General features: G+C 39.7%; 1 protein-coding gene and 1 long non-coding RNA gene across 3 annotated transcripts; both read right to left on the reverse strand.

The window, feature by feature from the left end:
- Positions 1 to 25,998: 25,998 nt before the first annotated feature.
- LOC127578139 (uncharacterized) lies at positions 25,999 to 29,981 on the reverse strand. The gene is made up of 3 exons (XR_007957483.1): positions 29,969 to 29,981; positions 26,636 to 26,709; positions 25,999 to 26,059 (listed from the first exon to the last, which is right to left on the reverse strand). It is a non-coding gene; the product is annotated as an uncharacterized LOC127578139 (long non-coding RNA).
- Positions 29,982 to 33,518: 3,537 nt separating this feature from the next.
- On the reverse strand, positions 33,519 to 60,162 carry cand1 (cullin-associated and neddylation-dissociated 1). 2 transcript variants are annotated; one of them, XM_052030377.1, is made up of 15 exons: positions 59,804 to 60,162; positions 54,681 to 54,824; positions 51,867 to 52,021; positions 49,761 to 49,884; positions 47,399 to 47,655; positions 47,197 to 47,302; positions 46,765 to 46,913; positions 44,146 to 44,438; positions 43,357 to 43,498; positions 40,112 to 41,605; positions 38,875 to 38,970; positions 38,049 to 38,218; positions 37,782 to 37,946; positions 37,356 to 37,463; positions 33,520 to 36,030 (listed from the first exon to the last, which is right to left on the reverse strand). In XM_052030377.1, exons 1-15 carry the CDS (start codon positions 59,869 to 59,871, stop codon positions 35,806 to 35,808), a joined length of 3,696 nt encoding a protein of 1,231 aa, XP_051886337.1. In that variant the 5' UTR covers positions 59,872 to 60,162; the 3' UTR covers positions 33,520 to 35,805. The 2 variants fall into 2 exon arrangements, with proteins under 2 accessions (XP_051886339.1, XP_051886337.1); XM_052030379.1 differs by lacking the exons at positions 51,867 to 52,021; positions 54,681 to 54,824; positions 59,804 to 60,162 and having other exon boundaries at positions 33,519 to 36,030; positions 47,399 to 47,597; positions 49,761 to 49,842.
- Between the last annotated feature and the right edge of the window lie 11,671 nt (positions 60,163 to 71,833).

Below are 71,833 nucleotides of genomic sequence, written 5' to 3' on the forward strand. Positions count from 1 at the left end.
TTTGGCTCCTATCCCCCTAAACCTTTCCTGTCCATGAACCAGTCCAAACATCTTTTAAACATTGCAATTGTACCCACCTCTACCACTTCCTCTGGTAGCTCATTCCATATACCCACCATCCTTTGTGTGAAAAAGTTGCCCCTCAGATCCCTTTGAAATCTTTCCCCTCTCACCTTAAACCTGCGCCCTCTAGTTTTTGACTCCCCTAAAAAGACTGACCATTCACCTTATCTATGTCCATTGTGATTTTATAAACCTATAGTGGCAGACGGATTCTGATCAGGAATTGATGTGAACATTTATCTAAGCAATTAAGTGTCTGTGATTTTCCCATATAGATTATTTTACAACTGTGAATACCCATAATTTCCTTATAGCTGTGTGGGTGTAGAAATATGCAGTTCAGCAGATTTGTGTATATGAATAAATTTGCCTACACTTTACTGTGTTCAAATAATTAATATAATATCTGTATGATCCATGTACAGCTGTATGTTCATACATTTGCCTGTGCAATTAGAATTGTGCAGACTTATACGTCTTGCTCAGTACGTGAATATTCTCTGTACAGATGTGTGTGTGTGTGTGTGTGTGTGTGTGTGTGTGTGTGTGTGTGTGTGTGTGTGTGTGATGTATATGCGTAGTTCGATGTATTTACCAACAAAATTCTGTGTGTACAGATTTGCATGCAAGTTAAATGCAGAGTCCAGAATGTGCATATTTGCCTACACTGTCATGTGTGTAAATCTGTTTGAATAGTTATGTCTATTTGTATAGGATTTGCATTAGATCACCTGTATTGTTGGCTGCAGAAAGTTTCCCATGGTCTTCCAATGCTCTCTAGACACAACTGAGGTGACTGATAAATAGCAGATGTAACAACCTCATTCAAAAAGAGTTGTAAATTTTACAAAGAATGAGAGTCATAAAGCATGGAGACAGGCCCTTTTGGTCAATCATTTATACTTCATAATAAATATTCCATTTGCACTATTCCCATTTTCTTCTCTGTACATTCCCATAAACTCCCAGATTCTACCACGCATCTACATACTAGAAACAATTTAGAGAGGCTGATTAACCAACTGACCTGCACGTCTTTAGGAAATGGAGAAAACTGGAATACCTAATGAAAATCCACATGGTTACAGGGAGACCATGCACCCTCTACACAGACAGCATCTGAGATTAGGGTCGCTGGAGCTGTGAGATAGGAGCTCTGTCCTCTGCACCAGCATGCCACTCCATAAACCAGGTATAACCAGATATAGCAGATAATTACAGGCCTTTTACATTAACCTTGTGGAAGAGATGAAAGATGTCTGCTGCTCCTGTTTGTGCAAAATTAAAAACTGGAAACTTCCCCAAAGCTCTCTTTTGACCCAAATAGCTGACAGTAGTCCTTTTTGGGAACATGGTTATGCTTTTCAATTCCTGATAAAGTTAAGCAAATCATTCACACGGTAACCTCTGCCTATGTGTTTTATAAATTTCATACTGATGCCCTTGCAATCAGTCTAAGACCCCAATATGAATACCTATGGAGGCCAGCTCCAGTTTAGTGTGGGTTGCACGGCAACTAGAAATCACCTTAGTCAATGTGGCATCTACTGTACTTCAGGGAGAGCTCAGGTACAGTAAATAACAATGCAAAATTCTAGGCCTAATGCCAATTTTATGGAAGTAATACTACTAGGTGAACGTTTGCCTCTATAAACATACAATTTGTCCAAAATTATTTTTACCATTCCTTAAACCTCAATTTCACTTGTCATTTTAAATTACTTACTTAAAACAGGTTCTGGTCCAGAGCCCTTATAGATCTGGCCCCTGTTCTGAAACTATTTAAGGAATGTGCCACCACAGGTTGAAAAAAGACCGCAGGAGGTCAATGTTACCACTGATGCTTGCAAAATGCAAAGAGCATGGCAATAGAATCTCAACTAATTGCATCTCTACTGAGTAGTCTTAATAAATGTTTGAAATGCAAGTCAACAACATTATCAAAAGAGCAATTTATCAGTTGAATTAGTGACAAAAACTGTCAAATGGAAAAAAAATAGATGTACTATTGTATTAAATATCCTGAGAGTTCCCTTGATTCACTTTGCCTGCAACAAATGGGTGAAAAACATGAAAATATAGGCAAAGGAGCCTTCTAGTTTTTGTTTACCTTTCTAAATGCTTTAAATTATCATGTACATTTCTCTTTGAAGTTAAAGTTTAGCCCTGGGTGAAACATTTATGTCTAATACTACATACAGACCAGGGTTACAAGCTGGTAAATTGCACCTGTCTACCCAGTCATTAGAGCATTTATTTCAAATGGAACACGGCAGGTCTCAACTGTACCACTGAAATTAATTAACTAGGGAGGACAAAATGGATTTTTTGTCTAACTGTGCTTTTTTTGTACAGACACCAAATTTATTCAGTTTGTGGTCTTCTGCGAACCGTTAACACTGCATGTTCTTGTAAAGAGGCTAAAACATATGGTGTTACACAATGCAAGTAGAATAAATAACCAAATATTCCTTACAGAGAGAGAGTTAAAGACAATAGTCTGGCTAATTACTGCAAACGTTTTCAAAGTACCATGTTAGTTAAACCTTGTGCATTATTATTATGATTCTCCTGGAACTGACATACCAGCCAAAATAGCAAAACCAAAATATTGCAGATGTTAGAAATCTAAAATAAAAGCATAAAAAGGCTGGATATATTAGCAAGTCAAGCAGAATCTATAGAAGAACAAACAGGAGTTAACATTTCAGTTAAACTTCAGGACCTATACAATAAGAACCAACTTTAAAAAGAATGACTACCTATAATTCTGACTAATCTGCCCAACATGATATCCCACATAAAAATAGAAAATGCTGGGAAACTCTCAGTAGTGAAGTAGCATCTGTGAAGACAGAAACAGAGTTAATAGTTCTTGTCAAAGATCCTTCATCACCTGTCTTTTTATCTCACTCCACTCTAACCCATCTGTCTACAGCCTCTTACAAAGTTATATTGAGGCCCAACGCAAGCTTGAGGAACAGTACATCTTGTCTATATATGTGCAGCCTTCTGGATTCTATTTTAAACTCAGCAGCTTCAGGTAACTCTCTCTCTTTCTGCTTGAACCCGAACTGGTCAATTGTCCCATAGGTCATCCATCTGTAATATTTGCTCAGTTTTTAAACTCTTCATTATTTATGGTCTGGCCTGCTTAGTCTTCGAAAAACTTTGTACTTTACAACTTATTCATTCCTTTGTGTTTTCTCTCTCCAACTCCGCTCAGGTCACAGATTTTAATGCTTATTTGTTCAGGTTATTTCTAACTTCTCATTAACCCATCAACCAGACTACTTCATCAACATCTTACCCTCTGTGGCAACCTTGGCCTCACTCTGTCAGAGATACTCCCTTTATCTTTTCCACCCCTCGCCCACTTTCTCTGCAACTTAAAACTTGTCTTTTTTTCCCTCTTTCCCTGAAAGGGCCTTCGACTTGAAGTGTCAAGTCTGCTTCTCTTTCCACAAATGCTGCCTGACCTGCTGAGTGTTTCCAGCATGTTGTGTTTTTATTTTAAGACTTCCAGAATCCAGCTTTCTGATATTCATTTATTGATATTCACACTTGCTCTGGGTCTGATTTGTTTTTCCTGCAACTTTCAAAAATTGAAATCCAATTGAATTCTCTCACAATGGATGATCTTTCTTGAACTTAATATTTTGGCACCAATTTTCAACATGTCCATTTAGCATAGATAGAGTGGGCAGCCAGCGCCTCTTTTCCAGAGCACCAATGCTCAATACAAGAGGGCATGGCTTTAAGGTAATGAGTGGGAAGTTCAAGGGAGATGTCAGAGGGAGGTTTTTTCACCCAGAGAGTGGTTGGTGCATGGAATGCGCTGCCTGGGGTGGTGGTGGAGGCTGATACGTTGGTCAAGTTCAAGAGATTGTTAGATAAGCATATGGAGGAATTTAAGATAGAGGGATATGTAGGAGGAAGGGGTTAGTCTCAGGCGTGGTTTGAAGGGCGGCACAACATGGTGGGCCAAAGGGCCTGTATTGTGCTGTTCTATGGTTCTATATTATTTGAATGTAATTGATTACAGCACAATTCAGTATCACTAAAAAAAAGTGATCATTTGCATTGTCTCTGGGAGTTATGAATGGGGAAGTGGTGATATTTGGCAAACAATCAGACACCATGCTGTACACAGAGAAACTTGCCGATGTATTGTCCTATCAACTTGGGTTTATATGAAGTATTGAGCTAAATTGAAAGCAAAAGTTACAGCCCTTGGTTTAGAAGAGAGCTCAAACCTTGAAGTCCTTAACAGAAAATATCAGCTAGTGAACAGAAAGGCTCCTCTTCCAGCGCAGCAACTTAGCTCAAACAACCATGCAGTCAACCAGCATTCCAAGCTGCTGTCAGCTTATTCAAGCCATGGAGGTGGCTGAATTTCTCCACCTGGCTTCAGCATACTGGATGAAAGAAAGTCGATCACCATCACAAGCAAGGAATAGAGATGAGGATAAAAGCAGACTTCACTGACAACCTCTCCAATATTTATCGGCAAAGCTCATACCTAATGTCACATTGTTCAGCAACAGTGTTAAACTATACCCAAGCAAGAGTCAGTGCCTCCTGTTGGGTGGACTTGTAGTTTATATAAAGAAAGGAAAACCCTAGGTTCACCCGAGTTATAGTCAATTAAAGGAAAATGTGTTCTTCCATGAAATACAGTGGTAACTGCGGCACAGATTATTGAAATAGAAAACTGGAAACAATGCCCTACATAACCTACAGATTCATCAAAAATCAAGTTAAATTTGTCATTTTTAAACACATACAGCTAGATTTTGATAAAAATCGTAATTGTTGAAAAAAATGATAACCAAAAATATCTACAAAAGCTGTTAATTAGGATTCATTATGCACAGTGAGATTTCCGTTACTAGCAGATTTTTTTTTCCCTTCTTGGTTAATAAAATAACACTTGTTCCTGAATTCAAACACTCATTAACTTCTCTCAGAAACTCTGCTACACAATATTCCACAAGTAGTTTTGCTGACAGATCTTAAACCAAGAACTGATTAAATATTTACCAGTGGGAAACTCTACCAAAGCTAAAAGTGCTTCAGAGAAGCATTTACGAGTTGCTTGGAGGCACAAGAGACTGCAGATGCTGGAATCTGGAGCAGAAAACAAACTGCTGGAGGAACTCAGCAGGTCAGGCTGCATCCAGGGAGGGAAACAGACAGTCGACTTTTCGGGCTGAGACCCTTCATCTAGGTGCTGCCTGGCCCACTGAGTTCCTCCAGCAGTTTGCGTTTTGTTTTTACAAGTGGCTGTATGACAGTGCTGTTATTTAATTTTTTTTCTTTGTTTTTAAGGCTCTGGCCCTGCTGCTAAATTCTTCCTTGAAATCCCAATTTTCACTGCCACCAGACCGATGGTAATAACATACATCACGACGATTTACAATTTGCTTAAGATGTAATGATGTTATCACAACTGTCACAATTGCCCTCTTTACATCTGACATCGAATTGAATCAATATTGAGCATATTCCAATAGAGAAAAAGAACTAAAAACTAGCACAAGGGTAAAAATGTGCAAAATACAATCTCAATATCTGAAGATAAATATGTATCAGAATTCTAGGCAAAAAACCCAAATATAAATGTCATATGCATGACCAACTCAACAAGGATAATTTTTAACCCAACTTGTCAATTGGAAACTGAGCTGATGGATAAATAGTTCAGATCATTTACCCAGCTCAGAGCATTCTGCATCTAATCTGGCAAGGATGGCCACACAAAGCTGGTGATGTTCTTTTTAAATACAATCATGCAGAATTTGACTTGGAGTGTTAGGACACAAGTGAAATACCAGCAAGAAATAGCAATTGGTTTCCCACAAGTGCAACCCAGCTTTGGAGTGGATCAGGGCCAGAAAAGAAAATTAGCATGAAAAATTTTGAGACCTGCACTGCTGTAATATCCATCCTCTTCAATCACAAGGAGCTCTGCAGCATGAGCCAGCAGATGACCCTGGTGATTTTAGTGTGAAGTCACTGCAGGAGTGAATCACTCTGCCTCAAAATGAAACAGATTCAATCAAAATAGACCTGCAGGAAATTCCTGTCCAGTGGCCATAAAAATAATCTCAGTTCAGCCATGGACAAAATAACACAGATCACAAGATAAAGTTCATAATTATGGAGTTTAGCTGAAAATCATCCAATCTCACTCTGGTAGCTGCTTGCAATGACCCAATTACTCACATTAAGCCAGCTTTACAAATTCAGAATGAACCTACACATGACATGCAAGTATCGTAAAAGAAAGAATATAACAGGACAGGGCAAAAAGGTAATGAAATAGAATCACAATTGTAACCTCAAAAACACGCAATCAATTGGCATCAATCAGTACGGACATCTATGTTAGCTGTGCATTACTGCCAATTGAGAAGCCAGAGGTGATTTAGAACTTCAGCAAAGTTATAAGTAGCTTTAAAATGATTGGCATTCAGGCTAAAATAACCAAACATTTGTAAAAATTTTATTTAAGAGGTTGTTAAAAAGCCTGAAATAATGACACAGAAGCATAAAATACATCAATACGACCCAAGATTTCAGGTTGGTTCAATACACAGAATTTTAATCAATCACTGGCTCCTTACTAAGTCAGCAGCTGCCAAAATGTATATGTTCTTAAGACATTTTAACTGGATACAGCACTTTGCTTGTAAAATTTGTTTTACATGGTCATCATAATGGTTAACCATACAGGGGTTAAATATAAGTATTCAAAATAAATCTCAGAAATATTTACATATTGCCTTATTTGAGAAAAATATGTTCAAGTAATTTTGTGTTTAAATCAACAAATTATCTGTACACAACCTGCAGTAATCATAATTTCATTCAAAATATGGCAAATACAATATAAAATATTGAATTATTTGTTCCAGATTTAGTACTTAACACTTTTAGAAATATAAAAAAAATACAAGCCAATGTTCTAGTTGTATGGACTATCAATATCCACAGTCATATAATTTATGCTTAAAGAACATTAACTTTGCATGAATGTCTTGCTTGAGACCAGAAGCATTTATTGCAATTAATTCAAGTTCAGTTGTAACAACACAAATTTTTCATGAAATCTTGTAACCGGGTGCTCTCGTTTCCTCGCACATCCTAAAGACTTGTGGGTTGGTCATTTACATGGCCACTGTAAATTGCCCCTACTGTGTAGGTGAGTGGTAGAATCTTGGTGGAATCGATGTTAATGTGGGGAGAAAAAAAAGATGGGTGCTTGATATCAGCACAGACTCAGTGGGATGAAGGGCCTGTTTCTATGCTCCATAACTATGGCCTGTCTAATAAGAAATGAAATTCTAACTCATGAACTATAAAGGACTTTGCTGTGTTAATTCTTTTAAGTTGAGTCAATTAAAAGCAAGTCCAAAAGTTTCTAAAGAGGCAGTTTTGGGATGCATCTTGAATGGGGAAAAAGCTTCTCCAGCCCATGGCTTTGCTCCTGACCTCAAAAATTCATCGTCAGTAGTACTAATGCTGCAGATGGGCAGCTGAAGGGAATTTCCTTTGGTGCCTCTCCAGAAATTGGGCCAGTGATCGTTTGAAAGCTGTGGGATGCAGTTCTAAAAACTGCCCAGTTTCTGGAATGCAATTGCTTTAAGTGTGAATCACCTCAGCCCCCACCACAGACCATAATGATACTGGATACAAAGGATGCATTTGTCTGTATTGTATTCAGCCTGGTTAGAATTAGGAAGGTGGTTTTGCACACCATAAAACACCCGACCACATTCGGGTGGACAAGTTGTGTGCCCATCATTTTTACCCTCCATTAAAGACACATTATTGAGGATAAAATTTTCGGATGATTAAAGTGAAGAATGGCCCAAATATGGTCCTACCTTCAATCCCACCACAACCATGAAGAATGCAGCATTTCTGAGCCCCAATAATTTAGCGACTATTATGTTCAAAAGCAGAGCAATACAATGTGATAAGTTTGACTAACAGACCATGACTTAAAAAGAAAGTTCTCAGCTAAATATAAAGTTACATGTTCATTGAAACCTTCTGTGCCTTCCACCTTTTTGAGATTAAGCATGACTTGCCTCCATAATGGTTCTGTGAGGACTGATGAGCCCTTTGTAGGATTCGCAGACTCTGCCACTGAAAGGACAGAGGCAGCTCGACAGGACAGGCAGGTGAACTGGCCAAATTCTTGCTCGCTCCTGTTGCTGCTTGCCCTTGGTTTCCTTGAGCTCACATTGCAAAGCACTTCTTAAGATGAAGCATTTGTCAGGATGTAATACTAGGCTAACAGTGCAGTGTAGCACTGGGGGATCAGTGCATTACTCAAACTGTATTAAACTCAGGCCCAGACTGCCTGTTCAGGTGAATGTTATGGAAACTGTCTACCAAGGTAATTAATCAATTTGCTACGCAGGAATCTAAAACATCCCATGGGCAATGATAGCATGCCAAATCAAAGCAAGCTTTTTTTCCTTTTTTTCATAAAGACAAAGCATGTTAAATTTATTGTTCAGGATGTTCCAAAATAAATCCTGTCTTTGAAGGTAGGCACAACACTGTCAGACACAACAAAGCACTGTTCTTGCCGAGCTTCTTCCACTCAAATTTCTGCCTTCTGACTAGACAGTGACTTCCACAGGATTTAGATTGGAGTCAGAGAATCAACAGGGAAAGGACCATCAGTTGTTAACATCTCTCCAGGCTTTACTACTGTCCCTCTCCACTGCCCCTACCCCAATCTCCCCTCCTGATGACACTGATCAACTTAGTTAAATAAATGGCCATACAGTTACCTGCCATTGTTACAACCACTGCCCCTCGACAAGAGTATGAAAATTGACAATCTCCTTGATAGTATCTTACCAAGAAGGTGATCTGGATGGGACTGGAGTAGGACAAGTCATGGTTATTTTAGGAACTTCACCACCGTAAGAACTGAGCAGTTCAACAGTACGTTCTGCTAAGAGATTTTTACTCCGTATTAAATCTCGTGGCTGAGGGAATTGTAAATGCTGTGGTTCATCCTCAGGCTGAAAAGTGTGGTTCTCCCTCCAATAACATTGATTAGAATGCGTATTTGTACTTGCAGCCATTTCCACATTCCTGACAAATCCCTGCTCTGTTGTGCCATAGCAACGTAATTGCTCCAATCTCTGCTGTATTGCAGTCTGCAATCCTAAATGAGAAGGTTGACGGCAAAGTCGGCTTAACTTCCCATATTGTTTTTGGTCATAACACAACTTTTCACAAAACTCTGTGGATTCCTCAGGAATTGAGCAGACATAATCCTGTGCTGTTTGGTTTAATGATCGATAGAGGGGTATAAGTTTATTTTGTAAGCAGCCTTTCATGCTTCTGTCTAAATTCTGATTTACACAAGCATCCTTCCACTGATCGCCAATCTTGGGGAGATGTACAGTCATTGTTTGAGAATGAGCACGCCAGTCAAATGACTTCTTCAGGGAAGACTTCAGAGGTTGCTTCTGATTATAGCACCTCGCACCACACTTCAAGGGCACTCCAATATTGGCAGATGTGCTTGTTCCCTGCTCCTGCAGAATCTGATTAAGATCAAAAGTATACTCTTCACTTCTACCATCTTCAGTCATGCCAGAACTAACTTTGGATTCTTTATCAGAGCAGTTGCTGATTGCACTGCAGCAAGCTGTTTTCGCAAATGTTTTGCTCGAGTACAACCTGACAGATGATTTCCTTAAACTGGTTACTACAGAGGAGCTTGATTTAGTCTGTTGATGGTTTCTGCTAGGATGTTTCATTATTTTGTTCATCTTTCCTTCAGATTTCTCACAATTTGGAGTCACAGGAAAAATGTGAAAATCTGGGCTTTGGAAAGTAGTTTTCGCTCTTACTTCTGCAGCAGGGTCAGTGCCTTTCACCCCAGTGACATTTTCTACATTGTGAGCACAGTTATCATCAAAATACAATTTGTCAGAGCCAGTATGTGCACGACAGTTTGCAGCCTGACTCTCATATCTGTGCTCAAGCTCCAAATCCAAAGTAATTCCATTCAGACCGGAGGGACTGCAGTCTTGTTCCAGTTCAGTCCTTCAAAATGTAAAAATACTTTAAGGATACAATTTTTTAAAAAATACAAGAAGTATTTATACTGGAGATGCTATTACATTTTGCTTTCTCTGTACAAAATAGTACATATTTTTTCTTTTCACTATTCATGGTGCAGCATTTATTACCAGAATCAACCAAGTTGGCATGGGTCTTGTTACATACAGGCCAGGTGAAAACTGGAAATAATTAGTCCAGATGACAATCTAGTAGTTTCAAGGCTGCCATTACTTAGATACTGTAAGTCTTTTCATCTCGGGTTTATTTAATTACTTGACTTTAAGGTCTCCTGTTTGCAATCCTTAGGACTTCAAGTCATGACTCCCTGACAATAGGTCATTCCTCTGGATGCTGGTCCCGTAATCACTGTGTCCTTCAATCTCTCCAGTAATCTGTAGACAAATAGCTATTTCAGATGCTGTTTATTTTTCCTCTTTGGTGAATGAATGAAAACATTTGAGATATTGGATACAAAACCAGAAAATGCTGGAAATACTCAGCAGGTCAGGCTGGATCTGTGGGAAGAGAAACAGTCAATGTTTCAGGTTGGATGTGCTTTGTCAGGCTTCTTTTGTCTCCTTTTCAGTTCTGACAAAGGATATCCAACCTGAAACATTGACTGTTTCTCTACCCACAGATGCAGCCTGACCTGCTGAGTATTTCCAGCATTTTGTTTTTGTTTTAAATTTCCTGCACCTGAAGTTTGTTTTTATCTTCACGGAGGCCTTGGGTAATGAGGGGCTGAGGTGGATGGCAAACTGTCCCCACATGGATACTTCTTAATGCCTTGTGTTTAATATCCCTAAATGTGGCAAGGCTGACAGGTCATCACCAGAGAAATCTGGACTGCAGAGGGAGAGATTTGTTTTGCTCCCTACACTTCAGAATGAGGACTATAAGAGTCTTGGAAAAGGGAATGAGGAAAGGTTAATAATATAGGCAAGTGTTTAATTCAAGATCAGACTTGAACTAAAAAGTTACAGCATGGAAGAAGGTTCAATTAAAGAATAATTAAGCTGGCCCCACTTCATAACCATGGAAATTCTTTCCTTTCAGATATCTATCCAGCTCCCCAATGATTGTCACAATTGGATCTGTCCCCACTACTAAACCTAGCAGTGCATTCCAAGTCCTAACCATGTGCTGTGTAAAAAAAACTTTTCCTCGTGTGACGAGGTTCTTCTGCCAATCATCTTCACTCCGTCCTCTGGTTTTTGACTCAACCTATGGCAACAGTTTCTCCGCATTTATTCAGTCCTGACCTTGCATGCTTTAGAGAAATGCAGATATTTCAGAGGGTGATATGGGGCAGGAAGCAGGGATTGCATTAAATGGCAGTTTTAAAATTGAGTCATTGCTTAAGCTCGAGTCAAAGTAGACAAACCTGCATAGGGTAATGAGTGAACAGAACTTGGATCAAGTTGATACAGGCAGCACAATTTTGGATCATCTCAAGTTTATGGATGGTAGAACAAGGGAGGTCAGCCAGGTGTACACTGGAACAGTCATACTAACAGTGGTATTAATAAGAATTTTAGCAGAGCAAAGTGAGTAGCGGAATCAAGATATGTGAGAAGCTGGAAATAGGTGGCTTAGTGAGGATACATGTGTGGCTGTAGAGAAGCTCTCCTCTGGGTAAGATGTGATATCAGTATTGCAGTCAGTCAAGAAGCATGGAGCTGATGATAAGGTTTATGGCTGACGTGCAGGACAATGTCTTTGCTCTTCCAAAATTTAGAAGATAGAAATATCTGCTCAACCAGTATTGGAGGTAGGCCAAGCAATAGGACAACTTAGAGGCAGAAGGTGGATTGAGAAAGGTGACGGTGAGTTAGTGCATGCGTGGAAATTGAGGCCATAGTTTCAGATGATATTGAGAAGGCAGCATGTTGAGGAGGAAGGAGATGAGCAGAGATCACAGCGGTTTCCAGAGGTGACTGTGCAGGAGCATGAAGGGAAGCCATTGCAGTCGATTCTCTAGCTTTGGTCAGAAGAATAGAACCAAGTGAATATAGCTGCTGGATGATGGAATGGTGCTGGAGGACAGCATGGTCAACTGTGTATAACTGTGTTACCATTGAGAGCAGCAACTCATTGTATGAACAATATCCATGGCCAGGTATAGCATCACAAAATCAAAATTGCGATAAAATTTCTAATACATGCTTATGAATTTTCAGTTCACCTAGTCAGTTAACAAATCAGTGCTACATGTTTGTGCAATTATTTTAAATAACACAAACATTTTGTTGCTTTCAATATTACACATTCATTGGGACACAAACCTAATTTCTTCAGGCAGAATGATTCCTGGAGCTTCTAATGTTGTAAATATTGTCCTTGAGTTTGGGTTACTGGTGGACACTACTGATGTTTGGACCAAGAAATAGGAAGCAAAATGAGAAAGGTTAACAGACTGAATAGCCTTTTCTAGCAAGAACTCATTTCTGATGTATCTTGGCCTTTTATGCTGGTTTTACAATTTAAAGGTGTGTGCTATAGGAAGGAGGAATATAAAAAATGAGATACAGAAAGGAATGATAAAAGGATAAGTAGACTCAAGTTAGAAAAATATGAGCAGTAAAACTAAAATAAGCTAACAATTCACAGGCTTTTGCTTGCTTTTCCCAATGGGCTTTTAAGTGCTTACTTTGTAGTTAATGTTTACTCTAGTTGGTCTCTTTCCTGTTCTGGTCTGTGGAATATGATGCCTGAGAACTGTGGTGCACTTATGCTGCACCTAATGGCCCAGATCGTGCTCCTCTTCAGTCAGTAGTTTTGTAGAGAACAACTGAATAACATCCTTGGTTAGGTTAGTGCATTCCTTGCAAATAGTGCCCAGGCGCTGCAACAACAAGTAAGGTGCATCTGACTTCCCGATTGTAGAACCAGTTGTGAAAGAGCTTTGACAACTATGACAGAGGGACAGTCAAGGCAGCAAGCCCTGGATCTTGACAAAAGGATCGTCTAACCATGGGGATTCAAACGGAGGGGTTGCTCGGCTGGGAGGAAAGCAGATTCAACACAAGCCGTCCTATTGTTTAAAGGAGTTCTGCAATAAGAAGTAACAGTGCATTGCAACTGTGATGTTGCGTTGTTACAGTACAAGGGATGCAACAATCAAATCATGTCTGGAAATCAGTAACCAAACATTTGTCGCAAATTTTAAATGGTTTCACATCAAGTATGTCTGCAACCAAAATTATATTCAAGAACTATTTTTAGCACAGTTATATTATCCCATTCTAGCTCCAAGTTTCTTACTCCAAGAACATGGTACTTGAAATCCAGGCAGTCCTCTGGGACATGACTGATGGGAGTGAAAAACCTCCACTAGCTTTTGCTTATGTGCTTCTTCATGAAGGGACCTTGGACAGCCTGAGATGTAGTGGGCATGAAGCTCCAGTGGCCCTAATATGGCATTATTTGTTAGATACACTCAATGATGCCACAAGTTGATAGTGACAAAAATAGAAGCATTGAATCGGTATAACAAAGGCGGCACTCTGATGTTGGAGCTGAAACAGAAAGACAGAAGCTTGAACCTGCTTCTGGCTTCAGAGATTGATGTGGGAAAGTGGAACGGCAAATCATTCTCTAGCATTAACTCAAGTACAGACGTATGTATAGTTCTTTACATTAGCTCAAGAGATACACACAGGCTTGGCAAAATTACTCCTTCCAAGCAACTTAGGAGTTGTGGGAAAATGGGTGAATTATTTCTTTAGACTGAGGCAGCAGCTGATATTAACAGTATGCCAGGGCAGAGGTGTCATGATATGTGACCATCATTATGTAGTTGTTTATTATTATTATAATAATACTATAAATCACGTATCCTGTACCAAATCTCACCCTGAAAAACCATAAATAGGACAAAAAATTGTAATCATACAGTTGTGTAAACTATGAAGTTGATTTTCTAAAAGACCTCCACTGGTCAGTTACTTTTCCGTGCAACAATACATTAGGTTACCAATTTGCTTTTCTTTTGGTATAGGATAGATTGCCAACATTATGCAGAATGGGAAAGAGAATCTCAGTGGTGTAAAAGCTTTTAGAAACATTTATCTGGGACAGGATTTATAGTCACCTGGGAGGAAAATGGATTACGGTTGGCCTTGTTAAGAGCAAATTGCATTTAACCAAGTTGATAGAGTTTTTTTGATGAGGTGATGGATGGAGTTGGAGGGTAATATAGTTGATGTGGTGAACATGGACTTCCAAAAGGCTCTTGATAAAGCTGCTGCATAACAGGCTTATCATCAAATTTGAAGTATATTGTTGGAAAAGAACATTTTTAGCATGGATGGCTAACTAACCGGCAACAATGGGTCATGGTTAATGGTTTTTTTTGTTCAGGAGGAAGGTGAATAGTGGCATTACCTTGGAATTGTTCTATGGCCACTGCTTTATTTGATTTATATCAATGATCAGCACTTGGGGAGGCACACCACAATTTCTAAATTTCTGGATGAGACAAAACTTAGCAGTATTGTAGTTGGATATAGCCAGCTGATGGAATGGGCAGATATCTGACAGATGAAGTTGAATGCTGAGAAATGCAAGGTGATGGAACTTGGTAGGAAGAGTGAGATGTAGTATAGAATAAAGGATATTGTTCTAAAATCAGTGCAGGAGCAGAGGGACCTAGGATATGGGTGCACTAGTCATCAAAAATGGCAAGGCTGGTTGAGAAAGTAGCCAATAAGGCACATACACAGTTCTGAACTTAATCCATAAAGGCAAAGAGTATAAGAGCAGGGAAGTCATGCAAAACCTTTATAAAGCACAGGTCCAGCCTCAACAGAAGTATTGTGTTCAATTCTGGTTGCCTCAATCTAGAAAGGGTGTGAAGGCATTAGAGGGGGTCCAGAAAAGAATTACAAGAACGGTTCCTGGGCTGACGTTACAAGGATAGATTCAAGAGGCTAGGATTGTCTCCTTCAGAGAAGTATGGGGGGGAGATTTAATAGAAATATATAGAATGATGTGGGACGTGGACAGAGTGGATAATGGAAGGCTCTTCCCATTGATGGAAGGGTCCAAGGCTAGAGATCACAAGTGACAAATAAAAGTGAATGAAATTAAGAGCGAAATACTGAAAATGCTTCTTTTTTTTTAAAAAAAGAACTTACTGTGTGGCTGGAATCTGGAACCCATTGCCTGTCAAGTGGGCGAGGAAGGTTCCAATGTGGCCTCGAACAGAGAATGGGATATATACACACACTCATTATATACATTGAAGAAAAATTCACAGGTCTACAGAGAAGAGCCTTGGTATGGAACTAGTGAGTTGCTCTTGGGGAGAGCTGACATGGACTTCTGTACTATAACCATTCAATGACTTCCATTGGAAAAGCAGTGCCATTAATACATGACAACGCTATTAGAGTGGATAACAAGATCTGAATTGATGGTTTTCCTCAGCACTGAAGTGGACCCCTCCAATACATTAAAATGGAGATCATTTTAACAGGAGCTTCGTTTCACCTGGTATTTCCTTTCTCTGCAAATGAAGTTGCTGAGGGTCTTTGTTGCCTATTAACAGCTTTTTCCACAAAGCCTTTTGTCCATTTCATTCTTGCAACAGAGTCTGATGAGCTATTTGAAATCTTAGCACCTTTTACACTCTTCACACTTATAATGTTGCCACCATCCACTGCGAACCCATGTCCTCCCTGGAACCTTGCTGCCACCTTTGTTCTTGCCTGGTTTGTTTAAAAAAAAGTGAATCTTGAGCAAGTCTATAATAGCAGAATAAAAGACAAGCTCATAAATAAAGCAAGTGATTTGACTTAGCAAAATATGACATTTGTAGGAGCAGCAATCCCAATATTCAACCCCAGAATTAAAAACTTCCCTGTGTTGCAAATGAGAGCAAGTATTTGTAGTTCTAGTTCAGATTTGATTAGTGTTAAGATCCATATGCTTGGTAGCTTGCAGGTACTTACACGTGGAAGATTAAGACAAGATTTCATTATTAGTCACATGTACATTGAAACTCACTGTGAAATGCATCTTTTGTGTAGAGTGTTCTGGGGCAGCCAGCAAGTGTCGCCATGCTTCTGGCGCCAACATAGCATGCCTACAACTTCCTAACCCGTACATCTTTGGAATGTGGGAGGAAACCAGAGTACCTGGAGGAAACCCATGCACACACAGGGAGAACGTACAAACTCCTTGCAGACAGCGGCCAGAATTGAACCCAGGTCACTGGCGCTGTAATAGTGTTATGCTAACCGCTATGATGTGGTCAAGATGACAAGGTAGATGGAGAGAAACTACGTCCTCCAGTGCAATAGTCTTAAACCAAGGGGAGCAATGTTAAAATTTGAACTCAGTCACTAATGAAATTAAGAGCTAGTGAAATCTTGAACTCTCTCCCACGAGACTATCAAAGCCAAATCAAATATCTTAATATCCTTGCTGATTAAATTCTCTTTTAAGAAATTATATATCCAATGTGTGTAAATGAAGTTAAAATAAGATTAGCCAAATTCTAACTAAATGCCCAAAAAGGCTTGGTAGCTAATGGTCTATTCTTGTTCTTCTATTCCTCTGAGATGAAGTCCCTTACCAGAAGTTTCACTGATGCTTGCTGCAGAAACTGGCATGTCTAGTGAACTTCAAAATTACAGCTGCTGATTGATGAGAACAAAATCCCAACACATATCTCTGCAATTTAGAACATTTGCAAAGGCTGACATATTCTCAAGGTTTACAAATTAGGACCTGAAAACAGCTTAAAATAAATCACATGACCCACTTGAAAGAGATGGATTATGCAGGAACACAAGCAGCTGCAGAGAGTAGTGGACTCTGCCCAGTACATCATGGGCACATCCCTCCCCACCATCGGTAGTATCTACAGGAGGCGCTGCCTCAAGAAGGCAACATCCGTCATCAAAGATCCCTGCCGTCTGGACGATGTCATCTTCTTGTAGCTACAGGAGCCTGAAGTCCCACACCACCAGGTTCAAGAACAGCTACTTTCCTTCAACTATTTGGTTCTTGAACCAACCGGCGAGACCCTAAGCAATTTAGTTCAGCAACATTATGACCACTTTGCACTAAAATGGACTTTGTTGTTTTTTGTTCTAATTGTGCTCTCTTGTAAAACTTGTGTATAATTTATGCTTTTTCTTGTGAATGCTGCTTATATGATGCTATGTACCTGTGATGCTGCTGCAAATAAGCTTTTCATTGCACCTGTGCATATGACAATAAACTCGACTTTGATTTTGAATATGTTAATTTTCTTTCTTTTCATAAAATCACAGAACACTGAAGGAGGCAACTCAGTGTACCACTTCTGCAGTGGCTGCTTTGGGAGAAAAACTATCCAATTACAGTGCCATTTCCCTGCTATTTCCTCCTAACATTGCAAATTTATTATAAAGGATTTCACAATTCTCATTAGTGCTCAGGGGGTCACAATCCATTACTCATTTTATTTTTCTAGCTGTTTTTCATTCTTCCCTCCTTAAACAATATTTTGTTACCCAACAGGGAGCTGATCAATTAGTAGTGCTTTTACACACCTGCCAAAGATGAATTTCACAAATGATGCTGTGACAGCTTATTTAAGCTATCTTGGCATAAGAAAATGGCTGGGCTGCAAGTTGAGCAATGCATGAGCAAGCCAAAACCCCAACAGTTCACATGAGTTGGTAAATATGTAAATAGTCTACCTTTTTGAAAAATGGAGTGTTAAAGTAACATCCAGATGTTTCCTCTGCAAGGCTGTGTATAGTGTGGGAATAATCCAAGTTCCATTGGGACTTTTATTTAATCTCAAAACATGGTGTAAAATTGCAATTACCAGAAACGAGATCATAACACTGGTTAAGGCCAAAAAATCAAAGGGCTTGTCACATTTCTCAAGTTGCAGCCTTTTCTCCCTTTAAATATTAGTTTGCCAAGAAAAGCTGGAACAAAGGACTTTCCAGAATTCCCTGGACTTTAGAGTGGAGTACGATTGGAAGGCAGCAAATATAAGCCTGCTGTTAAAAAAGGTGGGAGATAGGCTGCAAAACATGAGGCCAACGAGCCTGTTATCAGAAATGGGAAACAGAAGGAGAAGATGTCAAAAGCACTCAGCAGTTCAAGCAGCATCTGGGGGGAGAAAATACAATGACCCTCATCAGAAATGGAAATTAAGAAAGTTGCAGAGTTTTGGGGGGGGGGGCCGGCAGTGTGGAGAGAACAGAGTCGCCGATAGGGTGCAGACTGAAGTTTTCGGCTCTGATGACACTTTCTGCACCAGTGCCTTAAGAGGTCTTCCTTTCTCCTTGTCAACAGCTTCATCTCTACCAGATTTGTCAGGGCTCTCACCTACACCTCTATTTCCTACTCCCACCCATTCTCCTCTGAGCAGAAGGATTGGGATCCCCTTTCCTCACCTTCTTTCCCCATCATCCATACATGATTTAACTATAGATACATCTTCCCCTCTTCTGTTAACATTCTAAAGGGACAGTTCCCTTTTCTGACACCCTGATCCGTTTTTCCATTTCCATCAACCACTCCCCTTCTCATGGCACTTTCCCATGTAAACACAGGAGATGCCACACCTGCCCTTTTACCTCTTCCCTTCTCACCATCCAGCACTCGAGTCCTTCCAAGTGAAGCAGCAATTCACCTGCACTTCTTCTAGTTTAGTCTAATGCCTTCAGGGCCCATGACATGGTCTTCTCTACATTGGAGAAACCAAACACAGATTGGGGGCTACTTTGCAGAGTAGCTCTATCCAGTCTGCAAGGGTGATCCCAAGTTTCCAATTCTCTTTCACTTTAATAGTCCATCCCACTCTGACCTGTGTGTTTGCCTTCCTACTTTGCTCTGATGATGCTCAATGGAAATTTGACAAGTGGCACCTCAACTTTTATCTGGGTAGGCTGCAGTGCTCAGGACTTGGTATTTAATTTGACAATTTCAGATAACCAGCCCTTGGGCACCACAGTGGCACAGCTTATCAAACCGCTGCCTCACAGCTCCAGCGATCCAGGTTCAATTCTGACCTTCTGTGTGGAGTTTGCTCGTTCTGTCACCATGTGGATTTCATCCAGGTGCTCCTGTTTTCTCCCACGTCCCAAAGATGTGCAGGGTGGTATGTTAACTCGCCACAGTAAACTGCTTTAGTGTGTAGGTGAGTGGTAGAATCTGGAGGGAATTTGCAGAGAATGAAGTGGGATTCGGGTAGATGGGTGCTTGATGACAGCATGGACTCAATAGATCAAAGGGCTTTCTGTTTTGATAGTTTCTTCTTGGTTTTCTAATGGACAGTTTTTAAGAAAGTAATTGTTAATGACAACTTTGGTCCTCAACCAATACAAATATTCCCTCCATTCTTCTCTGCAACTTCAAAGTTAAGGGCAGGCACGGTAGTGTCGTGGTTAGTGTAATGCTATTGCAGCACCAGCGACCCGGGTTCAATTCTGGCCACTGTCTTAAGGAGTTTGTACATTCTCCCCGTGTCTGCGTGGGTTTCCTCCGGGTACTCCGGTTTCCTCCCACTTTCCAAAAGACATACAGGTTAGGAAGTTGTGGGCATGCTATGTTGACGCCGGAAACATGGTGATATTTGCGGGCTGCCCCCAGAACACTCTACGCAAAATGATGCATTTCACTGTGTGTTTCGATATATATGTGACTAATAAAGATATCTTATCAAAAAAGCGTGTTTTCTCACTTTTCCATGCCTGATGAAGGGACCTTGACTTGAAAGATCAATTCCCCATGGATGCCATTTGATCTACCAAATGCCCTTAGCATTTTGTGTTTTGTTTTGGATTTCTAGTATCAACAGTATTTTGCTAAAATGAGCGGAATCTATTATTAGGACAGTGGTAACAGGGCACTTGTAAAAATGAATATGATCGGTTAAAGCCAACAAGGATTTATGAAAGGGAAGTCATCTTTAACAAATCTGAAGAGCCTTTTGACACAGAGTTGGGAAGGTAAGAGGGATGCCAGTAGATATGATACAGTATTTAGATATTTAAAAACATGCAATATATTGTCGCATGAGAGTTTATTTCAGGAAGTTAGGGCTCATGAGACTTGGAGTAACACATTAACAAATGGTTTATGCATAACAAGAATGTGTGTTATTTTCACACTGGCAAACTATAACTAATGGGCTACTGCTAAAATCAGCACATGGACCTCAGTTATTCATACAACCTATTATTTAGCAGAGACGACCTGGCATAATGTGTTGAAGTTTTTAATGATATAAAGTCAGCTGGAAAACTAAGCTAAGGGGAAGATGCACAGTCTACAATAGGAATAAAAACAGATTAACTGATTAGATAAAAATGCGACAGATGGAATATAATGGAGAGAAACGTATTAAAAAAATAGAAAAGCAGAAGCTTTGAAACAATGTGGGAAATTGGTAGATGTATAAATTCACAGAAAACTGGATGTTCCAGGACTAAAGATCACAGAAAGTTAACGTGCAAGTGCAACAAACAGTTAGTGAAGCAAATGTTAAGTTCATCTTTATTACAAGAGGATTTAAATACAACAGTAAGGAAGTTCAAATGCACTTAATAGGGTCCTGGGTTGAAATCAGATCTGGTGTTCAATTTTGTAATCTTCACCCAAGGAAGAAAATATTTGCTTAAAGTGAACACAATGAAGGTTCTCTGAGCTGTTTTCCTGAGACTGGGGGAGTTGTCCTCTGACGAGAGATTGAGCTGGCTAGATCTACATTCCCTGATGTTTAGAAGAATTGGAGGTGTTCCCATTTAAACATGCAAAATTCTCAAAGGGGTTGTCAGGGAACATTCCCTGAACACCATTTCCTGCTTGTAATAACTGGAATTAGAGGACATAGGCTTAGAATAAGTGGTCAGTCATTTAGGGCTGAGATGAGATGAAATCTATTCTCTTTTCCCATAAGTTTTTGGTGATTGTGCAATGGATACATTCAAGACAAATCAGATTTTTTAGACAACATAATTAAGGGACATATGGAATTTGTAGCAATGTAGAATCGAGATGGAAAGTCATCTGTAATTTTGGTGAATGGTGGAGAATATTTGAATGGCAGAGAATATTTGAATGGCTCCTAGCTTTTATGCTACTTTCTTTAGCAAAATTTTTCAATCATCAGCTCAGTTGCATCATTTTAAATTAGCACTATGGTGCAAGTTACAATAAGTCATATTAGAATTTATATTATGAATTCAATAAATTTAGTTAGTAGCTCAACATGCACCAAGTGGTTTAGTACTTTAAATTGTCAGAAAATGTAGCAACTTTTTTTCCTCTATTAATTAATTTATATGTGAAAATTTATTTAGTTGGGGCTGTGTAACCCAATACAACAAATAATAGGCACAGGATTCAATTTATGAGAGACTTTGTTTATGGTAAATGTTATTTTGCCCACTAAACTGTGGTAAAGGCTGTTGAGAATGTCTTCATTTACTTATTACAAAATATTGCTTTTGGGATAAATAGTTTTATTATAAATCAAACATACATTTGATTTATAATAATTTTTTTAAAATTCCAGTCACAAACATACCTTTTGGAACTTGGTTGTTAACGACCCATTCCACTGTCTCAAAGATGAGCTATCCTCAACTTCACCATCTCCCAAGCCAGTATTATCTGAATTTGTACGTGTTGATTCTTCTACAGAATTTTGCAGAACTTTTCTAAAAAAAATAAACAAAACAGTTCTTGCAGATGCCAACTTAATTATTTTTCTTCCTTATTTAAAAGTGAAACAGTTAAGATTTTCTTTTATTTGCATATAAATTGAGACCTTAGTACATTGTGCAATAGGTTATTATGAAAAGGGCAAAGTGGAAAAGTGTAAACCTTGTTGTGCTGGTTTCTAAAAAACAAGATGTTCTTCCTTTTCTATTTCCAGTGCGCTTTTCTTTATATGTTATATTATCACTATTTCCGCTCTTGTAACTCCTGCAACAGAATGTAAAAAAAATTATGCAATTCACATTTGACAAATCCTGCTATCAAGCTAAAAATCAAACATATGCAACAAAATCTTTTATCTACCACCCCCTCCCCCCACAAGTTTTGAAAGAAACTAATCTCTTAATGGATTTTTAACATTTTTTTTGTAGTGCCTCATGATATTTAGATTCTTTGGTCACTGCAATAAATTTTAAAAAACTAACATTAAAATATTCTCTTTATGCAAATGAATGTTTAGTTAATTATCAAGATTTGTGTTTCTCTTATCACTTTAAAAACAGATCTTTTTGCTACCAATACTTCAGCTGTTGACCTTGTTATAGCTAAGATGATACATCAAATCCTTGAACTTAATATCTCTAGTTTTCTTACAACCTAGGAGGCTGCTATTCACCACCCCAATTCTTAAGCACTCCCTTCAATCCCACGCCCTGACATTTCCCTGTAACCTATTCTTTCCCACATAACCATCTACTCTCCCCAATTCTCCTCCACCCACCTACAACTGGAACAATTTAGTGTCTAAGTGACCACCCAGTATGTCTTTGGGATGTTGGAGGAAATGGGAGCACCTGAGGGAAAGGCTAAGGACTTACAGAGAGAATGTACGAACTCCACATGGACAGCATCCAAGATCTGAATTATGGCTGAAACTGTGTAGCAACACTACTCACTGCTGCCAATAAAATGATGATTGGGAGTAAGTTCAACTATTACTTTTCATTATAAATCCAGTGATCAACTTTTCATTGATCAACCAACCCATTATTAAAAAGTATAATCTAACAGCAGTATGTTAAAAAATTAATTAAAATTCTCATGTTTTCATGGACTAAATTTACACTTATCATGTTTAGCTTAAGTACTGTTAAGAGGATTGTGCATTAATTATGAAGTCAAGTGTATCAAATGAAGGCAAATTTAGAGAAACTAATGAACTTTTACGTTCAAAGATGAGCATTTGGATGTTTCCTGTTTAAGAAAAAAAGGCTAATCATGTAAATATTTAAACATCCCCAAAAGGGAAACATGTTGAAAATTCTACTATATTTTCAAATCCAGAAAAGAGATGGAATTGCTTACCTTATTACCAATGGCAGATTGCTGGGCACAGAGACATTTTCCCTCTGCCAGTGAAATCCATTCAATTTAAGAGTTTTCTTCCTCTCTGTAAAGTAGTCAGCAATGAGAGAAATTGGCACTTGACTTCCTTTTACGTTATTTTCCTGAACGACTGCAGGGTTGATTTTTGGAAGATGTGGGATTGTCATGTGCATGTGGGTTCTGTTTTCTGGAACAGCACTGAGAGGTTGCTTTGATATAGCCAATAAGTCATCTAAAACGTGTTTTATATAAAAAAAATTGTGATTAAAACAAGACATGCTTTTCTTATTCCTGTTTGAAAACATTTTTTATTCCCAATCTCCAAAGGAATTGAAAAATGTTGCAATTTTGCCCATTTCCTTAGCAATGAATTGGTAATTCTGTCCAGAATTACACTGGAGTTATTTTTAATCTTTTTCTTGTGAATTCTCATACTTGTCGCAACATTAAAATGTTTTATTTTATATTTAATCATACAAGTTTATGACTCATTGGAAGACCATTCAACTTGCGTTCATACTGGCTGACAAAAAAGCTGCTGAGCCTAGTTCCATTTCCAAGCTCTTGGCTTGCATTATTCTTGGTTGCAATATATTAACTGCTCACCCAAGTACCTTTCAAATGCAATTAGTTTTTCTGCTTCAACCACCCATTTAGGTGGTGAACTCCAGGCCACCACCACCACCATCATTCCGAGTAAAAAGAAATTTCAATTCCCTGCTAACCTTCCTGCAACACCAAAGGGATTAGAATTTTATTTTGGAGCCGCCAAGGTACCAGGGAACAATGCAAAGTAGCAAGATCAACAGTGATGGACGTGAATGATTTAATGTGTAGACAGAAGAGTCTGCAGATACTGGGATCTGGAGCAATAAAAAAAGCGCTGGAAGAACTCAGCAGATCAGGCAACATCAATGGAGGAAAATGGACAGTCAACGTTTCGGGTCGAGACCCTTCATCTCAACCTAAGATGTCGATTGTCCATTTTCCTCCACAGATGCTACCTGACCCAGAGTTCCTCCAGTGCTTTTTGTGATTTGATGTGTGACAGTGCATCTCAGAATGCAGCCAGCAACTTCTTTGTTGGTGCAGGTTGTCATCAGATCTTTACATGTGGCTCCATTTGCATGCAGCAAATAGATAACTTCTACCAGAATCTAGTACATCTGTCTCAGCCTGCATTTATTTTAAAGAGTACTGCAAGTGTATAATGCACCATTGTTTCTGGACAGTCTCTGTATTTTTATGGTTTGTCACAACTTTGCATTAGACTATGAAATGTGCTGTTATGCACTAAGTTTGTGCTGGGGAGATAGTGTGAGGGGCGGAGTCAGCACTGATGCACCTCAGTTGCCTGTGGTTGGGTGTCTGGGTGAACAGTACAGGAAGTTGTATTGTTTTCAGTGTGGTGACAATGCGAGCTATGTGTGGAGGGCAGGGTTTGCACAGCTGCCTCAGGGTTAGTTCTGGTACTCAACTGTAGGGAGGGGATCCTTCTGCTTCTTGCTCGTATAGAAATGGGGGTGGATTCTCAAGCTTTTTAGGTTGTGATGTCTCAGGGCTGAGCACCAGGGGATGCCTTTTCTAAAAGCAGTCCCTGGAATCAAGCTGTTAGTGTCTGGTGATAGCTGATCTATCCCCCTGGCTGTCTTCTTGCCCAAGATCGGTGGATGCAGCCATGAATTAGTACCTTAATTAAAAGCCAAAATTTGAAGATAAGATATTTTGCTTGTAGTATCGGTAGGATATAGTAATGGAGCCTTGCTCGGGAGTGATGAGGTGCAAAGGGTGGATTCATTTTAAACAGCAAAGTTGGTGAAAAATACTAAAGGTGCTTTTGGGGATTTTTCAAAGGGAGAAGGTCAAACACAGGGGCTCGATGTGTTTGGGAAGGTAAGGGTAGTGGCGTTGCAAGTCTGAGGACCAATGATATTGGACAAAAAAGAATCATCTTCTCTAACAGAGTTGTGAATCTTTGGAATTCTCCATGCAAGAATTCCTCACATCTTAATCAACATGTATTCATATACTTTTAAGTGGGCATTTTATTATAGAATAAATTAATTCACTATTTGGTGTACGCTATGTATTTCTTTCCACTGTCAGCCTACCTTCATCCATTCTGGTAATTTCAGATTAAAATTATCACAATAAAAGAAATTCTGAAAGAAAACTGCAGAGTAGAAGTCCAATAGAAATGCAGAAAATCCTAAGTAACAAAAGCATTAGAAAGCTACATAACTGTCTCAGTATCAAAATTGGAGTCAAATATCTATCTCGGCAAATTTCTATTCAAACAATCTCAAAGCATTTGGAAATTAGCTCTGCTTAACTCCATTTTCTCAAAATTAATCTCTAATCCATATGCTTTTTACATAGGTTTATGCAAGCTTTCCTCCACCTGTACATTTGTTCTCCTGACAGCAAGTGTCAGTTGTGACAATTCACATCAGTGGAAAATTTCTTCAGAGCAAAATGTGTAATGAAGTCTTAAAACAGTCCATTCTTTATGTTTCGATATGGAGAAATCTCCCATTAATTGTTCATCACCATTGCAAGTGCAGTTAATCTAACAAGGCAAATTATATTTTTTTTCATAAGAATCAGAAAAATCCAAGTATTTTAGTTAGTCTCAAAAACAGGAATGAACCGATTTCTCCAGATAAGATCACCTTCAGAAATTGGCTTCTAACTTTAATAAAGCAATTTCCATGAAATTGAAAATTCTTCCATTACCTGCTCCGTGATTTTCATAAACTTCAACCTTACCTGTTACTCTCAACATTCCCTGTGATTTTAATGATGGTCTTTTGTGCAGATTGATAGGATTCTGCGAATATGTTAAAATTTAAAGTTGCTCAGTGTTCATAATACATAATAACACATTGAGAATTTGAAAAATACAACAAACAAGCTCAATGTCAGGAATGTGTACTTTATGCTGACAGATATAATAATTCCTCAACATAGTGTACAATTTTGATAAATATATTGTAAAAATCATCACAAAATGTACTTGAGGTAATATTCATTGTTACACTTTAGATATCTCTGGTATAAAAATATGATTTTCTTTGCAATACTAAATTTATTCTAAAATCGTGAGTGATTTCAAAACTGACAAGGAGTGAAGTCTGGGATAATTCTAGGTGGAGAATTATTTACTAATTGTTAGAGATCCACTGTTTTGTAGTGACAAACAGAAGTACAGTGTTAAAGATGGTAAAGTAAATGTCTTTCCACTCCCATTGTTCAATACATTTTAATTGGAAATTATTTATTATATAAAAATTATACATTGCCAGAAATGAATTTTGAGATCATTTTTACCTCCACACTTAACAGGGCAATAGATACAAATGGCAAATTTATGCTATTATTTCACTTATAATATAATTAGACTTACAGACATCTCCCTCTGGAGTCCTTGTTCGCCAGTTGTTATTAAGTTAGTCTTGTCGCCAACTCTTTTCACTTTTTCTTAAAATAGACAAAAAAAATATTGAAAATCCAATGGATAAAGGAACATGCAAAAAAAAACTAGCAGTGAGTAAGAAAATACTGCACTTCACTGAATTAACAAAGCAGAATTCAGTGATCCAAGTTTAGAAGCCACTCAGTAACGTGCACATTGGTAAGAGTAACAAGCAAGTTGCTTGATATATTTTGCATAATTCTCCCCCGAAGCTCCTTACTTAGACCAGGTTATAAATGCATTCCAAGCCCCACCCACCTAACAGATTGTCACAATTAACACACAGCACAGAATTTCCTGATGAAACCAATGAAGTCCAGCTTGGTTGAATGAATGCTATGGAATCTAATTTCTTTTAAAAAATTGGACTTTAAATATTTCCACTTTGAGAACAGTTATTTTTGTATAGGGTTTGAGTTTAATACAGGATGCCTTTTTGTATGCTATTCTATAATATTAGTTTGTCAACTGAGTAGGTAGGGCTACCAGTTCTGCTTTGTAAAGGAGATTTTGATGATCAAAAATTAACCTCCTGGACAGTGCTGCAAATACCATATCAAAGATTAATCTCATGGACTCATTCAAGCAAGCCGGTAGATATAGCACTGAAAAAATGGTTAAATACTTATGTGGCTGACAATCACGAGAAAAAGTTTCTTCACTTTCCACAATTGACTCCTCATGTTAAGCACTCTCTCTCTACATGCTGCAAGATCCTGACAATGCAAGTTTCAAACATCAGCCGCCTTCAATAGGAGTCCAATAGACATCCTTGACATTCGATGAAGTACCATTGCAGAGTCTTCAATCAACATCTTGGGTTCCCCGTTTACACAAACTTAACTGGAGCAGTCACCTATATCAGAATCAGATTTATTATAACTGACAAATATCATGAAATTTGTTGTTTTGCGGCAGCAGTACAGTGCAAGACAAATACATAAAATTACTATAAGTTACAAAAATAAATAGTGCAAAAGAGGAATAATGAGGTAGTGTTCATGGACCGTTCAGAAATCTGATGGTGGAGGGGAAGAAGCTGTTCCTGAAACATTGAGAGTGGGTCTTCAGGCTCCTGTACCTCCTCTCTGAAGGCAGTAATGTGAAGAGGGCATGTCCCAGGTGGTGAGGGTCCTTAATGATGGACGCTGCCTTCTTGAGGCACCGTCTCTTGAAGATGTCCTCGATGACAGGGACGGTTGTGCCCATGATGGAGCTGGCTGAGTCTACAACCCTCTGCAGTCTCTTTCGATCCTGCACATTGGAGCCTCCATACCAGACAGCGATGCAACCAGTCAGAATGCTCTCCACCGTACATCTGTAGAAGTTTGCAAGAGTCTTTGGTGACATACCAAATCTCCTCAAACTCCTAAGTAGTGCCACTGGCGTACCTTCTTCATGATTGCATCAATGTGTTGGGCCCAAGGTAGATCCTCTGAGACGTTGACACCCAGGAACTTGAAGCTGCTCACCCTTTCCACCAATGACCCCTCAATGAAGACAGGTGTGTGTTCTCTCGACTTCCCCTTCCTGAAGTCCACAATCAATTCCTTGACCTTGCTGACGTTGAGTGCAAGGTTGTTGTTGCGACACCACTCAACCAGCTGACCTATCTCACTCCTGTACACCACCTCATCGCCATCTGAGATTTTGCCAACAGAAGTGGTGTATTCGGCAAATTTATAGATGGCATTTGAGCTGTGCCTAGCCACAAAGTCATGAGTATAGAAAGAGCAGAGCAGATCAAAGACCATGTGAGTAGTGGCTAATGACTCAGCCCTCATCATGTCAGGAGTTTGTTGGAACACTCTCCAATTTCCTGGATAACTGCAGTTCGAATGACACTCTAGAAGTATGACACCTTCCAGAAAAAAAAAACAGCTTGCAGGTTGGCATTCCCTCTATTTATAACCTGCACTGTACTGCAGTTCGTTGTCATAGCCATTTACACTGCAACCACTAAACCTGTGATCTCTATCACTATGGAGGACAGCAGACAAATGGAAACACTACGCCTTGTAAATTCACCTCCAAGACACACACCATCTTGACTTGGAAATATATCACTATCCCTCATGATCACCATCAAAATCTTGTAGTCCTTTCTGAATAACAAAAAATAATTTGATTTTTGAATCTACCTGAGATGCCACTTCCTCAAAATGTCATTATGAATGTTCATACTCAGACTTCTCAGAAACATTTTGGTTATTATTACTAATCTGCAATACATTATCCTCAAATTTGTCTGATCATAAATTTTTGTATCTTATGGTGTGCTATGTTGTATCAGAGGAAGCCTTATTTGAGAGAATCCATTTAGTAAAAACCTGCAACATGTCAATTTGTTTTAAATCTAGTAGGATGCCCATTGCCAGAGTCCAATGATTCTTCTTAATACCCTGAAACAAATACAATTGTTCCCTGGAATGTTTAATATATTTTCCAATACCATAATAAAGCCAAGTCAAGGTTATTAATATAAAGGCAAAGCAACAAGTGCCTAACATTGATTACTGGGAAATAGCAATAATGTGATTTTGTGGTCGCAGTTATGCCAGCAAACAAAATCGACCAATTTAAAAAGAAACACGTGAACTATTAAATATCTCCCTCTTCTCCAACTGCTTAGATACACCTTGCTCCAATTATTGAATTGCTAATATTTATTGTAGCGTGAGTACCGTGCTGTATTTAGTTATTTTTCTACTCATACTGTGGAAGAGCATATAGCAAACGAGCTCAAGCTGTTGTAACTTCTTTGGTAAGTTATATACATTAATCAGCAAAATGTTCTGCATTCACGTGGAAACAAATGCCCCGTGTTCCTCAGATGAAAGCCCTGTCTAGCTCGACAGGAGCAAAGGAAAATAAGCTTCAGGCTAATTAATTTGCACTCTAAACTCCAACGCATTATGTTAGAATGGGGGCAACAGTTCGACCTACCTTGTCAATGAAAATCAGTAATGTTGATGGCAGCAGCGGGTGCCACAATCACATATTTCTGACTAAAGGGATAATCACTTGAGCACTTAATCAATTGTACAAACCAAACATTACCTTCGATAGTTCCCTTTCCAATATATACCTTTAAGTCACAGAGGGGGAAAAAAGTCAACGCTACGAGATGATGCCTACTGTGACATTTGTGTTTGTAAATGATTTCCAATAAAACTCCAGCAGTGGTCGGACCAACGTTGATGATCGGCTGCGCAAGAGCATTTGCTAAACATTGACCATAATGATAGGAATGTTGTGTCTTACCTGCTTAAGTGTGAACCATATACCTTCCAGCATGGTATTGAATGAGGGTACTTTTACGGGAAATGCCGCGACTCAGCAGCGCGGTTGACACCATCCCTTGCTGGACTTGCACCACGTCGAACCTGCAGGGCCGGTCAGATGCCTCACACTGAACAGCCCACAGGACCCTCCGCACTCCCCCGCTTCCAGAAGCGGCGCCCGTGGCAGAATCTCTCTCCCAAATCCAGCCGCATACCATCCAATAATGACTCCACTGACTGGAAAAGGTGTCTGAACTGCACTGCTCAACCTCAAACCAACCCTGCGGTAGGGAAGTTTGTAAAAATGTAGATATATTTGAGGGTGTAGAGTATCGCGAGAGTCCATCGTGAGCCACTGTGGGAATGCTTGTGCTGACCATGGGAGGTGAGAATCCGCAGGGCAGGAGGAGACCACCTCCCACCGAGAAACATGCAGAGTCTCCAAAACTAGCCTACAATCCAGCATTAAACCCCACTGACACACACTGCCGCCATTCTACAATTAACTCTCAAGCTCTGCATACAAGACAAAGTTCAAAGTCGGGGAGAAATAGTCGGGATGGTATTGAGAACGTCAAGCCCAAACATCAGAAGCACCACTTCAAACTAAATACCCCTATCCCTCCCCAGGTCAGGCACCTCTTTCCCCGCACTAGAGGCCAAACTAATAGCGGAGTGAAAACAACAAATCCACAATCCCAAGGGACTTTCCAAGAAGAACATAATGAATTTCACTAACAAACGCTACAGCGTCACAATAAGCTTTTCCAATTGCAAAATACATTGAATTTCACCAACATGCACTCCACGTGATTGGGATTTATTAATATAGTTTTGACTAAGCACCGCTAAAATGTTCTGTAACGCACTGAATTTTTAAATCATATACGATTCCCACGAAGCAGTAACAAATTTGAGTCTTGAGCAATCTGTGTTTGAAGTTTAGCTGAAACTCCGTGTAATTGAAGTTTATGTGAAACTCCATGTAACTGCTTCTTTGCTCCCAAGATGCATTGGCAACGAATAAAATAAAATTGCCCATGTTAAGTTTCTTTAAAATTGTTGAGAAGAATTTTTGAAAGTTAATTTTGCATCATGTGCTTCTTTTACTGTCGACATTCATATTCAGAACAATTGTTTAAACTACAATCTTCAGTGCCACAAAATATGTCCCAGTGGAATACTACTAACTTGATCTTTTGGGAAGAGGGAGATGTTAGATGATAGTCAAACCAAGCAATACCAATGCCTCTCTGAACCCATCCACAGATATCCCCATTGCCAGTTATCAGGAAGAACAATGGCAACAATAAACACCATGACAGTTGCAATGAATACTGCAAAATTATCCACCTACAGGACAGCATTACCAGTAGCAGTCACAGACATGGGGACTGTTAATGTACATGTACTAGAATCAGCATCACCCCCATGCATGCTTTGTCTGCTTGGCCAAGAAAATCTTTTCTCCATGGAGAACCCCCAACTGCAAGAAGTCACTACATTTCATCAACACATTTCCTTAGGGTATAAGCAGTTAATAATTATACACCTAATAATTTTACTCATTTCTTAAATAATAGTATTATCCACATAAATTGGAGTAGATTCCTTTTTAACCAAGATGCAGCTCAAATACATCCATCAGCACTTCATAAATCAATGATCACTTACCAGGCAGATGCCATGCTTTCAACTTAGAATAGAAAATGGGACGTAAGAGAAGTGGAGTTGATCAGAGAGCAAAATGGAAATTACTCATGACTGAGATACCAAACTACTTGACATCAATCTTCGCTGAGGATGATGTTGCTGGTATCTCAGCAAAGGAATTTATAATTGAGGTTCTGGATGGTTAAAAATTGAATATGTGCTGGAGAGGCTAGCTGTACATTAAATGGATAAATCATCTGGCACAGACAGAATGCTGAGGGAAGGGGGAAAAATTGCACAGGTCCCAGTCATGATCTTCAAAACATCAATAGATTCAGGAATGTTGCCTAAGGACCAGAAAGTTTCAAACATTACACCTTTGCAACCAGAGGACATCCAGTTTAATCAAAGTGGGGAAAGTTCTAGAAGCAATAATCAGGAGTCACATGGACAAGTGTAGAAATAACTAAAAGTGACACGAGGATTTGTTTGGTATAAAAACGGTGGTTTACAGTCTGAAGTGCACTGCCAGGGGGAGCAGTGGTCACGGATAAAATATCTATATTCAAAAACTATATTTGACCAAAAGGATTCTTAAAGTATTAATTCTCAGGCCATAGGCAGATCCAGCATTAATTTTCCATCTGTACTTACCCAAGATGTTGATAAGCTACCTTCTGAAGCCATGGGTGAGGGCACTCTTGAAGTACTGTTGGTTTGTCTCAGCAATAAAGGGAGAAATGGAATGGGGGAAATTGGTGATTGAAGTTCCTAAACCTGGTGCCCTTGTTCCAAATGAAAAAAATTCAAAGGTTTGAGAGGCAAAGAAGCAGCCTCGAATGCTGCCTGAATTAGAGGGCATGCGCTATCATGAGAGGCTGGACAAACTTGGGCTCTTTTCTCTGGAGTGGCAGACGCTGAGGGGTGATCTGTTGGAAGTGTATAAAATTATGAGGGGCATATATAGGGTGGACAAGCAATATCTTTTTCCCATTATTGAGTGATCCAATACCAGAGGGCATGCATTTAAGGTGAGAGGGGGAAGGTTCAGAACAGACATGAGGGGTATGTTTTTATTGAGAGTGGTGGATGCCTGGAATGCATTGCCTGATAGGGTGGTGGAGGCAAATTCATCGGGGGCTTTTAAGAGGGGCACATGAATGAGGGGAAAATAGAGGGGATATGGGCATTCTGTAGGTAGGAGGGAATAGCTATGTTGGCACAATATTGTGGGCTGAGGGGCCTGTTCTGTGCTGTACTATTCTATGTTCTATGAGTACCTTCTGTACACAGTATGGGTCAGGACATCAATGTTTTGATTAGTAAATGAGCACTGCCCAATTGGGGCAATGCCCCAAATGTCATTTTTCAGATAATAAATTAGACCCCATGACGTAGGAGAAAGGAGATTTTCCCTGTGCCCTGGTCAACAATCACTACATCAAATCAAAAGTTACTTACCTGCTTTTCTAAGGGGAGTTCTCTCCATACAATTGATAACAAAACTGATTGTGGTTGTACAGTATCTTGCCATGTTGTAAAGATGTGAAAAAGATTGTGAAATTCCAGTTGGATCGTGAAATTCAAGTTCCTTTCTTTTTCCTTGTATGCATTTTGTTCCTTTTAAATATTATGTCACTATATTAGGAAATGGTCCTCTGTTGCAACTGGACCGAGTATAAAACAACCATTCTTTCCAAATGTTTATTTTATATTTTGGAAAGAAAATATGGATTGGCCATCAACTACAACCCAAAAGGTCAATTCTTTATTTCTCTTACTTTTGTAGGCAGATCTGTATTTCCTCGGCTGTTTTAAGTGCTGTTAGCTTCACTTTATGTAATAGCGAAACAAAATTTGAACCAAAGATATTTAATCAAACACATCAACTAATAAAATGTACACGAGTCCCAATATACTAAATCCACACCCACCCAGAATAATTGTAAATCTGAGGACAGAATTAAAATGAATAAACCAAGGACATTAATGCATAATTCATGAGCACCATTGGCATCAAAGAGTGCTACTAAAGAACAAAATTGTGACTTCACAGACCATTAACCTCTGACATGTACAACATAGCAGTTTATAACAAATCCAATACTATCTTTGGCCCCCCACAACATTACTGATCAGCATTACTGCATCAAATAATATTTCAAATACCTGCTGTACAAAGCAAAGAGCAACAATCTGTCCTTGTACAAAGAAGCAAACGTGAAATTTCGATCTGCAGTACAGAGATAAATGAATGTATCCATGCACTTAGACTCAAATGGTACAATGTAATCCAGCTAGGAATTGTAATCTTGGATCAAGACCCTAGATGCACAGCAAGTTTACTTTCAATGCTGAATTTAAAAATTGCAACTTTGAGAGAAATGTCATTCCCTCTCTTCATCTATTCAAGGGAAAAGATAATACCATAATAGCTTTGCTACTAATGAACAGTTATCCTTTTAACCAAAACAGATGCTTAGCTGTTATTGAAAAAGCCACTGTAACCATTTGAAGCAAACAGAAATCTGTTTGATGGCAAAACAGAACTCAAATATTCAAGTTGGCCATTAGCTCACAGAATATGGCTATTTAATTTAAATTTCTTTATCAAGCATATTACAGAATAAGCCCAACCACTCAATGTTAACACTGCAATGGAAATTGTGGAACATATAGTGACATTGTTGGAAATATGTAATAAAAAATTCAATTTGTTTGTAATGGAGTCATCTTCTAAAATGTAAATAATTATATACACAAGATGTAACAAATCACAGAGAGAAATGCAGCATTCTTAGAATTTGAATACCGGAAGTAGAATTAAGAGCAGTGTGACCTTGCTTTATACAGCACAATTTTACCCCCGCCTGAATGAACAAGCACACAGACAATATAATCTTCTTCCACCTCACCTGTACCATTCAAAAACAACAGCTTCTTTGATGTCACTTTTTTTAAAATTTCCACCCCACTGTCTTCTTCCTTACCCTTAAATTCCTGTTTAACATTTTTTTTAATCCCTCATAAAACCATGTGGGAGGTTTTCCTACAGGAAATGAACTATTCAAGTGCCTGAATCAACCTAAGCTTAGTATTTTCAATGCTTTATCCACTCATTATGGCTCCAGCAATCACCAGAATAAACAGATACATTCCAAGATTCCTAAACAACATGGATCAAATAAAGAAACTCAGTCCATTTCAAGTGAAACTGACATTGACTCTATTGTTCAGAGACACAAGATGTTTTGTTGCAAAGTTGCTTTGAGGAATTTATAAACTAGCATACAAGTGAAGTATTTATCCCAATGCTGTGATCAACCAGACTAAAGTGAGACTTCTCAGGTCAATGTCTTTCTATTAGAGTTGGACCCAATCTAGAATTTCAATGAAGATTTATTCTACTTAACTTGGAAAAAAGATATTTGAATGTATAATAAGATCAAATAGAAAAAAAATAAAGGCTTTAGTGGTGCACAGAATAAAATCTTCTGAGGTTACGCTGTGTATTCTAAACAAAAACACAAATTTCATGTTACATTTTGGAATGTCTCATGGATTATTGAAGCATTCATAGAAATAATTGTGTTATTCCAAGAATTGGAAGTACGAATCTATGATTTAAGAACTGTACCAACTATTTTAATCTCACAATGCAGAATTCTTTTAACTATTGTTTAGCAAGCTGAAACAAAAACAGTAGACAGATAAACAGACCTTTTTTTTTTCCTTTTTTTACCCCTTACAAAATATGTCAAATAATAAGGTGAATGCCATTAAGTCTCCTTAAAGAAAATCTCCCAAGAGTAAAGTTCAACATTTATATTCCAAGTTCATTCATTCAGCGCACCAGTATCTTTATCGCATACCTATACACAATCTACTTCTACAATTGCTTTACCTCTTAAAATACTGCTGAGTTGGATGTGGTATGACAATGAAGTATTCTGTGTAATTTACATTTTTTTTCCACTTTTAACTACAAGGATTTTCTGGGTTAAACACTAAAAAAGCAACAATAAAAACTAGAATTTCCATGAAACAAAAAAAAATTCATAAGCTTAAAGCTCGAAGTACAGATTTTTTTTTGCTTGGGTACTGACTGAAATTCCAGTGCATTACAACAATAAAATTAGAGTTTCCTTCTTTGGAAGAAAAGATTTAGGTAGTGTCCATCGACTCCAAGCTAGTAGAAGATGAGTCCTTCTGAATACTCTCAAAGATAGCTGCCAGTTCAGGGTTGGAGCTTATTTGAGACTGAAACTCACTCATGAGTGGACTTTTCTCTGCTTCTGGAATGGTCAATAATGCTGCAACTGCCCTCATTGCCGAGCGTTTCAGTTCATCTTGCTTCTCAAACTCTTGTTTGACTGAATTGGCTTTTACCTAATAGAACAAATCATTACAGTAAGTCTGAAAATTCTCAGGAGATTCAGTTTTAACTTTAAGTGTTAGCTGTAGTGCAATGTTGTTCAGATCAAGTTAATACAAATAAGTCCCTCTTGAGAGACTTGAGTACAAAAATCTAGTTTGACACACCCAGTAGAGAACTGAGGTACTGCAGCTATCAAAGTTGGTGTTATTTGGATATATTAAATTGAGATCATCTTGAAGAACTGGGAATTACCGTAGGTATCTTGACCAATATTTATCCTCCAATCAACATAATTAAAACAATTTTTTTTAGTCATCATACTGCTTGTGGAAGCTTGCTGTGCCTAAATGCATTTCCCATTTTACAATAATTCAAAATTACTTCATTGGCTGCAAAATGTTTTAAGACATCACGAGGTTGTGAAAGGGGTTGTATAAATATAATTACTTTCAAAATTTAGCTGTTTTATAATGTTTGTCAAGTGCTAGTGGGAGTTTAATTTCAAAATATTAGATGACAAATTTATTTGTGGGTTGAAGAGGAACGATAGGAAGAGGGAGAGGAACAAGTCATAAAATAGCAAAATTCCTTTGTTTTTAGAGGAAGCATGCTTGATATTATGCGTAAAGAGAGCATTAGTGCACATTTTGCTTAAGAGCATGCATTACAAGCCTAATCATTGCTTGTTCAGGTTTCAGCCTTGACTGGAAGCTTAGGTTCATAATATCCTTAGAAAAGCTTTTGAACTCTTAGGATATGTTCATCCAGTCCACCACACCAATTTACCTTTTGAAATTAAAGCCCCAACATTAAAAATTAAAAATATCAACGTTCTGTCACCAACTTCTAATCCAGTCACAGTTTGCAAAAGACCTATGAAAAAAATAACAATATCCTATGTCATATCCCTCGAACAAAAATGACTTGAAATTAAAAACACCAACTTTGTTTGGTTTGTCTGAATTGTCAATTCCAACCAGATATAAATTATGAACAAACTGTTTTCCACAATATCTACCTTCAGACTGAACTTCAGTTTAAAAATTATGTGCTATGCACTTTAAAAAAGTTTTATTCTAAGTTAACTGATTACATAATTTTTTGGAAGAACATTTAATTCATTAGAGATTTAGCTTTGGTCAACACAGCAGAAATCAAAAAGTTACTAGCTCAAAACACCAATACTTAATTTAAGCATTATCAAAGTACTTCATGACAAAGCAATTCATTACATTCCTATGATACAAAACCATGCAAGAATACAATTACATTCATATACAGCAAAATATAATTCAAATAACTTTGGTACCAGAGTGACTTTTGTACCACCACCTACCTTTGTTGTACATGTAGCACGTAAAGGTTCCACCAGCCTGTCCAACCTCTGCAGAACTGCACTTGGACAAAGAGTTGACAATCGTACTAACATCAAGAAAGTCAGCATCTGTCAGGTAAAAAGAAAGTAGGTTTCTATATTTACCAACATTTATTTAATTAACCAGCCTTTAACATATTGATTTAAAATAAAATAACTATTAGTACATAAAAATAAATTCCTGGTAGTGGTCCTTTTAATGTGCACCTGAGACATGACTGAAGCATTGATATTTGGTCCATGATCATGAACAGTTATCTCACATTTGATCTCTAAATGGATCAAATTTTAACTGGTTGAAGTCTCCAAAGTAAAATAGCCATGGACTTTTCTTTCAAACAGCTGCTAATCATCATTGGATAACCTAAATGAAATTCAAGTTATTACCTTGATATCATAGTGGTCCTTGAGTCCATCTTCAACATGGTTTAGGAATTCAAAAATGTCTAATCTATCAAGACAGCTGTCCAGAAGTGTGTACATGCATTCAAAAGCCGCTTTCCTAATATCCAGACCATCGTCCACAGTATGCTTGAATGGTCCCATTTCCACCTGTCAAATGACAGAAACAAAATGATGAAACCTGGTTAAAAGTGCAGATTTTTATAAATCCATTGCATTGTCATGTAAAATTGAAGCATTTTGTCTACAAACCTCTCTTATTAATTCCTTCCTGACTTTTGTTTCATTGTAAAGATGAGGAAGAATGGTATCCAAGAGATCCCTGATTAATGACGGTTTATTATGTGCAGCTGAATTGAAAGTAACTAAAGCTACTCTTCTAACATTGAGATCTGGATCCTCCAATGTTTTTAAGAAATCTCCTGAAAGAGTAATTTAGACAAAAATTAATGTATTATCTACAAATCCTTTTGTTTTTTTGCCTTTCTAAAATCATTAGTGCCATGGAACCCTCATAAATCCCAACTTGAAATAGTCACAGGTACCTACACATACTCCTGGTATCTATCCCAAGTCATTTCTTGTGTCCATGGGTATATTACAACTGTCAGTGAGGATACTGCAGCTGAACCTCACTTGTACTCAAACATTAGTCAATAAGTGTTAACCAACTGAGGTCTGCAGGCAGAACCAAAGCTCACTGTTTTCCCATCCCATACAATGGCACTGATGCCTCATGCAGCACCCTAACTGCTGCCAACCAATATCACTCAATGCAGCATAAACATGGAATGAACCCTCAGTCATTTAGTTTGGCAGAACCAGACAGATCTTTACCCACGGAGTCTCCAGGAGAGCTGGTTCGTGGATTACCACACAGCATTTTCCAGTTGATGCTGCACCCATACAGGTTGTAATAGAATGGTGAGACCTTGTACCCATTAACCCCCACATCCCCAGGGACAAACTCAGCCAGTATTCTGAGGAAGTGAGACAAATACGGAAGTTTTTAAAATAGTTATACTGAGGTATTGCAGAAAATTTAAATAGCAAAAGAGTTGGAAAATGAAATGTTTACCTATACAGTTCTTCAACAGAGGGTCTATTGGCTGCGGGTGATCAGAAATAGTAAACTTCACAGCTGTAACCACAGAGCTTCGAGCATAGGAAGACCCTATACGAGAATAGCGAGACCAAATCACATCATGAACTGAAGGTTTGACAAAATGCTGGTTAGTGTTTTTTTTAAATTGAAGGTTCTACATTTGGATCAGACTTACTTTTATCGAAGTTGACTCCCCTAAAATACTTACTTAACAAATGCGTTAGTTAGTACGAAATGATTGCCTTCAATAAGGATACTTCACGTGAATTTGACAGTGGGCTACATAACAAGTTATTAGGCAACCAAAGATTAGTCAAAGATCTGGACCTTAAGGGGATGAGAAGGCCAAAATGGCAAAGGGACACAGGTGGAATCCCAGAGTTTCAGGGTTTAGCAACTAAATGCACAACTCCCAGAAGTAGAGCAACTAACTCAATGATGTTCAACTGGCCAGAATCGAAGGTGGGTGATACATTTACCAACCAAAATCTGGGCACTTCTGACAAAGTCAACATTTATTACCCATCTTTAATTGCCCTTGAGAAGGTGGCAATGGTCCATCTTATTGAACTGCAGTTCAAGTGATAGCACTCCCATGGTGCTGCTGAGTTGGGGCTTATAGGATTTAGACCCACTGATGAAAGACCAGTGATATATTTCCAAATCAGGAAGTGTACATCATGGAGGGGAACCTACAGGTGGTGTTTCCATGCACCTGATGTCCTTCCACTTCTAGGTGGTAAAGATCAAGGGAAGTAATTGTGGTGCACTAGATGACACACAATGCCATAATGTAGCTCAGCCTTAGACCATTGCTCGGAAGAGTGAAGGCAGGGGCTAGAAAATAAAGTTTATGGCACAGACTGAAAAATGACACTACATAATTCGTAAACTTTCAAACCCTATTATTACTATATTCATTTTTCCTTCCTTTTCAACTTCATACACTTTTCAAGCACAGCACCTAGTATAGTCACATATTTTCTCCATGTTTCCGGAACTAAGTATATTATACACAAAGATGGGAGTGATGATTACCTACATATCATAGTGGCAATGGTTGGTTACTAGTGTTAGACAAGATTGCAAAATACTGTTTTTTTTCCCCCTCTTGAAGTTGCTACTTAGCAAAAGTAATTAAAACATCTACCTCATTCATTATGAAGTTCCAAGCTAACTCAAAATACATTTTTCTGAATAAATAACTCACCCGAGTCCAAGTACCCTTTAAGCCGTGGTAATAATGTCTCTGGATCTATCAAAGTAAGCTTGCCCAGGCATTCTGCAACGACGTTTCGAGTTCCTTCTTCTGCACATTCACAGTGTTTCAGCAGCAAATTCCAAATATTTTCTACATATGGTTTGAGACCTCCAACTGAAGAGGAACTAATAATTTCTTTCAGAGAATGCAGAAGTAGGTACTGTCTTTTGGGTTGACTTGTAATTTCTTGCAGTACAAAAGGTAGGTACTCAGGAAGGTTTCCCACACTAATGCTTCCAAGGGCATAGGATGCTGCAGATTTCACCTCCTCGCTTGAGGAAGAGAAAGCTTCTAAAATTACAGACTTAAGCTCAGTTTGCCCACTTAAGTCAATGTGATGACCAACCTCTCCAAGAGACAGTAAAGACAAGAGTCGAATAGAATCAGTGGATCTGGAATTCTTTACATCCTGGATAAACTGCCCAACCACTGCTGGTCCTTCTTTGGGGCAGGCTCGAGTCAGTGCTGCTACACACTTTGCAATCGAATAATAGGACTGCTTGTGAGTCAACGCATTGCTTTGAGAATAAACTGGACCAGTCAGCATTCGTAACAACTCCATATAACCCAAATTTGCAGTTCCAGTCCCAACAAGGGCTTGGAAGAAATACAGCATTGCACTAAGAGCTCCTCCTTGAAGTAGTGGGGACCGAACAAGCCCAATAAGCTCTGTAAGAATTGAACCACTGACTTTTGAAAGAGAGGATGGATGCACCTTGGCCAAGGTTGTAAGAAAACTTATGGCCATCTGTGACACATGCATGTCACTTTCACTAATAAGTGGTGGAAGCTCCACTAAGACTGCTTCAATCATGGCAGGTGTCAGGCTGTCACTATAGTTCTTGATTAAAATGTCCAAAGCAGAAAGGGTACTCAGTTTCAATGCCCGCTGGTTCTTTCTCAAGAACGAAGCTAAAATTGGTACACCTTCACCCAGTATTGGTCGCAGGTCAATCTTGAGAGAAGATCCAGCTATTAACGTCAAGGCTTTCACTGTTGTCAGTCTAGTAATTTCATTCTTCAGCCTCTCCAAGAAAATCTGCAGTGTACTAGGTAAGTCACTGCCTAAATGGTCACCAAGATTACATATTATTTGTCCCATACAGGAAATGGCTCTTTCCTTCACCTCTTGATCAATGTCAGCAGCTTTTAATCGCTTGACTGTGCAAGTGAATAAGTCATTAATATATGGAGCAGCATCAAATGTGTAGAGATGATCAACAGGCCTTACTACTTTTACAAGTTGCTGAGTTACAAGAAGAGCTTCTGAAGTGATCTTATAGAAAGGATCACCCACACAAGCTACAACTGGTGGAACTAAGGCATCTACATGAGGGTGGAAGACCTGAGGTGAGTGGTTACAAAGGATGACATACAAACACGAAAGAGCATCAATTTTCAGGTTGGATGAGCTAGATTTATCATTCAAGGAAAAGATTATTCCTGCAAAACAAAAAAAAGCCATGATCAGTCATAATAGTCTAGAATAAATTTAACAGTTAATTTACAAAAAATATACAAGATATTAGCATTTCTCAAGCAAATATCTTAATGCATTTCCTCAGAAGTACAGAAGTGACCATACTAGCAATGGTGCAAATTTCATAATTTTAGAAAACATTTGGGATTTTTGGATTTAGCAAATTAACTGGACATTTTTCCTCAATTGTCAAGCTTGCATCAACGATCTGCTGCTACCATTACATTTATCAAAATGTCACAAATTGTATTCAATACAAATATAAATACTATTTGCCAAAGCCAAAAGTATAATTTAGAACAATCTGTAAACCCACTATACTCCTTTGGATAGATCACTAATGTGTAATAAACTGAGTTAAATATTTAGGGGAGGAGCATTAATATCAATTTCAAATTTCTTGTTCCATTAACTGTTGCATTAAAATGATTTCAAATGGCTTCTTACGTCTATATTTTCATGCTATTTGCTTTTTAATAAGCATTTCCTTCATCCCTTTTTATTAAAGTCTTTAACTTCCCATTATTTGATTTTGTGTTTATTAAATTTTTGCAAATGGAAAATCTCCATTTCCTATTTTTCCTTCCTTTGCTGACCTTGTCCTAATGCTGCTTCATATTAACTTTCCTTTCCAGGCAAAATTCCCAATGTGCCTTGCACTGAGATAATAAGCTTTGGTTTTCATATAAAGCATAAAAGAGAAATTGAAGTGTATAGTGAATAAATAACAACAATATGAATATAACAGTGAGCAAAAGTAAATGATAGACAAAAGCTATTTCTGAATTTGAATTATCACATATCAGAACAATTTATCTACATCTACTACTGTAAAATGCCTGTCAGTGCTTCACAGGAACCTTCTCTGAACATTTGACATTCAGCCACTTAAGAAAATAATAAGCCATATTTTGCTTATTGTGGCCAATGGTTTGATGGGAGCTTCCAGCATTTAGCATCTGGTAATCCGCTCTGTTATTGGATATCACATGGGATCAACTGCAGAGCCAGAACATGCTAGGATTGCCTAGCATTATACCATAGATTTGGCGATCATATGCCAGCCAGACCCGACACAGGATTGGAATCCATATTCAATTGAATGAGCATTCCTAATCTGAAAATGAGGAGGAAAAACTGTCACTACACCTTTACGTGTTATAATGCATATTTATTTTTAAAATCTAAATATTTAAAACTTTTAAAATTGTTTTAAGTTTATTCAGTTATATTTTAAATTTAAGATCGTAGGATGGTTCCAGGACTTTAATAGACAATGCTCTGTCCCAGGGTGGGACCTGTTAACGGCTGTCAGTGTCCCAGAGGTACCCGAGCTAAGCGCTAATCTCCACCAAGGTCTCACTACACCTTGCTGTCCAACTTCCAGGGATGGAAAGTCAGGACATTTATATCCTTCACATCTGGCTCAGTTAACATCATTCCAGCATGACATAGCCCATGAGGAGAAATGGCCAAAGGCCCTGTCAATCAGGTAGATTTAAGAAAAGCCATGAGGGAACAATAGTGCAAGATAAGAGTGTTAAAATATGGAAATCAGCATTCATTTACAAGTGTCAACTCACAACAGTAACAACTTGATCTCAGGACTCTTCCATTCCAATTTAAAATGTTGGGGTAAATATCTTAATAAATCTGCAGAGTTAAACAATTTACAATGATCTTAGAAAGTAACTTGACAAAAAGACAGTTTTACCTGGAACAAGAACCGGTACATGCTGGGTCAAAGCACCAGGCAACACATTGACCAGCTCAGTCAGCATGTGAAAGCAGCACTGGCGGGTCTTCACACTCTTCTCTTTCATCTGCTTATGTAAAGCTTTTACAATATTGGGAACCTGTAAAAGAAAAGTTGAGCAGTATTTGAATAATGCATCCTTAAATGCTATACAAATGAGAAAGAGGGAACACAATAATAAATCATGTAATCAAATATTCAATAAGATACCTTCAAGTTGCAAATATGCTCAGGTTAAAAATGTCCCAAGCCTTTTTACAACAGCCAGATGAAAGAAAATATAGATGTAGCAATATTCCTTTTTCAAGTCACTATCTTTTCACAGGAAATGTTTAAAGAATGGGATACAATCCATTGGATTTATCTTATTACCAGTGCCAACACATCATTCAAATGAAGAGAAACACACTTTTTGCATGAAGCACACAGTGATTGTACATGCAATTTGAAGCACCAAGGCTTACTCAATCTTATGGACACAAAAGAGTGAAAAGAAAAAAAAAGGCACAGGTGCAATTAATGGAAGGCTCAAATTGGATGAAGTGAGCAACCATAAATAACGTCACACAAAGCATTCTGATAACAGAGTCTGCAAACAGTATTAATTGGAAGAGGTCTAAAAAATGTTCCGCACCTTCAAAAATGACAAACACCATCTGAATATAGACTGATAACAGTATTTAAGATAAAGCCACATAGGAAAAAAAGAGTAGCACTCATTATGCTAAATGCCATCTTTAAACTTACTTGATTCTGAAGCATTACCAAAGGTGTCTCTTCTTGTTCCATTGCATCTGGGTCAAGATGCCAGCTCTGAGCAGGTCTGGTCTGTTTTAGCAGTGAGAGATAGGCATGGAAAACATCTGCTTTAACATTTTCCTCACGTTCTTTGAATCTGGCAATCAGCGCTGGAGATACAGTTTTGTAAAATTCTGGTAGCATTTCATGACGAGTGCTAACCACACCATCTAAACACTTGGCAGCAGCACGACGCACCTTCCAGCTCATATCATCATCGTCACTGTACTCATCATCACTTCCTAGTAACAGTTGAAGACAAGAGGGGAAAAGGTTAATATATAGGACCATGAATGTTTTTCCAAACACAACAGATATTTAGATCAACAAAAACATCATGAAGTAGAAAGGAAAGAGGGAGAAATTCAATTGGAATTTTCATGACTGGTTAAGTAATTCGCTATGCAAAATGGCACAAAGAACAGGAAAGACCCAAAGCTTTGAAGAACATTCCACTTTAAAGTCATCACTTAGGTGTTATGTTACTGAATGAATATGCAAAAGTCATATTAAAAGTCCAAGTAGAAGCACCTCTCCAGAATTTTGATTAGAATTATTTTGTACATAATAAACAACAGAGCTACACCATAAACTTGGTAGCATGTTCCTTAAAAAGAAAGCCTTTTACAATCTCAGGTCATCCTAAAGCAATTTACAAAGTATTTTTGGAGTACAATGTTGTGATGTAGCAAACACAACAGCCATAATAAAAAAAAAGAAAATGCTGGAAATAATTAGATTAGAGAGCATCTGTGGAAAGAGGTACAATTAATGTTTAAGGTTAAAAAGACTTCATCTGCTTCTCTTTCCGTAGATGCTGTCTGATCCAAGTGTTTCCAGCATGTCCTGTTTTTATTTCAGATTTTCAGCAACTAGAGTTTTGTTTTGGACTTCCAATACAGTAGTCAATTTGCACTAATCAAATTCTTGCTAATAGTTCATCTGGTCCTTACTCATTGCTGTTTTAGTGACATTGATTGAGGGATATATATATTGGCCAAGGTACCAGTATTGCCATGCTGGATTTTTCTCATCCACTAGAGGGCAAGTGCAGTGCATTGATGTGTCTTCCTGGATTTTTGTGCACAAATCACTTGTGTGAGATCTAGACCCACAACCTTTTGAGAGTACTACTAACCAAGGCAGGGCTGACACTTGAACATGACCAGAACAGTACATTCCTGAACAGACTAGATTAACACAGTTACAAACTTACAAGCATAAGAACAGTTGCTCTTGTGAGCCTCTTCAATAAGATCACAGCTGATCCATTTTGTTCTCAACACAACTTTCATGCTCTCCCCCCATATCCCCCAACTCCCTCATAACTTAAAGTATCTGTTAAGGTCTACTAATAATAAATTGATTCTACCTCCACAGCTCTTGGGAGTGCACAATTCAAAAGATTCATGATCCCCAGAAGAAAATTCTCCTGATTGGTCTGAAATGTGACCCATTCTAAAACTGTCCCCAAGTTCCAAATATCCTAATGAAGGAAAATGTCCTCTCAGCATCCAGCCTGCCAATCCCCCTCAAAACCTTAAGTGTTTAAATACTCTCCCTCATTCTTCTGAACTCTAATATATGTAGGCCCAATCTTGCTTCATTGATCAACTCTTTCATCCCAGGAATCAATTTCCCTGCACTTGCTACAACACAACCACATCCTTCCTTAAGTAAGATGACCAAAAGGCATAGGCAGTAATCCAGCTGCTATCTCACCAGCACCCTATAAACATTTAACAAAACTGTTTCATGTACACTACCCTACAAGAAGTTGGCATCCTCGGAGAGGCACTGGACCAGCAAACTTTCTGGAGCATCAGACTCCTGTTAATACTCCAACACACCTTTATTTTACTTTATTTTTTAAAATATATTACACAATGGTGTAATCAATTTTCTAGTGAACACATAGAACCTGGCAAGTTTATTCCTGTAAATTTCAGCTTTTCAGTTTCAGCTCACAAAAACATAACCAAAACATGCAAGACCCTGGCTCCAGCCTCAAACTTACCCACGTTCCTGACATGGGCACAGGCTGCACATCCAGTCCACAGTCCAGAATCGTGGCTCCAGCTGCACACCTGCACAGACTCTGGACCCCCGACTGACACACCAAATTAGATGCTGAACTATTGGGAGTTCCAAACAACCGGATACTGGATTATTGGAATTTTACCGTTCAAGGATTCCCAAATCCCTTTGTACAGCAACAAGGTGTAGTCTCATTCATTTCTACTATCTACATCCCTTTGTATCATCCTCAAAACTTGCTAGCCCACCTATCTTTGTATCATTAACAAAATTGGTGACAGTACGCTCAGACCCGACATCCAAACAATCAATATGGATCATCAATAGTTGAGGCCCCAGCACTGATCCTGGTGGTACCATACTAATTACTGATTGCCATTCTGAAAACAACACATTTATTCTTACATTTTTTCCTGTTGGTTAGCTACCTCTTATCCATGACAATATATTCCCTCACATTTTACTTAATGCCAAATATGCCGTATCACTTGAATGTAAAAGTAAAGAACATTTGTATCAATTTTTTTTAACCTTGATCATCATCATCTCCACCTTCGGATTCCATTGCAGCATCATCGTCGTCGTCGTCGTCGTCATAATTATAATTCGGGTCATAAGTCAAGTACCTCAGGCATAAGTTAATGATTGTGGTGACATGAAGAAAAACTTCCTTTGGGCACCTAAGAAACACGATGATTGAAACAATGTTTGCCAAGTTAAAATTAAGTTTGTAAATCTTACAAACATATCCAATATCTAAAATCACAAAACCGCTTATGAGGAAAACTACATCATATATTTCCTATCCAAAGTTGGGCACATCAGATCAGACATAATCTCTACTTACAATAATGAAACAAGTTGTATACTATCACCGCACTTAGGCAAAACTTTACTTCTTCACCAGCATTGTGGCAGCATTTTATGTTTAATTTCAAGTTACCGGCTAACATTCCATCATACCTTCTTACAAATGACTCAAAGGCTTGAATGCAGTATTCTCTCAGCTCATCATCTTCAACACTGCAGAACTTAACAACTAATGGAATGATTTTCTCCAGATATTCTCCTAAAGAGAACACAAAGTTTCAAATATTCTCTCAAATGGTGACTATCATTAACTAGAGGTTTTACATGAAGGTTATGAAATGCTGATTCATTTTACCTATTCGGTGCCCTGCCTGTCTGCTAATAGCAGCAATACACTGAATATAGGTCCTGGTTGTAGACATGGATTCATTTTTGGCAAGTTCTGTCAACAAATGCTCAATCAGGTCAACAAAGACCAAGTTTCCACAGCTCATAACGAGGTGACCAAGGGCAATAATAGTTCTCTTTCGTACAGCAAGTCGGGGACTGGTAAGCTGTGGAAGAAGGCAGTTCAAAATTGATGGGTGGAAATTAACCAGCAGACCTCCTTGCCTAGAAAAGATAAAAAAGATTCCAGTTATGGTCCAACTCAAAATGGTTACATTCGGTTCAATCCACTTAAAGTGCTCTTTTAATTCAGAAACCCATCAGGCATCACCAGAAAATACTTCTTAAGAAGACAGAAAAGAGTGGTGCAATAAACATCAGTTATTGCTTTGTCCCATGTCAAAGGAGGGAAAAAAAATCTATAGTTTAAACTAAGTTAAAATAAGCATTCATATTTCTTGCCTAGTTTCACAATGGAATCTGCGAGATAAATTTGCTTCAAACCAAGTCAGGGTATCTATTCTCTAAATTATTCAAGACATGGGACTAATTAAATTAGACAAAGTCAAATGATTAACACACTGCACACTGTTCAATGTCATTCAATATTTACTGCTTCTGTTCTTTTACTTTAAATAAATACTGCTGAACAACAGCCTCTACTTGGCTACCCTTGAGCTGGAACTTAATATTTTCAGTTTTGCTTACTTAAGAAGTAAGAAAACACCTCCCACTATTCTTTCACTTAAAGTCTCACAGGTTATCAGGCTGTACAAAAAAGTTATTTCATAAAGGGCATTTTAATTTACTATGGATTAACATTTCTTTTTGTTCAGTGTACTGAGATTTTAAGACACTTATGGCATCTTATCAAATATGGCCTATTGTTTGTAAACATCTTTTTGGAATGACAGAATGTGGTACATACCCCACTGCAAGATTTAAGTCTGTACGCCAGGGTTAAGGAATATTTGAAAATAAAAAAAACCTACAGCTGGAAATCTGAAACAAAAACAGAAAATGCTGGAAACATCAATGGAAACAGAAACAGAGGTAATGTTTCAGATCAATGACCCTTCATCAATGACAAACTGTTTTCGGCATGAATCGTAAACGCTGTTTCTCTTTGTACAGATGCCGTCTGACCTGCTGAGTACTTCCAGCATTTTCTGTTGCTGTTAAGGAACATTTGTTGATCCCACAGTATGTGATAAGTATAAAATTCATGTTAAGTTACACAGAAATATTATACAAACTTTTCTGTTGCAAGTAAAATTAAAAATGTTTCTGGATTTCACCCAACATATTACCTACTAAGTCAGCTGAATTGTAACTACCCTGCTGGTAATCTTTAAATCAAATCACAGTTCTCCTCTCTGCTGTAACTGGTCATTGATCTTATCTGTAAAACATAATGGGCTAAACAGTGTTGGTTACAGCCAGTGGTTCCAGAGGGAATTGTCAGCATTCAGCTCGAGCTGACCCACTCCAAGTCTGTGACTTATTGAGTAACGAACATTACCCATCTATCATTCCATATGGTGTTCAACAGCATAGTACAAACTTGCAAGTGTTACAACAGGAACCTGCCCAACCTGATTGCAGAATCAGAGACCATTTAGATCAATAGAAAATACTGGCCTGGACAATGGTGGCTAAGTGTTTTTTTTAAAAAGTTATTTCACTTTGAGGATTTATTTGAATATTACTTCAAATAGTTTTTAAAATGTCTCCCAATGCCAGACATTTAAAAACTGCAAGATGAAGTTTCACAGAGCTTAACATGAGGCAAACCTCCATCACCTGTTTTGCCTTTGATCAAAGGCTGCAATGGTGTTGCAGGAACAGCGTTTCACAATTACAATGCCCGATGCGTACTCACTGCTGAGACCTCCCTTTGCCTCGTAACCTAACATCCAAAGGGCAGCAAGTTTGGCACTTTGTGTCAAGCCAGTTAACTGTGGATGGTGATTCTAGGCAGAAAGCCAGGTTCAGCAATGATCTGTGCTATTTAAATTTGCTGTATTTCAAAATGGTTACCCTTCTGCAATATTTATTAAGCTTTGGCCTTGGAGTGCATTTTTACAATAGATTTCCATAGCAAAATCCATTTTCTTTTCTACCCTCATGTAACACTATACATTTTTATAACTGGAATTGACGCATGGCATGGAATTTCTGCTATTTGGTCAAGCCTCTCAATTACAGTTTAAGAACACAAGCAGTTACAATGCCTTATCTATAGAATTGACTATAGCTTATTTTCTTGTTTATGGCTACAGAACTATACAAAGTATGGACTCTCAACCAACAACCAAAGCTAAAATTACCTGCTTAGCATATCTGCCATGATATCCAGTGCTTCCAATTGAACAGAGACATCTTCCTGTTTGGCAATGGCATTAGTGAGACGTCCTGTTATCTTTTTACAAACATTAGCTGCCAAAGCTGATCCTGAAAAATAAATACACATTCCCAAACAGCTCTCACATAAATAAAACAAATGAACTTTGGTGTTTGCCAGTGTTCTATGTTAACATAGGAATGTCTCAGTCATATGATACCACCACTTGGAATACATTTCCTAAAACCACATTTGAAATTCACTTCTCCAGCCGGAGACTAATTTCACATGCCTTGCAACTTCAGAGGCACAGGTCAATAGCCAAGTTCTTTGGTCAAACATGAAGTTCTTTAAATCAAAATAACAAGAAAAAAATGCACAATTAAACGGCAAAGAACAAAAAGAATAAAAAAGTGCATGTTGAGAAAATAGACCTTCTATTTGAAGTGTTTAGAACTGCTTAGCAAAATCGTTTCTTACTATAATGCTGAGTGGCATAGAATTGTTCATTAGTGGATTTAATCACAAAGTACAAACTGCTGCCTCTACTCATCTCCTTATTCAATTATTCTTTTAGACTTGTTATCTTTCACTGTACTTATTTCTTCCCTTCTTCTGTCATTTTGTGACAAATTTCGAATTGTTTTTCCAAAATTATCTCTCAATGACAACTGATCTATTTTTAATCTATTTATCTGCATTATTCACGTAATAGTTAGATTATGAGGCCCGTTGCATAAACACATTTGCATTCCCTCACACCCTTTAATACCTTTGGTTAATCAAAATTTAACAGTTTGAGGGGGTTAATTCAAAATAATGGAGCAAAATTGTAAAATTTGAACTGGGATAGTTTTTAAGTGGATTAGGAATGCTTTCACTCAGTTGGAAGTGGAAAGAGAACTGTTCCCCTAAAGGCTGTGAATGCTGGGTCAACTGCATTATATTAGTACACTAATTGGTTCCCAAGTAAATTGTGCTGAGATACAGATCAGCTGCAACACACATCAATGACAGAACAGCTTCAAGGAATAGAATGATATACGGCATATCTTAAAGATTTTATATACGCTCTTCTGACAGTAAGTTTATGAAAATTATAACTGTACAACCAGATCAATCTGAGAAAGATGTATAAATTTCTCTCAGACCAAAAGCGGCATTAAAACCAGCTAGGCCAGATAAATAGGGAGAATTTACTCAGCAGCATTTCTATTGTCAGTAATCCATGAATCTGAGGTCCCAGGACCTAAAATCATTCTGCCAGAAGAATATGAAGCAAACAGTTGAACTTCCCAGAACACAGGAACTCAAAATCAAAAGTGGGCTACTTGCCAAGCCAGTCGAATCATTCAATGACATAATGACTGATCTGTTACTTACCTGGCTTTGCCTACTATCCCTTAAAAGCTTGGCTTAATACAAGTCCATCACTCAACATTGACTTAGCATCCATTGTCATTTGATGAACAGCTGCAAATTTCTTCCATGATTTGCATATAAGTGTTTCTTCACTTCACTCCTCAAAAGCCTGGCTATAACTTGTATATTATGGTTTCTATTCCAAAACTCTCCAGATAGTGAAACGAATCGAAGAGAGTCTTGTGTCTCAAGAACATTCCCAACCATTAGTATGGGATTTTAATATTTTCAATTGACTTGCTAATACTGTTCATCCACTGCATTCCAAAGGTTTGAATCCTACAACATACCAATGAATATCAATACCTTACAAAGATTAACTGAATTCATAAATCAGCTAGCAATGGTAAATATTGGCTTGAACTAAATTATTCTGGCAGTTAACTCCACTAATTGTTTCTATATTCCATGTTTAAATATTGCCAAGACTAACACCAAAATAGTTAATTTCTTCAACACTGAATTTTTGATTAACAAAAATTATGTTATTCACTCAGGAGTTCACACATCCTGGGTGATCAGTAATGCAAGTGCTAATGTAATCCAAACTGGTGATAAGTTCAGCAGACCAAAATGTAGGCAATATTTACTCCTGGACAGGATGGTAACCTCAAAACTCCTTGACGAGGAGTTAAAGTGCGAGTTCTGGATGATTTGAGTATAAACTTACCACTAGAAGCTGGAGGCAGTTCTCCAATCACTGTTTTCAGTCCAATACTGGAAATATCTCGCAGTTGTTCCTTGTCTGACAGCATATTGGTACACAAGGTATCCACAATTGTTTCCACCTGATATTCCTTTACTTTGCTGACCAATGGGCCAAGACTAAATGACAAATATTTAATTGCACACAAAAGAGAATAAATTGAAGCATACTCAAAAGCAAGTTTTGATACGCAAATAATGCGTGTACGTCAGATTTAACGACGCAGGTATTAAATGCAAAATCTTCTCTTCAAAAAAACTCATTGCAATAAATCAAAATTCTGCAGATGCTGGAAATCTGAAATGGAAACAGAAAATGCTAGAAACACTCAGCAGGTTTGAAGACCCTTCCTCAGAACTGGGAAAGTGAGAAAAAAGTTATTTTTAAATTGTTTTGCAACTAAAATGTAACTTGTTTTCTTTTTCCAATAAAGGGTCTGCAATTTGAAATATTAACTCTCTTTCTCTTTCCACAGATGCTGCCTGACCCGATGCACGTTTCCAGTATTTCATTTTTATTGTTCTTTCCACAACTTAAATTACAAATGTTTTTCTCAAGGATACTCATGGTTACTATTGCTAATACTAATCTTGAATGATTTGTAAAATAAAAATTATGCTTGTTTCAACGACTATAAAAGTTTTGTCAAAACATAGCTGGCAGTAAGTCATTAAATAATACATCAATAAATAAGGAAGTAGTGTTGGGTCTGTTAAAGGTGTTTAAGTCCCCAGGGCCTGATGGGTTATTGAGAGGGGCAAGAGATGAGATTGCTGGGCCCTTGACCAATATCTTCATGTACTCTCTAGCCACAGGCGGGGTCCCAGAGAACTGGTGAGTGGCTAATGTTTTTCCATTATTCAAGAAGAGAAATAGGGATAATTCCAGAAACTATAGACTGGTGAGTCTCACATCAGTGGTAGGGAAGTTACTGGAGAGGAGTCTTAGGGATAAAATTTATGAGCATTTGGAAAACCATTGCCTAATTAGGGACCATCAGCATGGCTTTGTGCAGGGCAAGTTGTGTCTTACTAACTTGACTGAGTTTTTCGAGGAGGTGACGAAGGTGATCGATGAAGGTAGAGCTGTGGATGTTGTCTACATGGATTTAATAAGGCAGTTGACAAGGTCCCTCACACGAGGCTCATCCAGAAGATTAAAATGCATGGGATCCACAGTGAATTGGCTGTTTGGATTCAGATTTGGTTTGCCCTTAGAAGGCAGAGGGTGGTGGTCAACAGGGCTCATTCTAGCTGGAGATCTGTGACTAGTGGTCTGCAGGGATCCATACTGGGACCTCTGCTATTTGCGATATATACACACGACCTGGATAAAAACGTAGATGGGTGGGTTAGTAAGTTTGCAGGTGATACGAAGATTAGTGGTGTTGTGGATCTGCCAAAGGGTACAGCGGGATATAGATCAGTTTCAGATATGGGCCAAGAAACCCCAGATGGAGTTTAACCCAGCCAAATGTGAAGTGTTGCACTTTGGGAAATCAAATGTAAAGGGACAATACACTGTTGGTGGCAAGACCCTTCAATGCTGATGGGCAGAGGGATCTTGGGGTCCAAGTCTATAGCTCCCTGAAAGTGGCTATGTGATAGGGTGGTAAAGAAGGTGTACGGCATGCTTGCCTTCATCATTAGGAGCGTGGAGTACAAGAGTCAGTAAGTCACATTGCAGTTGTATAAAACTTTGGTTAGGCCACACGGAGTGTTGTGTGCAGTTCTGGTCACCCCATTACAAGAAGGATGTGGAAGCTTTGGAGAGGGTTCAGAAGACATTTACCAGAATTAGAGGGTATTAGCTATAAAGAGAACTTGGACAAATTTGGATTGTTTTCTCCGGAGTTTTGAGGGCTGCTTCCAACATGCTTTAAGGCTAACAATTCTAAAACACAACAATATGCTGTGTAATTAAATCTTCATGCCAAACTCTGGTTATTTTGCTAACCACCTTAAAGTCATCAACCTTCTGTTTCTATATAATTACCATACGATTAGGGTATATTAGTAGGTCGTGAATCCAATAAAAACTGCAAGTTAGGGGTTAGGATACAAAGGAAATATGTTTAACATATTTCACTATCTTCTATCTTTTATGGATATGATGTCTTTTAATAAAATCACATGATACAATATAGAAATATGGTTATTTTAGACAAATTAATTCTTCAAGCAAGATAAATATGATGGCTAGTTATTTAATTTTTGATCTTTCCCATAATATTAGTGATCCTAATGTTGTAACTTTCAAAACTATTTCGGAATCGCTCAATCCTATCAGGAAGGACCAATATCAGTTATTTTATGGGAAAAGTATACATAAATAAAAGTGCCAAATAATATGCCCACTAATAGCACAGAAGTATGTGCCCACTCCCAAGTCCCATCATCTGGCATTTAAAGTTACTGGAAGCAATCTCAGACCACCCCAACACTGATCTGGATAGACAAGTTTTCATTGAGTAGAGCCCAAAATCAAAAACTAAAAAACTTCAGTGATCATTTATTCGATAGTACCCATTCCCAGGACACAGACTAACAAAGAAAAAGCTGCAGAGCTCCTCCAGTAAGTAAACAATGCGAGTTAGAAATTTGCCTGGACTGAGGAGAGCAATTCTCAGCAACAGTATAATCATACATACCCATTCATAATGGCATGGCATGCTGTTTGAAGCCTCACAGAAAATATTACCAAATAACCAATTATTCCAGCAAATACAACATATTGATTCACACAACTTTATTCTCTGAATTGAGAATAGTCTTTTACCATTTAACTGCAAGATTCTGTACTTCACCATTCTTGTCTTCCAGTAACTTCAAGATCATCTTAACCACTTTTCGTTCACTGTCATCATCCAGCTTAATGGAATCTTTTTGCAATTCTGTCATCAAGTCATTGGTTGCCATGAATCTAAAATTATACAAATAAAATGAAATCGTTATAACAAGGAGTTTTCCATCGCAAGTTTATTTTTTCCAGTAACACTAACTGACTACAAATTCCATGTTCAAATTTTCCATTTTTCATTAAGCAGAAAATGCCTCTTTACATAACAGCTAAAAATGTATTGAAATGATGTTTCGGCTACTTTAATACTTAGAGGAAATAAACCTACTATTATAACCTTTTACAACCTCAAGGCATTCAAAACCGAGTCAAAGCCAATGAAGTACCAGGATAATTCTCATGCAGGTCAGACAAAATACAAGGCTTAATGCAATAATTTAACCCATCAACCCGAGTAACCAAGTTCTCCCCCTTGATCTTCCTTTGATATCTTTTGGTCCAAATTCAAGTTAGGGGAGAGTAAATGACCTTGACATCAAAAGGAACATTTGTAAATCCATTACGCCAAGAACCCAAGAAAAGCTAATGGGGATCGGAGGCAAACACCAATGGCAGAAGGATGATTTCTGGCAGGCCAATCCCTATGCCAGGATATTGCTGCAGGAGTTCAAGGCTGCATCCTAGGCTTGATTATCTTCTGATGTTTCCTTCCATATTACAAATTGCTGCATGGAAATCTCTCTCATCTTTCACTGCCTGCTTGTTGTCAATTACCTTACATCAGTGTCCTCCAGTTTCTGTCAGTCTCACCTAATGAAACTCCAAGTAATCTTAACATTCTTAAATCTCTCCTTAAAGGCCAAAGAACTGAACCTTGCTTCTCCATTCTCTGCACATAACTTGAGTCCTCACCTACCATATTCTCCTTCACAGTCTCTCCAATCCATCCCACTGTAATGTTGGAACTGATCAACTTTGGCTGAGGTTCAGGCAGTGATTTAAGGTTTGACAGAAGTGCTTAGTTTTGTAAATTTATAAATTCTAATAACTTAGTCAGAAGCTTTAATCTTGGTTCTTCCACCCTTTAAATTTGCACCATTCATCTTGCCTCAGTCATTCTTCCAAAACACATATTGAACTGTACAACAGTTTTTCCCCCCAGGCTGTCAGGCTCCTGAATACCCTGGAGACAGTTTCAGACAAATGCAGCATCAAAAGCCCTGGCTTGCACAACGGCGTACAAGAACTTTGGCTGCTGCTGAACATGTTTATACAATTAGTGTAACACACAGTTCTGTATTTTCTTCGTCGAACTCAGTTTTGCACTAACTCTGCACTAAATTGTATTCTGCATATACCATTTGTTTGCACAATTTTTTTGTCTGCGTTTATTGTATGTCCTCTGTTGTGAGAGTCTGGGGGAAACAACATTTCGTTCCTCCATGTGTTTTTATAGCATATGGGTGAATGACAATAAAGTAACTTGAACAAGATTCTGCTGCTAGCAAAGCAAGGCACTTGCTGCTGACTCTGTAATAAACAATGTGCAAAGAGCTAATGACCTCTGTTGCATGGACTCCCACTTTCCTCTCATCAGTTGCTGTTTCAAGGCAGTTTAATACCAGTTCTGGGATCCTGTAGCTGTGGCATCTTTATGCTGGATGTGCAATCACATTGAAACATTCTCAAAAAGCAAACCAACTGCCCTTGCAGTGACCTTAAAGAGGTATATAAAAAAATCATGAGGGGCATAAACAGGGTGAATGCAGACAGTCTTTTCCCAGTGAGAGTGAATCAAAAACCAGCAGGCATGGATTTAAGGCAAGGCGGAAAAGAGTTAAAAGGGACCCAAGGGGTAATTTTTTCACGCAGACGGTGGTGCGTATATGGAACAAGCTGCCAGACCAAGTGGTAGAGGCAAGAACAGTTACAATATTTAAAAGACATTTGGACAGGTACATGGGTAGGAAAGGTCTCGAGGGATATGGGCCAAACGTAGGCATATGGGACTAGCTTTAACGGGCATCCTGGTTGGCTTTGACGAGTTGAGTCGAGGGGCCAGTTTCCGTGCTGCATTACCCTCGGGCTCCATGGCAGTGCTGTCTATATCAAAGAATAAATACTTTTTCAAAGACTAACCTATTCATTCCCATGCTCCCACGTTTACTCAGGACTACAGCAACAATAGTAAAGTTGATCCCAGCATCCCAAGATAGGACTATGCATCTAGGACGGTTTCAACTTCCAGGTAATTTCAATAATACCTCTCTTAAAAGTCTGAGAATAGATTAGGACACTGATGCAGATAGATGCAAAACCCTCCACAAATCACAGACTGATTGCATTCACTGCTAAGGTTACACAGACAGAATTGTTCCCCCAATGAGACATGGAATGGTGAGCAGAGTCTCTGGAAGGTAAAACTGGTAGGAAATGCAAAACACAACAACTTGACACATCAACCAGAAAGGACCACATGGCTCAAAGCTTTGCCCTAGTTGTGATTGGTCTTTGAAGCATCAGTGACACAGCATCCAACATGGAAAGCTCTAGTCCCAAAATGCAACTTAAAACCCAATTTATTTGACACTTGGAAGGAGAATTTGGCAAACGTCTTCACCTTCCACCCCACCAGCCATCATATTCAATGGATTTTGGCCACAATTTTGAATACCTCCAATGTAACATATGCATTAAGCCCTCACATGCCCTTTCAGCCTTCCAAAGGGAATGTTCCTTCTAGTCCGATGTGGTTCATTCTTCCATTAATCACCAAACCTTTTCCTACAGTACCTTCCTATGCAACAAGAAATACAAATACCTTTACTTTCATCTTCACCTGTAAGTTGTCCAGCACCCCAAACAAGCTTTCCACATGAAGCAATTTCTTTATACTTCTGATTCAATCATATTTTCTGCTCAAAACAAAATCTCTTCTACCTGGGAACACCAAATAGATCGGTAACTGTTTTGTAGTCCTCCATTAATTCTGCAGGCCTGACGACAAGTTTTTGGCTGTTTGTCACTTCAATTTTCTGTCTCACTCATATCTGCCCACTCTGTTCCTCAGCTGACAAACTACTGCAACAAAGCTCAACGCGAACTCAAGAAACATGACCTCATTTTCTTATCATGCATATTATAATCTTCAACATTTTACAGATACAGAACATTTTAAGCACTTTTATTTTTATATTTCCAGCATTCCTTCCACTCCTTTGGTAATTTCTGATCATTTTGTATTTACATGCTCTACATTATCTATTTTTCCCTTTTCATCTCTCCAGCCTTCCATTCCATCACAGACCTTCTGCATTTTAAAACGTTGTCTCTATTTATTCCCAGTTCTTAAGCAAAATCACCCACCTGAAAAAATTAATTGAATCTCTCATCTTGGATGCAGCTTGACCTGCCAAGACTTTCTAGCATTTTTCACTTTTATTTCTAATTTTTAGGAATTATGGATCTAAATTCTTAAAGCGATGAACCATTTCAATCACCACCCACATCACCGACTCAAAAACTAGTAAGACTCAGGAATTTGCCATTCAAAAATAAAACAGGCTAAAAACCTAGGAACTGAGCAAAAGAGGGCGGCTGGGGGCCCATCACAGTCGCTGTACCCACGGGCTTAACTTCATCAGGGAGGGTCGAGGAAAACGAAGGAAGAAAGGGGGGTGGAGAGGGAGACGAGGAGGGAGGGAGACGAGGAGGGAGGGAGACGAGGAGGGAGGGAGACGAGGAGGGAGGGAGACGAGGAGGGAGGGAGACGAGGAGGGAGGGAGACGAGGAGGGAGGGAGACGAGGGAGACGAGGAGGGAGGGAGGGAGGGTGGAGAGGGAGACGAGGAGGGAGGGAGGGAGGGTGGAGAGGGAGACGAGGAGGGAGGGAGGGAGGGTGGAGAGGGAGACGAGGAGGGAGGGAGGGAGGGTGGAGAGGGAGACGAGGAGGGAGGGAGGGAGGGTGGAGAGGGAGACGAGGAGGGAGGGAGGGAGGGTGGAGAGGGAGACGAGGAGGGAGGGAGGGAGGGTGGAGAGGGAGACGAGGAGGGAGGGAGGGAGGGTGGAGAGGGAGACGAGGAGGGAGGGAGGGAGGGTGGAGAGGGAGACGAGGAGGGAGGGAGGGAGGGTGGAGAGGGAGACGAGGAGGGAGGGAGGGAGGGAGGGTGGAGAGGGAGACGAGGAGGGAGGGAGGGAGGGAGGGTGGAGAGGGAGACGAGGAGGGAGGGAGGGAGGGTGGAGAGGGAGACGAGGAGGGAGGGAGGGAGGGTGGAGAGGGAGACGAGGAGGGAGGGAGGGAGGGTGGAGAGGGAGACGAGGAGGGAGGGAGGGAGGGAGGGTGGAGAGGGAGACGAGGAGGGAGGGAGGGAGGGTGGAGAGGGAGACGAGGAGGGAGGGAGGGTGGAGAGGGAGACGAGGAGGGAGGGAGGGAGGGTGGAGAGGGAGACGAGGAGGGAGGGAGGGTGGAGAGGGAGACGAGGAGGGAGGGAGGGTGGAGAGGGAGACGAGGAGGGAGGGAGGGTGGAGAGGGAGACGAGGAGGGAGGGAGGGAGGGGAGGGAGGGGAGGGAGGGGAGGGAGGGGAGGGAGGGGAGGGAGGGAAGGTGGAGGGAGGGGAGGGAGGGAAGGTGGAGGGAGGGGAGGGAGGGGAGGGAGGGAGGGGAGGGAGGGAGGGGAGGGAGGGGAGGGAGGGGAGGGAGGGGAGGGAGGGAGGGGAGGGAGGGGAGGGAGGGGAGGGAGGGAGGGAGGGAGGGAGCGGAGGGAGACGAGGAGGGAGGGAGGGAGGGAGGGTGGAGAGGGAGACGAAGAGGGAGGGAGGGAGGGTGGGGAGGGAGACGAGGAGGGAGGGGGGGTGGAGAGGGAGACGAGGAGGGAGGGGGGAGTGGAGAGGGAGACGAGGAGGGAGGGGGGAGTGGAGAGGGAGACGAGGAGGGAGGGGGGGGTGGAGAGGGAGACGAGGAGGGAGGGGGGGTGGAGAGGGAGACGAGGAGGGAGGGGGGGTGGAGAGGGAGACTGTGACACCCCCCCCCCTATGAAAGGAGCCCGGCGGGACCCGCGCAAACTTCGATAGCAAGGAGACAAAGCGCCAGCACCGGGCCGTCACCTGAAGTCCTTGTCGCTGGACGTCATCTTCTCCAGCAGGTTGGAGATGTGGTAGGAGGCGCTCGCCATGTTGCGGCCTTCACCCCCGCGCCTTGCCGCCACGCTAACGCTTCCTTCAGCTCCGACTCCGGCCCCAGCTGTCCGGCTTCACGGGAGGGAAGGAGGGAGGGGGGCGGAAGTGGCGCGGCGCAGCTGCTGTGGCCACGCTGCAGTCAGCGGACCGCTCCGCGCCTTCCCGCAACAGCCGAGCAGCCAACGCGCGTCTGCAGGAGCTTCGGGCAACCCCCGCCGCGGGTCGCAGTTCACCGCGCATGTCCCGTTCGCCGCTTGCGCCTGCGCCCCGTGACCGCCAACGGGCTTCAGTCGCTCGAGCGGATCGCGCCTCCAGTGTCGGGGGGCGGCGGAGGCGCGCCTTCGCGCGCGTGGCCGCAGACCCCGGCGGAGGCGCGACCCCCGCGCGTGGCCGCAGACCCCGGCGGAGGCACCCCCACCCCGCGCGTGGCCGAAGCCCCCGGCGGAGGCGCGTCCCCCCGCGCGTGGCCGAAGCCCCCGGCGGAGGCGCATCCCCCCGCGCGTGGCCGAAGCCCCCGGCGGAGGCGCGTCCCCCCGCGCGTGGCCGAAGCCCCCGGCCGAGTCGGGGGGGGGGAGGAACCTCGGCGGAGGGAAGTCAGAAGCACAGTAGGTGCTGGAAATATGAAATAAAACAGTAAAAATGCGGGAAACAAAAACTCAGCAGGTGAGGCAGCGTCTGTGCAAAGAGAAACAGTTAAACGTTTCAGGTCCGGGACCTTGTTTTTGCACACTTTTTTTTGTCCCTCTCTTCACTTTCTTCTATAATTTATATTCTGCGTATTGTCTGTACCTAAGGGCTTGTGATGCTGCTGCGAGCAAGTTGTTCGTGGTACCTGTACCTCACTGTACTTGTGCACATGACAATAAACTCGACTTGACATGAATGAGTCTTCATTTAATCAGGCAGTCCAATTATTCAAGGAATGTTTGGTCATTTTTGGATGGCAGGATCGAACACATTACGGGTTAGGAATACTTGCACTAAAGGCACTACAGTTAGATAAATTATCCTACAATTATATTAGCAATGGATACATCGTTCACTCAGTGTACAATCATTGCATAAAGTTAAATTTCAGTACAGTGATTTGACAGACTCTATATATGTCTATGATGCTCTACTATCTTACAATAAATCCCAATATTTTAAAGTAATCCTTAAATATATTTTGCTAAAATAACATGACAGCATTTCGTAATTGTGCAAACTTGCTTTGAAATTAGCAGAGACCTATAATGTGGTGTCTGTTCCCAAAATTATTTATCAGTTAATAAACTGCTTAACTGTCTTTAGTTTCTTGCCAGAGAATTACAGTCTGCAATCAAACATGCCAGTAACAACTTCATGTTGGTGTTTATACTCCGCAGGATTGTTCCAATCTGAACTTCCATTCTCTTCTCCCTCGTATATCAGTGTCATCCTCTCAATGCATCAAACACTTCACATGACACCAAGTCCCACATCAATCCTGAGTGCAAAAATAAATGAGCTGTGATATTTAATTGAAGCAACTGTAATAGTTGGGGCCCCTTGTTTATGGATTCAAATGTGGAAATGGTTCTTCCATATCCACTCAATCAACCCTCTTGATAAAGACCTCTGTCTCCTTTGCTTTCTCTTTCTCAGAGACAGTAGCGAGACTGCTCAATCTTTCTTTATAATAAAACAATTTCAATTCTAGCAAGAACCATAAATCTTCTACAGTGCTCCAGTAAATTGGAATTGGCTTATTATTGTCACTTGTACCAAGGTACAGTGAAAAACTTGTCTTGCATACTGTTCATACAGATCAATTCATTACACAGTGCATTGAGGTAATACAAGGTAAAACAATACAGAATGCAGAGTAAAGTGTCACAGCTGCAGAGAAAGTCCAGTGTAGATAGACAATGAGGTGCAAGGTCATAACGAGGTAGATTGTGAGGTCAAGAGTCCATCTTATCATACCTGGAAACTATTCAATAGTCATAACAGTGGGATAGAAGCTGTCCTTGAGCCTGGTGGTACGTGCTTTCAGGTTTTTGTATCTTCTGCCTGATGGGAGAAGAGCGAATGTCCAGGGTGGGTGGGGTCTTTGATTATGCTGGCTGCTTTACAGAGGCAGCGAGAAGTATAGACAGAGCCCATGGAGGGGAGGTTGGTTTCTGTGATGTGTTGAGCTGTGTCCACAACTTTCTGCAGTTTCTTGTGGTACCAGGCAGAGCAGTTGCCATACCAAGCCGTGCTGCATCTAGATAGGATACTTTCTATGGTGCATCGATAAAAGTTGGTGAGTGTCTAAGGGGATGTGCCAAATTTCTTAAGTCTCATGAGGAAGTAGAGGCACTGGTGAGCTTTCTTGGCTGTGGTGTCTATGTGGTTGAACCAGGACAGGCTATTGGTGATGTTCACTCCAAGGAACATGAAGCTCTCAGCCCTCTCAACCTCAGCACCGTTGATGTAGATAGGAGCATGTACATTGCCCCCTTCCTGCAGTCAATGACCAGCTCTTTTGTTTCGCTGACTTTGAGGGGAAGGTTGTTGTCATGACACCATGTCACTAAGCTCTCTGTCTCCTTCCTGTACTCCGACTCATCGTTATTTGAGATATGGCCCACTACGGTGGTATCATCTGCAAACTTGTAGATGGCGTTAGAGCAGAATCTGGCCACACGGTCCTGAGTGTATAGGGTGTAGATTAGGGGCTGAGGACGCAGCCTTGTGGGGCACCAGTGTTGAAATAATTGTGCCGGAGGTTTGCTGCCTATTCTTACTGATTGCAGTCTGTTGGTCAGGAGGTCAAGGATCCAGTTGCAAAGGGAGCTGTTGAGTCCCAGGTTTTGGAGTTTGGTGATGAGTTTGCTTGGAGTTATAGTATTGAAGGCAGAGCTGTAGTCAATAAACAATAGTCTAATGTAGGTGTCTTTACTGTCCAGATGCTCCAGAGATGAGTGTTGAGCCAGGGAGATGGCGTCTGCCGTGGACCTTTTTCGATGGTAGGCGAATTGCAATGGGTTGAGATTTTCTGGGAGGCTGGAGTTAATGCGTGCTATGACCAGCCTCTCAAAGCACTTCATGATGGTCGACGTCTGAGCCACCTGGAGGTAGTCATTAAGGCACGTTACCTTGCTTTTCTTAAGTAACAGGATGATATTGGTCTTCTTAAAGCAGGTTGGAACCTCAAATTTATGGTAGATACCAGAAATACCACAGAATTCTACAACTGTGTTTTAACAAAGATTTGATAGATTAAACATTACATCACTACTGTCCTTACAAATATGAACCAGTATTTATATCCCAACAGTTGGAGTTGTGACTTGTAAAAATTCAATTTTTTATATTTTCAACAGTCAATAACCCACATTTTTATACTGATTTTTCTCTAAATGTACCCTTTTAATGTTCTTGTTTTACTTTCTGTAGATTTTCTCCTGTCTGTCAAAGCTTAAAAACAGAGAAACCAGAATTCTAAATTGGGAACATTAAGGACATATAATGTTCATCTTATCAATCTTTCAGATGAAGCATAAATTAAGGAGTTGTCTGAAGTACAGCAAGGAAGCTCTTCCCATAATCCAATCCAATCCAATATTTATCTCTTAACCAATACAATTTAAGTAAAAAGATATTATGTTATCTTGATTTCACTGCCGTTTGGAGGACCTCACAGTGCACAAATCGGTTGTCACATTTTCTACTTTACAACTGTGACTACATTTCATGTAATTTTGAGGCATTAAGATTTTGAAAAACATGAGACAAATGAAGCTTTTTTCTAATATTGATAAACTGCATCAGTTTTATATGGCAGGACAGATGCAGATATAGATTTATATTCAGATGGGTGAGACACAAGTAGCAGAGGAATTGCTGTGATATCTTTGCATTTGTGATTTGAGTTGCTCAAATGTGCCATGGTTTGTCACAATTACAAGGCTATTATTATACCGTTTGAGCCAATCATACAGTCATAGAGTTATTCAGCAGGGAAATGGGTCTTTCAGCCAAACAAGTCCATGCTAACCATCACCATCACGCTACCCATTCACACTAATCCCATCACATTCTACCCATTTTCCCATCTACTTCCCCCCCCCCCCCCCCCACCCACCTTCCCAATACAACTACTACTCAGCTAGACACTAGGGACAATTTACAGTGGCTAATTAACCTTCCAACCCACACATCTTTGGAATGTAGGAGGAAACCAGAGTACCTGCAGGAATCCACACAGTTACAGGGAGATTGTGCAATCTGCATGTTGACAGAATCCAAGGTCAGGATTGAACCTGGGTCACTGGGGCTGTGAGGCACCAGCTCAACTAGCTACACCACCTTACTGCCCTCTGAGTATCCACAGCACCTATGGTTTGTGTGGATAGCATTTAGCTTTACAATAAGTGTCACAGAAGGTCAAAAATAGCAAACTACTTGAGCAAAACATGTTCCTCAACATGCAATATGCAGATCTGCTGGGGGTTGGGGGAAACAGGAAAATCAAGCAAGTTACATGAACCTGAAGAGCCCTCAGTGTTAATATAAAGAGGTGGTGCATTAAACTCAGATATAAGCAACTTTGAAACACCAATAAATGCATTAAATTTGAAAAATTTCAGGTGCACAATATGAAACAACTGCTTTAAAAGAACCCTCTAAACCCATTCCATGATTTCCTCACTGCATGAAGAAATTTCTCAATCACTGGAAATAGCCACCTAACTCATATCCACTAATATTTGGCAGTGAGGAATAGGAATTTCTGGTACTTGAAATAAAAACATCACCTGGTTTCTTAGCATCACATGGACCTAATTTGAAATGACATTGGAGCTGAGCTCCTGCTTCAACTGTGAGAGTAACTAGAGAGAGAATAGGGGCCCTCAAAGACCAAAGTGGACATCTTTGTGTGGAGCCACAGGAGATGAGTGAGGTCCTTGATGAATATTTCTCCTCAGTTTTTACCATGAAGAAAGACATTACGACTTCCGAACTAGGGAAAGTTAAGGCGGATAGTCTGCATTACAGTAGAGGAGGTGCTGGACGTCTTAAAATGTGTGATGGTCAACAAATCTCCAGGGCCTGACCAGGTCTATCCAAGGACACCGTGGGACACTAGAGAAGAAACTGCGGGGGCCCTAGCTGAGATACTTGCATCATTGTTAGCCACGGGTGAGGTGCTGGTAGACTGGAGGGTAGTGAATGTTGTGCCTTTATTTAAGAAGGGCTGCAAAGAAAAACCTGGGAACTATAGACCATTAAGTCTAACATCTGTGGTAGGTAAGTTGCTGGAGAGGATTCTGAGGGATAAGACGGACATGCATCTGGAAAGATGGGTAATCAATACGGCTTTGTATGTGGGAGATCATGTCTTAAGAACTTAATTGAGTTCTTTGATGACTTGACCAAGAAGGTTGATGAGGCCAGGGCGGTAAACGTGGTCTATGTGGAATTCAATAAGGTCTTTGATAAAATTCCACATGATAGGTTGCTCTGGAAGGTTAGATCGCATGGAATTCAGGGAGAGCTGGCTAACTGGATGCATAATTGGATTGATGGCAGGAAGTAGAGGGTGATGGTGGAAGGTGGTTTCTTGGACTGGAGCCCATGACTAGTGGTGTGCTTCAGGGGACAGTGCTGGGCCCATTGTTGCTTGTCATCTATATCACCGATTTGGATAAGAATGTACAAGGCGTGGTTAGTAAGTTTGAGATGGTATAGTGGACAGTGAAGAAAGTTATCAAAAATTACAGGAGGGGGGTCTTAATCAGCTGAGTAAGTGGGCCCAGGAATGGCAAATGGAGATGAATTCAGATAAGTGCAAGGACATGCATTTTGGAAAGTCAAATCAAGATAGGACTTACACAGTGAATGGTAGGGCCCAGGGAGTGTTGTAGAATAGAGGGACCTTGGAGTTCAAGAACATGATTCCCTGAAAGTGGAGTCACAGGTAGACAGGGTGGTTACGAAGGCTGAAGGTGCACTGGCTTTCGTCAGTCAGGGCACTGAGTATAAAAGTTGGGAGTTCATGGTGCGGTTGTACAAGATGATGGTGAGGTCGCACTTGGAGTATTATGTTCAGTTTTGGTCACCCTGCTATAGGAAAGATGTTATTTAACTGGAAAGAATTCAGAAAAGATTTACAAGGATATTGCCAGGACTTGAGGGACTGAATTATAGGGAGAGGTTGGACAGACTAGGACTTTATTTCTTGGAGCATAGGAGACTGAGAAGTGATCTTAGGTGTAAAAAATCATGAGAGGCATAGATAGGGTGAATGTGCTCAGCCTTCTTCCCAGGATTGGGGAATCAGGAACTAGAGGGCATAGGTTTAAGGTGAGAGGGGAAAGATTTAATTGGAGCTTGAGGGGCAACTTTTTTTTTACACTAAATTGTATGTAGAATGAGCTGCCAGAGGAAGTGGTTGAGGCAGGTACAATAACAACTTTTAAAAGACGGTTGGACAGGTACATGGATTGGAAAAGTTTGGAAGATTATGGGCCAAATGCTGGCAAATGGGACTGGCTTAGATGGACAGCATAGACCAGTTGGGCTGAAGGGCCTGTTTCCATGCTGTATGACTCTCTAATAGAGATCCATGTAAAATAAGGGCACGTGGCAACAGTCCACATTAGTATAACTACCTTGCTGATTTTGCTCACATTACTGTTTAGCTGCAAATAGGATTATAAACAAGATGAAAACTGGCACCAGTGCATTAGAGCCTGAGACAGTTATGCTGCAATTATTTTGTAGTCTCAGAGACCATCAAGCATCCATTTACACTAATTCTCTAATTCCATTTTATTCTCCATAGATTCTACCACTTACTTGTACATTAAGAGCAATTTACAATGGGAAGAAACCAGAGCACCCAGAGGAAAGGCACGTGGTCACAAGGACATGTGCAAACTCCACACAGACAGTATCAGGGGTCAGTATTGAATGCAGGTCACTGGGGCTGTGAGACAGCAGCTTCACCAACTGTGCCACTATACCACCACAGGGTTCCAAAGGTGAGAAAATCCTTTTGCTTGAGAATAGATTTGATAAGAGATATAATGCAATTTTCAGAGCTTCTATACTGTGTAAAAGAGTCACAAAAATAACATTGGGCCCACTAAAAACAATAATGGAGAAAATAGGAAACAAAGGAAATGTAATGGTGATATACATCACTATAACAACTAAAATAATCTGCAATGTCATTTTATATTAAGAACATAAGAAATAGAAGTAGGTCATTCACCTCCTCATGCCTGCACCACCACTGAATAAGATCTCGGATGGTCTTTTAGCTCAGTGCCATTTTCTTGTAGCAACCCCAAATCCCTTGATTCCCTTACTAACTAGAAATCTATTGTTACGTCTTGAATGTACTCTGTGACTGGACCTCCACAGTTCTTTTGGTAGACAATTCCAAAGACCTACTACCATGTGAGTGAAGAAATCTTGAAGCGCATGAATGTCCCACTATTCTTTTCAATGGCCTAGTTCATCAAAAACTAAAAAGAATCCCAATAGAATACTAATTTGTATTTGTTAATTCATTTGCAATTTATTTGTCATAGTGTGTCAATATTGCTGAAATACCAGGAATGTTGGAAGTATTAGAAAATACTTTCTTTGAATGTTCATCATTATGTGAATTGTTAACATTTTAGATGTGGGGCGATTTGCTAAAAGTGTCTCAAAACCAGAGAAATATTGCCATTTAGACAGATGTGTAGCTCAAATGGTCAACTATTCACTCTTACAAAAATACTGCTGAACTTTCTCAACATTTCATCTGACAATAATACAAAGGAAGAATAATGCAGTCTGAAAATCTGTAATACAGAAATTGCTAAAAGTGCATTGGTCAGACAGCTGCGTGGGAGAAACAGTTAACTTTTCAGGTGGATGATCATGAGAGCTGGGAAGAGTCTGAGATACGGTAAACATTATCAGATGCTGAGAAGAGAGGAAAAGGAAGAATGAAAAAGGAGGGATCAAGGAGACCGAGGGAGATCAGAATAAATAACACAGTTGATGATAGCGTAAGGCAAAAACGATGATCACAAAATTATTGAAAATTTCCATCACAGGAGGTTACCTGGTCCGTCCTAACTGAGAAGGAGCTCCTCAACCTAATCTCACCTTTCAGCATAAGGTCTAGAGCCCTGCAGGTTACAGTTTGCCAAGCAGACTTCCAAGAATTTTTTGAATGTGTTGAGGGTTTCTGCCACCGCTACACTTCCAAGTAGTGACTTCCAAACCTCCCCCACCCTCAGTGAAAATATTTTTTTCTCGTTTACCCTCTCATACTTCTTACAATTGTCTTAAATCTTTTGACTCTTCAGCTAAGGGAAATAGATCCTTCTTATTAATTCGATCTAGGCCCTTTAATTTTCAAGCATTGAATGAAATCTCCCCTCAATCCCATGCTTTTCAATCCATCCCCATTGCTGAAATTTTCCAGTCTTACCAACATATTTATCGATCTCTATTACCTTCTCCAGTGCAATTATATCTTCCCAGTATATGACTAGAATTGTGTGCATTACTCAAGGTGTGGTTTAAAAAATTGTTGTATACATTTTTCTTGTATTCCTTGCCAATGCTAACAAAGGAAAGCATCCTATATGATTTCTTTTTAAAAACCACCATATTAATCAGACATGCAATCTTTAAGGATTTGTGAATGTAAACTCCAAGGTCTCTGTTTCTCAAAAACCTATCAGCATCCTCCCATTTACTGTGTATTCCTTTGCCTTGTTGCACTTGCCTGGATCGAATTCTATGTAATATTTTTCTGCAAAACTAGCTTATCCATCAATATCTTCCTGCAGTCTAAAGCTTTTCTCACTGTCAACCAAAAAGCAATTTTTCTACCATCTGCAAACTTCTTATCATGTGCTCTACATTTAAAATCATTAACAGGCTACAGTGAACAAGGGATCAAGCACTGAAGTCTGCAAAATCCCACTGGAGTCACTTTTACAGTCACAAAAACACCTGTCATTCATTATTCTTTGATTTCTCTCACCAACCCAATTTTGGATCCAATTTACCACTTCATCGGATCCTATTGATTTTGTTTTGACCAGCTATCCATGTGGCATCTTGACAAAAACCTTGCTAAAATCCACATAGACTACATCAAATGTGGTGTCTTCATTTATCCTTGTCAACATCAAATTTTGAAACTGACGTAACCTTCCCTTAGCAAATCTATGTTGATTGGCCTCAAGTAATCTGTCTTTGCATGGCTTATACTGACCCCCAGGTTAGATTCCAATAATTTCTCCACTTCAGAAATTAAAATGAATACCAACAGGCTAGTTAGTTTATGTTGTAATCTGGAACTACTACTATAACAAGGAATGATTTAAAAGAAATGATTGGAGCTTCTGCAATCTTGTCCCTTGTAACATTATTTATTGCTTCTTTTAATCATGTAGGATAACATTTCATCACCCCCACCCCATTCCATTTTGTTGGGGCTTACTACATACTGATTTAAAAATTATCCTGAATACAGTTTTGGAATTCTGAACCCTCAATGTATTTTATACCTATTCTATTCCAGTCAATCTTAAGATATTGAAATCTCCCACTATTACTGCCTTTGTTTGCATGTCAGAAATTTGCTCCAAAGTTTGTTCCTCCATCTCCTTCAGACTGTTTGGAGGTGTATAATATGCTCCCAGCAGTGTGAATTCCCATTTTTTTTAGTTTATAGCTTCATTTAATGACCTTTCTAACAAACCTTTGTTACGGCTGCAATTGCTTTTTTAAACAAATATTTTCCTCCATCGCATTTCTTCCTTTTTTGTCCCCTCTCTACTCTGGAAACTTTGTTGGGAGGAACATTGAGTTGCTATTCTTGTCCCTTTTAAAGCCTTGTCCATGCTTTCAGTTCATCTGCCTTATTCACTTGATTCCTTGCATTTAGGAATATGATATTATGCACAACCAGATTCTACTTTTCAACCTTTGCTTAATTTACCTTCAAAACACTCACTGGATTTCTGCCTTGCATTTCGAGATAGGCTTTTCTCTCTTTTGAATCTATACTTAGTTTCCCATGCTCCTTCCTTTTAAACCTTTCCCAAAGGCATTAGGAAATCGACCCATGAAGATGTTTGTCCTGGTCAGTCTGATGTGCAACCTGTCAGGCCTATATAGGTCCTGATGTCCCAAGAATTTAAATCTTCTCATCCTGCATCATCACTCCAGTCACATATTCGTTTGCACTATATTCTTACTGAATGGTACACTGTATTGAGCGTAACATGGAGTAACCAAAGGTTCTGGCTCTTTCCTAGCTCCTTAAAATCTGCTGACAGGAACCCATCCCTCTTTCTGGCTGTGTTGATGGTAATGATATGGAGCACAATCTCTGTCTGTTCATCCTTTTCCTTGAAAATGTTTTCCAGCACTGGGGAGGCAACATACCATCCCGGAATCACACCTGTTACTGTCTACTCCCTTAAATACTGAATTCCCTAACTGCTGTTCTCGCCACATTTCTCCTTCCATCCTGTAAGCCTGCATCACACATGGTGATATGCTTTTAACGCTGATAGCGGTCCCCAGGGAATCCTCGCTCCTACCAGTATTCAGAACTGAAAACTGTTAAGAGTGTGAGGTGCCCTTGGGGTCTCCTGTAACAGCTGTCTTGTCTATTGCCTGTCTGCAGTCAGCCATTCTCTCCCTGCCTGTACTCTAAGCTACTTCCTGAAACCTGCTGCCCACTATCTTACAGGTGGACCACAATGACATAAGTTGTTGCTACAGATCTGAAATAAAAAAACATAAAGGAACAGAAGTCAGCCAATTGGCCTTTCAAGCCTGCTCCACCAATCGGTAAGACCATAGCTGATTCACTGCTGGCCTCAACACCACTTTCAAGCTCACTCCCCACACCACTGACTCCGTTAATATTTAAATGTCTGACAACATCCATCTTGGATATATTCAATGACCCCACCTCCAGAGTACCCTACCTCTAGAGAGTTCCAGATTCACTTCCTTCTTTTGTGGTTGTCTAGGACACGAGAAGTGCCTTAGAGTTCTCTCATGGCACAGAATATGTGCATTTCACAGATCTGAGGTCTCCTGCATTGCCTCATGTTATTAGACTAATTCACTTAACATATAAAGAAAAGACTTCAAATACCTGACTGTTACACTTACCAGACTGACTTTAAACATTTCACAGCTCTTTGTTTAATGGAAAACCCTGAGTTGAAGGAGAAAAATTTATTCACAAACAACTTAATTGTTTTCCTGCAATGCCATCACCCCTATTTTTGCTGCTTTTGTTCAGGTTTTCCGTGGCTCTGGTCTTGCCCCCCGTGCCTGCCTATCTTTCTCCTTTCAGGCCCCTCATCCTCGTCTGGTCTGTTGCTGCTCTGCTCCTACCCCCCAGTGCCTGGTCTATCTACCAGCTTTCAGACCCCTATCCCAAGTCCTGTTCAGCTCTGCTGCTGCTCTGCTCCTGGCCTTCTGCTCCCTGGTGTGAGATGTTTCTGCCCTGCTATTGTGCACATGGGTATAATTGCAGGGCGAGAACAAAAGACCAATTTATAAGATAAGATTTCTTTATTATTTCTATGAGCTGGTGAGTTTCACTTGCAGAGTCAGGAGTTGGAGCGAGATTTTGCGCGGGACGCTTGAAAAGAGGTGAGTCTCTATGCCTGAGCTGGTGAATTTCACCTTGCAAGAGTCTAAACGAGGCACATTTGCAAATTGTTATCTGCTGATTGGCTTATTAACAGCAGCAAATAAAGGTAAGGCAAGTATAAGCGGAGCGGCCATTGTGTGAGTGGGCTAGTGTTGGAGTGGGGAGCTGAGGCTTTGGTTCAAAAGGCTTCACTGAGAAGAGGCAAAGGTAAGTCTCCAGTAAGTATCTTTCTTTCTTTGATTTGGTGTTCCCTGTAGAGCAGAATAGTGAGAATGGCTCCAGGGTCAGTACTGTGTTCAGTTTGTGAG

This window comes from Pristis pectinata, chromosome 15 (assembly GCF_009764475.1).
Source record: "Pristis pectinata isolate sPriPec2 chromosome 15, sPriPec2.1.pri, whole genome shotgun sequence".
NCBI classification, from domain to species: Eukaryota; Metazoa; Chordata; class Chondrichthyes; order Rhinopristiformes; family Pristidae; genus Pristis; species Pristis pectinata.

Bases quoted from the DNA above. Each gene is read 5' to 3' on its own strand.
- cand1 (XM_052030377.1), bottom strand. From the start codon at position 59,871: ATGGCGAGCGCCTCCTACCACATCTCCAACCTGCTGGAGAAGATGACG. The intron at 54,825-59,803 runs GTGACGGCCCGG...GTATAATTTTAG, and splicing joins TCCAGCGACAAGGACTTCAG to ATTCATGGCAACCAATGACT. The intron at 43,499-44,145 runs GTAAGTTTAAAG...TTTCTTTTACAG, and splicing joins TGGTAATGCTTCAGAATCAA to GTTCCCAATATTGTAAAAGC.